This window comes from Filicampus tigris, chromosome 2 (genome assembly GCF_054856515.1).
Source record: "Filicampus tigris isolate MCC_2025a chromosome 2, RoL_Ftig_1.0, whole genome shotgun sequence".
Classification (NCBI taxonomy): domain Eukaryota; kingdom Metazoa; phylum Chordata; class Actinopteri; order Syngnathiformes; family Syngnathidae; genus Filicampus; species Filicampus tigris.
This window is the reverse complement of record NC_141218.1, coordinates 32897558-32954695: the sequence shown is the minus strand read 5'-3', so window position 1 is coordinate 32954695 and position 57138 is coordinate 32897558. Positions and strand designations below refer to the sequence as shown.

The window sequence follows — 57138 nt, the reverse complement described above, 5'->3', positions numbered from 1 at the left end:
CTTCTGAAGAAGAGGAACTCTGACCCCAGCGTTTTTAATAATTACAGACCTATATCCAACTTACCATTTTTAAGTAAGATTTTAGAAAAGCTGGTGTTTCTCCAGTTAAATCACTTTTTAAACACAAATAATATTTTAGAGAAATATCAATCTGGTTTTAGGATGAACCACAGTACTGAGACTGCTCTTTTAAGGATTTTAAATGATATCAGGTATACTGCAGACGTGAGAAAACTCACAGTCTTGGTGCTACTGGATCTAAGCACTGCTTATGATACATTAGATCACCAAATTTTATTAAATAGACTTAAAAACCTAGTGGGCATCTCTGGTACTGTTTTAACTGGTTTTATTCCTATCTCACAGACCAATATTTTTTTCTAAGTATGGATACTTGTTCCTCGAGAACCCATGAAATTAAATGTGGGGTTCCCCAAGGTTCAGTTTTAGGCCCAATACTTTTTAATCTTTATATGCTTCCCCTTGGGAGTGTCATCAGGAGACACGGCATCAGCTTCCACAGCTATACTGATGACACACAGCTGTATATTGCCGTGTCTCCTGATGAAACAGGACCCATTGATACCCTTTTAAATTGCATTTTAGATATTAAGTCATGGATGGCAAATAATTTCCTACAGCTCAATCAGGACAAGACTGAGGTTTTAGTTATCGGTCCCGAAGGTCAGAGAGAGAAGCTTTTACCAAAACTACACATTTTTAATCCCTCACACTGTGTGAAGAACCTTGGCGTCATTTTTGACTCTGAGCTCAGTTTTATTCCTCATATTAAAAATGTAACCAAGATTGGTTTTTATCACCTTAAGAATATCGCCAGAGTCCGCCCGTTTCTCTCTCAGGCTAATACGGAAGTGCTGATGCATGCTTTTATTTCCTGTTGTTTAGATTATTGTAATGCCCTGCTCTCTGGCCTCCTCAAAAAGAGTATCTTTTCTTTACAATTACTCCAGAATTCAGCAGCTTGGGTGCTGACGAGAACCAGAGGGTGGGAGCACATTACACCAGTTTTAAAATCGCCGCATTGGCTACCCGTGTGCTTCAGGATCGATTTTAAGGTACTTTTATTGGTTTATAAATGTCTTTATGCTCTTGGGCCATCTTATTTATCCGATTTGCTTTTATCATACCAGCCCTCGTGGATCCTGAGGTCCTCTGGCGTCGGCCTTTTAATTATTCCAAGGGTGAGGACCAAAACGCATGGCGAGGCAGCATTCAGCCATTTAGGTCCTCAACTTTGGAATAGCCTGCCAGAGGACGTCAGGTCCGCAGGGACTGTTTATGTCTTTAAGAGGAAGCTCAAGACACACCTTTTAATTTGGCTTTTACTTAATTTTAAGTAATTTATCTTTTCTTTTGACTCAGGATTCTTCTTCTCTTAGTTTACTGATTTTAGTTCTTCAAATATATTACTGTTGTTGTTAGCTTTTAGCTCCAGTGTTTCCTCATGGGGGGCCCTCCGCGCTTTGCCCTTCCCGCAGGGGCCGTCATCGCAGGGGCTCCTTGGGTCCGGGTGGCCCCTACACTTTGAGTGGGGTCTACCCGGCTGATCCGGGCCGGGGGTCTCTGCAATGGTGGCACTCCCTGTGGCCCGTGGACTGTCATTCCCCTCAGCGTGAACGAGCCCCCCTTGGGTACCCTTTCCCATATGGTTCCTCTGTGCCTTGTCATGTCTTTTTTAACAAAGTTTATACGGTTGTGTGCTTTGTGTGTATATGTGGGGTGTGTGTGTGTGTGTCGGTGCGAGTGCTGATGTACTGGCGGATATATATCTTTGGGTTTGTTGGGAGGGAGGGCGGGAGCGGGTCTTCCTTTTTATGTTGTCTATGGTGTGTTTTGGACACTTTTAGTGGACAGCACTTTGAGTTGCATTCTTTTTGAATGAAAAGTGCTATATAAATGAATTTGATTTGATTTGATTTGACAATCGTTATCAGGCTTTTGCAAAGCTTGGTGATGAGCGGATGATTTAAATCAGGTGTGTTGCAGGCAGGGAGAGATGGAAAACAGGCTGGATAGAGGCTCTTGAGGACCGGGATTGAGCACCCCTGGTTTAGATTATAAAGGACGGCATTACAGTGTTGCTCTTCCAGATGCTTGTATCTGTGATGTACCTCCTCGTGCCTTTTTGAACGGTATCAAGGGCCATACAGGCTACAGTGCCTGTGAACGCTGTATATAGCACGGAGTTTATCTAAATAGTTGTTTTTGAACTTGAAAGAACCACTCAGACCTGATTTAACATGTGAAAGTAGGTGTGATGAGGGACGCCACAATACACTTTAACATAACAATAGCTTGGCTAATGCCCCGACAAAGCCCCCCTTCCTGGTTAAAAAATGGAAGCCCTAGGAAGGCTGGTCAAAAAAACAGGCAATGGAAGTTCTAGTGTTAAAGTGTCGGCTTTCTTCGTCCAGCATTACAACACATCTCGGGCGACTTGGAATCAATTAGAGAATATATGCAGAGGAATTTTTCGAGAAAACCAAGATCTCTTAATGAATTCAAACAATGGAAAGCGACTGAATTTAGGCAGTTTTTGTTGTACCCTGGACCTGTGGTCCTAAAAGGACGCCTACTGACACGGTTGTACAAAAACTTCATGCTATTGTCTATAGCAATGAGAATTCTTCTCAGTCCAACTCTATGTTCAGAGTAGTGTGAATATGCTGACAAACTATTCAAATGTTATGTCCAGAGTTTTGCTAAGATATATGGGTCCGACCAAGTAGTTTATAACACACATTCTCTTATACATCTGGCTGATGACGCATTGAGGTTTGGAGCCTTAGACAGTGTTTCATGTTTTCAATTTGAAAATGATCTCGGGACATTAAGTTAGTAAGAAGGCCACAAGGCCAACATCTTGTAAGGTGTATAGGTGAAAAATGAAAGCCTGTCTCTCAAAAGGAAATGAGGAGTGGACCGCAACAAGCACATTTATGTGGTCCAACTCTCCCACATATATTGGCTTGTATGCAGTACAAGAAGTTCAGCAAAGCGGGACAAATGATTTCCTGCTCTCATGGTAACAACTGTTATAATGTTCATGGAAGAGTTGCTGTTGTGAAGAACATTGTGGAGTTGTCACTCTGAGGTTTTTATGCTGTGTGCGAGTTTTATGAGGGACAAGGGTCCTTTTACAATTACCCTATAGATTCATCAACTGTGGGCATCAAAACGGTGTCAAAACTCTCTGACGAGCTGCATGGAGTGACTGTAACTGACTTGACTGAAAAAATGATATTGCCTTCTCTGGAAGAGGGGAATGTGGCTTTCATGCAGCAACATGACCAGTGAATTTTGCAGCATGTTCTACCATGTGGAATTCCCGGAAGAGGTTTCGAGTGATGGGAATACTACGATGGACGTTATCCCATCATGTTGGTTCAAGAATGATGAAAAGTGGAGTGCTACAGGCCAGTGGGGCTCAGTATTTCGATCAGCAGAGCAGTGCCAAATATGCATCAGCCAGATTATTCATCATGGCCGACATGCCAAGTGCGTGTAATTGGCAGTGCACGTAAGAAAATACATTTTGTTTTGTTTTTTTAAGGCGGAGTGGCAGGTCTGAAGATGTCTGCAATGTATCCATCCACCCATTATCTATACCGTTTCTCCTCACAATCGTCGCGGGCGTGCTAGAGCCTATCCCGGCTGTCTTCGGGCAGTAGGTGGGGGACACCCTGTATTGGTTGCCAGCCAATCGCAGGGCACACATAGACAAACATCCGCACTCACAATCAAACCTAGGGGCAATTTAGAGAGTCCAATCAACTTACCATGCATGTTTTTGGAATGTGGGAGGAAACCGGAGTACCCGGAGAAATCCCACGCAGGCACGGGGAGAACATGCAAACTCCACACAGGGAGGCCGGAGCCGGGATCGAACTGTGAACTGTGAGGTGGACGTGCTAACCAGTCGACCACTGTGCCGCCGTCTGCAATGTATATCACTTTAAATTCCCCTTGTCCTGTTGTTTTATCTTTTGTAGAGACATTCAAATCAGCTCGTCAGAAGCTAAAAAGGGCAGAGGTTACGTCAGATGACAGATGGTCCACAAAGCCGACAGAGAAGGTAAAGTTTTAACAGTAGCTGTTGTTAATGCAGTGGTTCTAAAACCATTTTACAACTCATGAGTTCTGTCACTGTCTGGTTGACCTGGAGATGTGTGAGCAAATTGACAAGACTAGATTGTATAAATTAAAGGTAAAATTTGTAATTTATTACAATTAATTGTTATTTCTGTAGCTTTAATCACTGCTTGTCAGGCAGAAACCTCATATCGCCACAACTGTATTAGGGGTGTCCCGATCTGGTCTTTGAGATCGGAAATCAGTCCAATGTCGGCAAGAAAACGAGTATCGAATTGCATCGGACTGGATCTAAAATCTCAGATTTTACCACTCATTTACAAGCAGTCTATCTCATGCTCCGCTTGCACACTTTTATCCAGCAGTGTCCAGGTGGCATGCAGAGCCTACATGAGCACAACAGCAGGTTGCGAAGGTGCTAACATAGTAGCAAGGAGTGGTCGTGAATGTTGATTGCTTAACTCATTCAGTACCAGACATTTTCAGAACCTCTTTTCCCGAAACGTTTAAAAAAAAATTGAAAAAAATATAAATAAGTTCCTGCGAATGATTGGCTGGACAGTGAAAAGACATAAATATGTCTTTGGTATTGAATTTGTTTTAAAGCATTTTCTTTACAATAATTTGTTCTATGTGTTACAGGTACCGGAATACTGCGCCAAGTAACAGTTGTGTTGACCTGACAACAGGTTAAAGTGTTTAGACGGTGGAGCCAGCGACACTTGTAGACTCTCGTTCGCCAGGTCTCATCGGCTATATTTATTTACACATTTCACAAAATAAACAAAGTACAACAATCAAAAATGTACAATTGCCTGCTTATCCCATCATTAACCAATATTAGTTATACTGTATTATATTTGTCTATTAAGACATCCACATGTTTAAATAAAACAAAATCTTTATACACAATACATGTCAAATTCAACATACTCAAAATCACAACTTCCTTGTACCTGTGTACATTTAAGTTTATGAATCCGTATGGATTAAAACAGTATACTATGCATCGTAAGTGCATATGTTATTATTTAGATGTAAAATAATCATCTATGAGACTAACACATGGCAAAAGTCTAGTCAAATTTATTTATATAGCCCTTAATCACAGGAAAGTCTCAAAGGGCTTCACATATGCACCAGTTCATAAACACAACATCCCCTTATCTTAACCCCCAGGAGGGCAAGGAAAAACTAAAAAAAAAACTATCTGGGGAAAAGTGAGAAACCTTGAGAAGGGACCACAGATGGGGGAATCCCCCTTCCAGGATGATCAGGCTGCAATGGTTGCTGAGTGTGCAACATTGAACACACATTATAGTACTATAGAGTGTTTGTTAAAGTGATGTGAAAGTTAATCAAATGAAGTGCTGCAGGAATATGACATTGGTGAAGTGAGCTGGGGCCCAATGGTCAATGTAGAAATCTCCATAGCAGCGCCTCCAAGGATGTGGTCAGCCTCCGATCTTGTAGCCATCAGTTACTGTTGGATCGAAACAGCAACCTCCCATTCGGTGGTCATCACCTAATTCCCAAACCTGGGAAAAGGGGGCAGAAAAAGAATAGAAGCGGCAGTAGAGAGGCCAAAACAAACAGTTCAACTAAATGCAGAATCGTATAAATAAGTCTTAAGTCGTGTTTTAAACATTTCTACTGAGGTAGTGCCTCTAATATCCGCCGGTAGGGCGTTCCAAAGCATCGGTGCCCGAATAGAAAACGCTCTAGAGCCTGCAAACTTCTTTTTGGCTCTCGGGATCACTAAAAAAGGCCGGCATTTTGTGACCGAAGGTTCCGGATCAGAACATATGGTATCACTAAGTCGACGAGATAGGAAGGTGCTAAGCCGTGCAGTATTTTGTAGGCAAGTAGTAAAACCTTCAAATCGCATCTCAAGTGGACTGGGAGCCAATGCAAATTGGCTAATATTGGAGTAATATTATCGAACTTTCTCTTTTTAAAGTTAAACATCATTATTTACAAAGTAAGATCCAGTTAATAAATCAAATTAGCATTATACTTGGATGGAGAAGCTGCACAGACAAATTAACACAATGACGACTCGCATCGCAAAGTAGACGCCATTTTACTGCTCGATGCTCGGCAATCAAAGACGACGACGCAAAGCGGCAATATGCTTATCCTACACATAACTGTGAGTCAACAATGAAACATAAAGCAATTGAACATACAACAATATTGTGATGTTGATTTATAACGTTTTACCCATCTGAAAACAGGTTAAAGTGTTTAGAAAGTGGAGCAAGCGACACTCGTAGACTGTCGTTCGCCAGAACTCATCGGCTATAAGAAAATGGCTACACGCATCCGCTCTAAACTACAGTCGCAGGTGACTCAGGCTTATCAGTGGTCTTACACTGCCGTCTATTGACTAAATTGAGAACTCGTCGTCTGACACAATACAAAGATAATAGACTTTAAATAAAAATACTCTCAAGTCTTGACAAAATAAAAAAAACATAACCACTGTGATCACACTCAGTGGGCTTCACATATGCAGCCCCATTAGTCAATACACGGCATTCTGATTAATATTGTGTTTGTGGAATATGAGTTATGCAGCAAACCCACCGTTTTTATATCTATTTCAGAGGGCAGCCATTTTGTTACTTTCTGTCGACTGAAAACTGACATCCCAGTTACTCAGGGCTCAGGTAACAACCAGCTCAGGTTCAGAAAACAAGTGAGCCATTGCGTTGCGAATCGATTCTTTTATTTTTTTTTTACATCGATGTATATTTTAAGCATCCATCCATTCTCGATACCGCTTATCCTCACAAGGGTCGCGGGGCGTGCTGGAGCCTATCCCATCTGTCTTCGGGCAGTAGGCGGAGGACACCCTGAATTGGTTGCCAGCCAATCGCAGGGCACACAGAGACAAACATCCACACTCACAATCACACCTAGGGGCAATTTAGAGTGTCCAATCAACTTACCATGCATGTTTTTGGAATGTGGGAGGAAACCGGAGAACCCGGAGAAAACCCACGCAGGCACGGGGAGAACATGCAAACTCCACACAGGAAGGCCGGAGCCGGGATCGAACCCATCCATCCATCCATTATCTGTACCGCTTCTCCTCACAAGGGTCGCGGGGCGTGCTGGAGCCTATCCCAGCTGTCTTTGGGCAGTAGGCGGGGGACACCCTGAACTGGTTGCCAGCCAATCGCAGGGCACACAGAGACAAACATCCGCACTCACAATCACACCTAGGGGCAATTTAGAGTATCCAATCAACTTACCATGCATGTTTTTTTTTTTGGAATGTGGGAGGAAACCGGAGTGCCCGGAGAAAACCCACGCAGGCACGGGGAGAACATGCAAACTCCACACAGGGAGGCCGGAGCCGGGATCGAACCCATGACGTCTAAACTGTGAGGCGGACGTGCTAACCAGTCGATCACCGTGCCGCCCATATTTTAAGCAGTTTATAGCTATTTTAAATCGATTTTTTTAAAAATCGTGCCATCCCTATACCATTGACTGTATGCACAGTGTCGAAGCTGTTCACTTTATAGACAATTTCTTTCCTGTGACTTTTATCGTACCCATGTTGCAATGGTTGCAGATATTGGTGGAAAGTAATTGGACGATAGTGTCAGAAGAATGATGGCGTTCATCATGACAAATCCACTGTCTCTACAACCTCTTTGTGGCAAGAACAAGTTCAGAGACCTGCCTCTTCTTGATGTTCTATATACGGTAAATTGGAGTTTTTAATTGGCCACTGTAATCCCTTTTGTCCGTCTAAAGATTCTAAATTTAAATGCCAGTTGACAAAACATGATATATATATATATATATATATATATATATATATATATATATATTTTTTTTTTTTTCATACACACACACACACACACAGGTACATTTTTTAGGCGAGGTGCTTTTATGGCTTTATTTATGTGCAGAGTTTCACCCAGGAAATTTGCAGAGCCTGCATGGTGGTAGAAAAGTCCACCGGCAGCCCACCATGTTTTTGTAAAAAAAAAAAAAAAAATGTTAAACAGTTGACAGACATTTTTTAAATTGTTACTGTTGGAGTTGTTGGTTGCTATAGGGTCACCAGGGCGCAAGCCCAATTATCAATTCACAAAAACAACTCTCAACTCACAACTCTAAGTGTGTTTTATCTTTCAAGAAGGCATCCAATATGTAAATAATAATTATAATAAAGGCTCACACAAATCGATTGAATTTTCTCGTCAGTTTTCTTTACCATCTCTGAAGTTCAGGATTCATACAATAAGCAGATCTGGGCAGCTTTTCCATCCTCGCGAATGCTCTCACCCGAGACGGACGAGGGCAGAAAAGGGGCGTGGTCTAACATGCAGCACTCACATTTATATTGTCTTCAAAAACTAAACATAATGTGGGTTGGTCTCTTCCCTGGCTGGCCCTGCTTATGGGGCTGATCTTCACCAGCTGGTTCCGTGCTCAGATCAGGGCACGCTGACTTTGAACTGATTATGCAATGTGCAATTCACAATTTGTTTTTTGGTTAACCTGTTGACTAATATAAAGCCATTCTTATAGATTCAGATTGTTCATTACTTGTGTGTGTTATTATAAGCCATTTATTAGCAATACTTGAACTCAGAATCCTACAGAGGCACGATCTTGAAATACGGTATGCAAATATATGCAATTAAATAATATCAATTGTTTTCACAATAGTAAAGAATGCAAGTCTCTTCAATTAATCATATCTGAAATGTCAAATTTAACAATCAGTACTCAAATAACCATTGGATAGTTAATGGATTAAGTATTGACAGTGGATTAGATAGTTAATGCACAGACAATGTTTCAGTTTTCTATTTTGTGTAGTGTACTTGTACATTTGTCTATTTCCTGTATCCACTATTGCTGCTGAAGCAATGCACATTTCTCCAATTTTAGACTAATAAAGGTGTCATCTGTCATGTGCCTTCTTCCACACCGCTTTTCGCTAGTGTACAGGGTCGCGGGGAGGTGCTAGAGCCTATCCCAGCTGACTATGGGCGAAAGGCGGACCACACCCTGAACTGGTCGCCAGCCAGTCGCAAGGCACACACAGACACCGTCATTGAGCGGGAACTGATCACACGCCGCCCGCACACAACTCAGGCGTGTGTACCACTACACCATCAGCGGCCTCTAATAAAGGTTCTTATGTAATTTTTTTTAATTTAACGAAATACTTTTAAACAATCATTCTTGCTGTCAGGTTGTACAGTATACTGTATATGGTTGTTCAATTTTCTGCACTCTTATACGCATAAATGTTATATACATTTACATTTCTCAATAATTTAAGACTTTTTAGCATATGTTTTCTAAGGTTTCATAATCTAAACATTAAGATTGCTTTACTAGGTAAGCTTCTTGTCATTTATTTTTAGGAGCACTCAAGAGGAACTCAGCCACAAAGGACAAAGGAGGCAGCTCTGTCCAAGTGGTTCACGGGAGCTCATGATCGAAGTGGAAATAGGGCAGAAAGAGCTCGGAGATCACAAGGCAACACACAGGACAATGGGGCACAGTAGGCAGAGTGTCATTTACCACTTCCTGGTTATAGTTCAGACACACACACACTTTTCAATCGTGTGTGATGATGACTCTTTGGTTCATGGGAAGGGTGGGTTATCACCACTGTGGACACTTGTGCCACTTTATGTGCCCTCTCTCATTGTTCAAAGGCCTGTAAGTTGTTTGTCTTAGGCTGTTGCACTTTAAAAGTAGTTTCATTCAGATCCATCAGATGGCATTGCACTTTTATTCATTTGTATCCTTTTTGTTACACTGATAGCATAACATACACTAAATGTGTACAATTTATTTGACAGTTTCAAGCTCAAGGCCAATACATTTTAACGTGTAATACACTTTATCAAAACATTAAACCATCGGATAGTTTTTTTTCACTCTGGTTAAATTAAGATTTGCAAAAGTTTATGCACTTTTGACCTCTTGAGTTTGAGTTAAATTAAATTATTACTTATTAATTTGAGATCTCCAGCTACCTTTATAAGTATAGTATAACACAATCTTTGGGGGAAAAAATGTGTGCAATATTTGGGTGCGCGTACAATGCCTAAATATCTAAGTTTCACCAAAATTTGTCATATCATGTAGACAGTTAATTGTTAGTAGTTTGTAAAATAAGTGTACTTTTACTTTCTACTTGTGCTACATATGATGACACGTGACCCACTAAAACCACTTGGAGCCTTAAATGAGAAAAAAAAAGGGGGTCTACATGGGTTGCAAATAATTTGGACAGCTGCAACCCTCATAACCATTCAGATCCACAGTTCAAACCCATATAGGCAAATACACATGGGCATAGATGGTTCAGACAAAAAATTGCCCCCACTTAAGACCCAGTCAAAAACCCATGTAAGCCCATGTGGGCTAACACAGATGTGCCCCTGGCGGGACCCAGAAGCAAAACTGCACAGAACCCTAAAAGGGTAAACAAAAATGTGGCCTGCATGGGTCCCGTATTTTTCACCTAGCTGGAACCCACTTAAGGCCCATTCAGATCCCAGTTCAAGCCCATACAAGCAAACACAAGTAGTACACACCTGGTCCCCACATAAAATTGCCCATTTGGAATTCACCTATGACCCAGCCCATGTGGGCTAACACGGATGTGCCCCTGGCGGAACCCAGGAGCAAAACCAGATGGAACCCATGCCCATATGCCCATGTAAAAACCCATATGGGGCCCAGATGGAAATGTTGGCTGGGTTATTTTTAAAGGTATTAGCACACCTGGTAAATGATGTTTTGTGCAAACCAAAGTTAAGAACTTATATTTTGTTCAACGATCATTTTTGGCCTGAACCTTATGATATATTGAATTTGACTAAAGCTCAGAGATAAGTGTGTACTAAGCTGAGGTCCGGTATTCTTCCCCAAGCTTTGGAAACAGGTTGTTTCCACTCCATCCCAGAGGAGGAGCGGACTTGCTGTTTATGTCATTTAAATGATTTTGACAATGAAATGTACTTCCTGGTTTATTTTCGTTTCTTATCATGATTTGAGGAGGCAATTATTCTGAAAACTCTCATGCGGCTGTATATTTGTTTGCAATGTCAGAGGAAGAAAGACTCAAGTATCTGTTTAAGTATAAACCATTTTATTTGGCTCGGTTTCTATTACGTGCTTGGATGTTACGCAACGGAGACTCTTTCTTTGATGTTTGTGAATGGCTGCCTAATGTTTATTTTTGTGTCTTATAAGCCCAGGTGGGCTGTGCATCTTTAATTGTGCATGACACTAAATAAGAAATAAACAAACTCTTCACATGCAGGGGGAAGAAAAGAACACCAGGGGGCAGCAGTGAGGCACGGACCACACAACCCTGATAAGTATATTACTTGTATATGAAACTATAGCCCACGTGCTTTACATGTGTGTTTGTGTGCTGCTCCATGTTGGGCAGCTAGTCTCTTTCTCTGTGATCTCACTCAAGATAGAGCCACAGTCAGCATCCTTGAGGATTGGGCTCAGAGTTGAATAATAGATAACAGGGGCTCGCGGGGTCTGTTGTGGACAAACACATACAAACGCTATAGAACCTCTTTGCAGGCATCACTATGAGTCATGTCTTGTCAGTTAGTCCATAAAGCCTGTAAAACTCAAGTCTCCTGAGTTGTAGCGCCTTGCTGCCTTTGTCTGCTCCTGTTGTCAGGGCAGAGGTATGTATGGCACGATGGGGTTGCCACTAAAGCCTCCTGGAGCACATGAATGAGAGCATGGACATAGGCAAGGGCAGAAAAGTAAAGGAAGTACACTCATCATTGCATTAAAGGAGGGTAGGACACAGAAGTTGGAAGAAGAGGGGAGACTGGTGGAGGGTACTGAGCAGGGTGCTGTAATAGAGTCTTTGTTGTCGTTGGTGTGACTCACAAAGCCTTGGCTGGGCCGGCAGAGCTTGGTTACCGTTACCAAACACTGGGAAAGAGAAGGAAAAAGTGTTTGTGTGCAAGGCGGGTGCTCCTGCAGTCAAATCAAAGATCTCTTGTCGTCTTGTCACAGCATTCGTCCAATCGTGACATTTCAACTTCAGATTCACATTACGGCTTTTTTTTTTCCTTTTCTTTTAGGAAGAAGTCTGCCAAAAGACAAGGATGAAAAGTTATCAGCAGAATATTAATGATACAGTAAAACTTGTGAAATTCAACACAATGGTGGTGCTGGTAGCCAAGTTGTTCAATAATAATGTAAAGTCAATGGATTTGTTTGATTAGATTAATTGTAATACTAATACTCACTTATACCCCTTTGTGGTGGCTACACATAAAAGCGAGAGTAAGAGAACAATCCTGTGTAGTTAATCCTTTAGATGCTCACTGAGCTGAACTCTGATGGCGTTTGTTGACATCAATTATTGCATCACTCATGATCAACAGTTTTGTTTGACTTTTCAGACTTTAGATGATCCATGGTATACTCTATACACATATGATTTACTTATGCATATATTTATTTGAATAGTTGTTTCTTCAAACAGTTTTGTAAATGTTACAAATGTAAATGTAAAACATGTTACCTATAGCAACCTTGTTTGCATTCTGCTGTTAGCATTTTCTGTTGTATAGAGCAATAGTTCTCATACTTTTTACACCAAGTATCACATCCAAAAATACTCTCCAATCACCACCGTAATAAACAGTTTTAAAACAACAGTGGTAGTAAGCCCAAGTGTTCATCAAAAAACAGGCGGAGGTTATATCCTTAAAATTATATTTAATATTATTTATTGTAAGCCCCTGTAACGTTATGAACAACACTGGGTCCAAATACGTATATCAAATTAAAAAACTGCACCAAAAATAATGATTCAATCAAATTAATCACACATAAATGTGAAATTAAAATAGAACTGAGATAAATATGGGAAACAAGCAGTTTTATAAGGATAACTGAAAATATACAATACAATACAATATATTTTCATTTATACAGCGCATTTCATAACAGCTAGAGCTGTAACAAAGCACTTTACGTACAAAATGCTTAAAGGGGGAGTTTGCAAAACAAGAAAAAACAATCAATCAGAGGCAGAAGGCATAATTACCTTGGTATCAATCATTTGTGACACACTTGAAGGCACACTCATCGCGGGCACACCCCCTTGGCCTTATGCTGACCTATTAACTTGTTACAAAACAATTTATTCGTAATGGACCTATAACACTAAATGGTATCGGTATAACTTATAGTTTTTGCAAGGTCACAGGGTTGTGCCCTAAATGAGTGTAACTGTGAGTGTTCAACAAATGATTGACATCTTGTCTCTGACTTGTTGCTTTTTGGGGCAGTAATTTCTTGTATCTTGAATTTGAGGCCTAAAATAGGGTAAGAGACGACTGATTTTTTTCCCCACATATTTTCATGTGCTACTTTCAAAGTCATAAAGTCTGTTTTAACAAATATTATAAGTTAAATACAACCTGTAGCGTAGATGACATAGGGTTAGTGGGTTTTGCCAATGGGCCCTCTTGTGGTTGGTTAAACTTTTTTTTTTTTTAAATAATGTAATGTTGCCACAATTGACCTTCACAGAGGCAGGTAGCACGGAGTGTCTGGTCAGACTGTGTCACTGAATTGTGTTCGGGGGACATTAGGCCCACACACACAAATTTGAACTCGTCTATGCGTCTAATGTGATTGGCTCAGCCGCTCAGACGGTGATCGTTATTTTTCTGGGGAAAAAGCAAGGTAGAAGACATTTGCAATTGCAAATATGCTTAAAAGGTAGAAACCACCAGAAAAGAAGATGTGTGGTGCAGATAAACAGATGCCAAAAAGGAAAAAAAAAAGTTAATTGAGGGTGTGGCCAAATGGACAAAGTTGATGGATCTCTTCTGTTGTGGTGGGAGCAGCCAGGCCAGGGATGACACGCGTCCGACAGCAGCACGACCACATCAGGTAAACAAGCACTGTCTGCCTCATAAAATCCAAAACGGGACAGTTAAGATTTTTCTTTCACCAACTTTTAATCAAAAGGCTTCACTCTCTGTGTGCTTATTTGAAGCCGATACGACAAACGCCCTCGGAGGAGATAATGTTTGAAAACAGGCGGCTTTTTTGTCTGAACCTTTACTTTGAAGGGGGAATTGTAAGCTTCCTGTTGAATTTAGCAGGGAATTGTCAGTGCATGAAATGTAGGTCCTGGCAACATGGTCAGCAAGGCATTCTTGCTTTTTATTAGGGAGTGTATGCATGTGTTGCGAGTATTGTCACAAGCTTGTGTGTGTGACGTGTGGGTGTGGTGTGCGCATGCGTGAGGAAGAGGGCAGTAGAGAGCGCAGGGGCGCGTATGCTGGTGAGATAGAGAGAGATGTGAGGGACCAAGTAAGAAAAGTATGAGAAGCAGGAGAAAAATGTGTATACGTACCAATAAAGAAAGTCTCCCTGTAGCGTGTTGTTGAGCTACTGAGTGCGCCCCCCATTTTATCAATTCCGGCCTTGGAGAGGGATCTCTCCTCCGTCTCCCGACTACGGTCAGGCGAGCGAAACAGGAACGGTCAACAATGCATCCAACTTTAGAAGCAGTATTAGGCTCTGTAGTACTGTAATTTAAAGTCTGTGGACTGTTAAACTGTACCTTGTATTATCAAAACGTTTTAAAATAATCTTTTTGTTTAATGTATACTACACAATACTTACCATGGTGTTATTGAAAGCCTGCACACAAGTAAAACAATTTGAAAAAATAAAACGAAAATAACTAAAACTAAGTGTTTTTGATAAAACTACAACTAATAAAAACAAAGCCCCCCTTAAAACTAATTAAAATTAACTAAATTTAAAAACCAAAACTTAAAATGAAATAAAAACCAACTATAGATAAAATACCAAAACTATAACCCTGATCTAGACATACATTTAGGTATTTGTTTCATGTGTCGGTGACATCCTACTGGGAGTTATAGGCAGTTTTGTCTTTTTTTTTCTTATAGGGCGCTAGAGCGCAGTTTTTTTTTCTTTCGTTTTTAATGTTATCACAATTTCACCCGTTCCTGATTTGCGTGCAAAATTTGGTGAGTTTTGAAGCATGTTAATATTCGCATCTATGGCATAGATGACGTAGGGTCGGTCATGGTCTATTCTTGGCACGCATTCCTTACTTTTTGGGCTTTTTTCTGTCCTCTCTTGCTGTTAATGCCGGGCCCCTTTGACCTCAAAACCCATGTGGAATACAGCCAAGCTATGCCACTGAATGCAATTGAACTGAATTTAACAACCTTTCTTTCCTGGATTTTAAAAGGTTTGAGCCACATAACAATAAGGACAGTTTGAACAATTAATTTTGTGATTCTCGCTTACCCCTCGTGGTACATGTGCCATACTTTGAGAATCACTGGTTAGAGCAACAAGATGATAAAAAAACATTTGAAAACACAGTGATCACTTTATCTTGGAACAATTTTTATGTACTTGCATAAAGAAATGGCATGTGTTATGAAACAAACAAAATGTGTTTTTACAATGTGTGACACACCTCTCTCCCATTATCACTGGCCAACAATCAAGATGATGCAGATGAGTTGCTGTCATAAATTTGGTGGACTTAACCGCTGTATTTGAAACCGAAAAGTGTTTATTGAACAGAGTGGTTATCATCACACAAATCAAATAAAGAAACACGAGCTTTTGATTTGTGATATGCAACATCACCAATTATATTTTTATTAGGGTGCATTACTCATATTGCACACTAAAGGCAAGTCCAACAATGGAGATGTTAAACATCTGAGGGTGTGTATTGTACTTTGTTAGTTTGTGTGCATGTGTGTGCGCATGTGGGTGACTGCAGCTTATGCAGTAAGCAGGATATCCTGTCCTCCCTGCTGCTATTGTGGTTTGGCCAGACGCTACCCCCAAAACCATTTCCCCTCAGTTAAATGTCCCTTTTTCTTGGTCACAAACACACACGCACACAACTCACACATACATACCAATGCACAAATACAGACATACACATGCACACACACGCACACACACACACAGCCCCATGCCAGCCTTAACACAATGGGGACCTGTCCAACGTCAGCTTGCTAAAAATAACCTTTTGGGTCAGTAATGACATGAAAATTGAGGAACAATGAACTTTGATCAGGTAAATCAGTGCAAAAGAGTATTATTAGTGAAAATGACATTCTAAAGCTTCTATAATAGTTAGAGCATTTTCAAAAAAAGTACACACAAAGGCAACTGTTTACATGGTAACAAATATTGTATGTTATTGTTGGATGGAAAGTTCTTAATCAGAGAAACCTGCCTCTGTACAATATACATATGTCAATTTGGGAAGTTATGCAAAAAAGAAAAAAATTCACAAAAATAACTGTGACTGTTACCGCGGGTTGTGTTAGCTTGGAGCTAGCGGCTGCCTCCGGCTACCAATGGCCTGATCTCCGTTTGCTTTGGCTGTCGGTGCTGAACGAACGAGTCTCTGCAAACTTTGCAAATAACTGGTTTGCGCTTTCTCCTTCGAGGAAAAGCCAAAACAAATCGACACTGTGGATGTGGAGTTTCTTTTCGTGGTGACTTTCCACTATAGCTCCCCGCTGGCCGCTATGCAAACAAACAGGGAGGCGGGGAGTGTCACGTACGGTGCACCGCGTGTGCTGTAATTGGATGGTCGGGTATATGCGTCAGCGGCTTTGCGCCGCCATAGAGCTAAACTGTTTAGAATGTGCCATGTAGACGTTCAAACGATCTTTCGTTTTGAACACATTCAACCGCTTAACGATCTAATATCGTCATATCGCCCACCCCTAATTGTAAGTAATAGCCCTGCATGGTCATGTGACTAACTCTGGCCTGATGATGATGGACCAGAACTGGATCTGGTATCAGCCTTAAATTAACCTTAACTAAGCCACTTCATTCATGAGCAATATTTGACCCAGATTTATTTTTAAAGTCTCAACAACTACAGTGTTATAAACAGATCTTTATTTTCAGAACTTGAGAAGCACTGCACATAAACTGGAAAACTGCACTTTTTTTTTTAACACTGAACACAGAGTCCAAATTGGGTCGCAGCATGCTCTTGAAGAGCATTTATCCATCCATCAAATTGTTGTGCTCTCCATGCCCTCTTTTCTTTTCATCCTCTCTTTCCTGCCACTATCCCTATCAGGAGCCAAATGTAGCCAACTTTGGATGGATTGTGGCATCTATTTCCTGGTCTCGCGGTTGCTCTGAAACATGCAAACATTGTTTTAAATTAACTTTTTGTATCATCAGGTAATTTGACTACTAAAAAGAATAATTCTACCAAAAGTGATATTGTGGTGTCAGAGCTCAAGTGCTTCCCAAATGTTTACAGCTTTGTGCAAAGAAATGTTATGTTTTTTTAACTGATGTAAGTAAACACAAGGATGGACAGAGTGTTAAGAAAACAGACATTTGTGCATATCATTATCAATGCATGGTCAACAAAAATAACCCTTGAAGATTCTTAAACTAGCTGTGACACTATGTGCATCCTGAACATAAAATAAATGCATTTACTCACCACGTCTTTGCTGCATGTCTTACCGGAGTGTGCACAGGCAATTGTTGTTAAACAGCGTCAATGTTATCCATGGGTGGGATTCTAGAATCTTTTTGCTTGTTCTTCTTTTTTTTTATTGGTGGGTGGTAGCTGACGTTTCAGGTGCATTAGGCCCTGATACACCAAACTGACGTCGGAGGTCGTTAAGCATCGTTGCGTCTTTAAGCGCCGTCTGATTGGTGTAGTGACCACCGCCGTAGTGTTGTAACTCGTCAGTAAGCGACTTGGGGGCGTTTACGTATGTTGAATCGGCGTCGCCAGTTGTGACATTTGGTCACTCTGATTGGCTGTTAGCTAGCAAATCAGCGCTCGGAGCACCAACGGGAAGTGACAAATGCGGATAAACAGTGAGCACGCCGTTGCTCCCTTAATCTTCTTCCAAGTACAAGAGCGAGGGTTGACAATTTAAGTATTTCACGATACCGTGTCAAGAACGTGAGGGTTTACTTCATGTGGGAGTTCATCGTGAGCGAAGAATATAGCTGAATCCATTGTTTACGTTTTTATAATCTGCCCCTGGTCAACAGCTTTCCTGTTGGAATTGTCTAACCATGAGAAATAGTGACTACCGCCGCCGATGGTATGGAAAGGTATTACATCTCACGCATGCGCAAAAGGTACTTTAATGGTCAGCGTCATATACGTCAATTGCGGTGTGTTTTTCCAGCGTGACGTGCCAACAGCCGGTCCGACGCCACAGAGGGGTACGTCGTTTTGGTCTATATTGGCCTTAATGCCACCTACTGTACTGAAGTGTGGGTCAGAGTAGTACATGACTATTGCACAGTCCTAGGAGAAAAACAAACCTAAATTCTTTCGCAACCCCGTTTCTCTTAAAAACTGAAATAGAGCCTTAAACTAAACACTACCACCATACTCTTCTTTAATTCATTCATAAAGTTTTCTCTATGTTGAGTGCTGTTCAAGGAGCAAGGACCAAGGTGCAGAATAATTGTCAAAGGTTTATTTTAGCCAAAAAATGAAACACAAAATCACCACAAGGCGAAAATCGTTCTCAACTGGAAAAAGGAGGCTATAGAACAGCTGGAGAGCAGGGACAACCATAGAGTGGACAATAAGGCAAAAAGACGGAGAGGTTGGAGCCATCTTAAGAAGCCGGATGATTGCCTGTATATGACAGCTGCAGATACGGCACCCCGCTGCTCTAGATTGTGAGCCATCATGTCCAAAGAGTTGTTCTAGCGCGTGATTACGTCCATAATTAGTTTGTGCGCGGGCAGCTCGAGCTGCCTTTATTTAGATGTCAAAAGTGCTGCTGCTGTTGAGCATCGGTGAAAAAAAGAAACTATACGCTTGACACGTCTAAACAAACATGATACGTGGCCAACTTTGGATCAGCTGCACTAGCAGCGTTCATTGCCTGCACGATAAGCACTTAATGTTTGGCTCAAAGCCAGCCTCACGTATTGCCACATCCATGTTGCGAGCGTTGTCGGTCACAACAGCGACTCCGTGATTTGGCCTCGGAAGTTCCATTTCGGTGACAGCTCCTTTTAGGACATCTGCTATATTCACCCGGACTCCAAAACACCGTCAAAAGAAAATAGATCTCGTGCTGTGCAGGGACGAGAAATCTCGTGGCGTTCTAATCCCGCGAGATGGACCGGCCTATAGACGGGTATTATTTTCCCCCCCAGAAAAAAAGACGGAAGGGTACCCATGCTGCAGACGGATGACGAATAACGGTATCATAGTTTTGCTGTTTCAATCAGTGGCAGAATTGGAGGGTGTGTCCTCCGGTGCAGCACCAAGTTTGCATCAGCAATCAAGGGCTTCAAAAGGACTGCGACCGTGACAGCTCTTCGGCGGATAATTCGTTCTTGCTTGCAACCACTGCTCCAAGAGATCATTTCTTGTACCTAGTTTTTCTGCTCGTGTATTTTTGCAGTGTGTAACATCTTTGGTTCATTACTTCTTACAGTTTTGGTTTCTTTATTATTGGCTGTTTCCTTGTTCTCTGTTTGACAAGTGATTTTGTGTTTTCTCATTCTCCTTGCATTTTCACAAGCGTTTTGTGTTACCTCGTTTTATGTTTTCGGCAGCGACTTTTGTTGTACTTTGATGGTAGTTTCTTAAAGTAAATACATTTTTATTAAACACCTTTTGTTTTTCTCTACCTATTCCAGTCATCACTGGAACACATCAAATGGAAGTTTTATGGCATTAATCTAGATCAACATGACCCAAGACCCCATGCAACTGGTAGGAAGGCTGGCCCAGTGATGTTAGCATGTTTCAAGTGTTACCTACAACATACCGAACGGAGGTCCAACAACGCCGACGCACAGTTCTTGCTCACTCTACCCCCCGGTTACTGTATCGGGGTGATGTTAGCATGTTTGAAGTCTTATCTGCAGCATAACGAACGGAGGTCCAACAACGCCAGCACACAGTTCTTATTCGCTCGACTGCTCGCAGCCTTGCAACTCCATTGCCGCTGTACGGAAGCCGAAATGTTCCCTGCTTATTATACAATACAATACACTATACATACAATACACCAGTGTTTTTTCAAACACTGTGCCGCCGCAAGGTATTGTCAGGTGTGCCGTGGGAAATTATCTAATTTGTGCGGTCTAGTGTCTGGCAGCGTAATCATATCTTTACTACAATGCAATACTCTTCCATACCAGCAGGTGGCAGAATTAATGACGCACGTTTATCCAAACAGGAGGACCATGAGTATCAATATGAAACATTATAAAATACTTTTTTCTTTGTGTTGATTTAATTCCTATTCAAGACGTTATAATATAACGTCATTCTTCAATGTTAAAAAATGCTTATATAAACAATCTATCATTGTTAAAATAAGCTTTTTCACAATTTCAGCTGCTGGTGTGCCGCAGGATTTTTCAATGAAAGAAATGTGCCTTGACTCAAAAAAGTTTGAAAAACACTGCAATAAAATAAAGAAAGATCTAAGTATTACAAATGTATCTATGTATTATATTACTTACAACTTACTTTATTCAAAAATAAACATCATATTGTCACTACCAAAACCATTATGTCACAACCGAAACCTTTCTGTATGTTTCGGTAGTGACTGTTTTGGTTTTATTTTTCCCTTCAAATTAAGATAAAATATGGAATCAAATATAGTTAAAATCAGAAAGATCTATGTATAACATATGTATCTATCTATTATATTATTTAAAACTTACTTTATTCAAAAATAAACATCATATTGTCACTACCGAAATGTTTTGGTAGTGACCGTTTCGGTAGTGACGTTTTATGATAGTTGTTGACAATACTCAACAATGCTAGGCACAATGTGGCTACCACAGACAGTTTTGAGTATGTGTAAAGAGATAGAAACCAGTACATTTAGCAATAAAATGAAAAGTGCTCATTTTATTGCCGAAATGAGGTGTTCGGTAGTGACGGTCCTTAAAACCACATGTTGATTTTCAGACTTTGGAGGGCACATAAATTAATAATGCTGCCAACTAACTCGCCATGTGGCCAGTGATGAACATGAAGGTAATGTCTCTTACTGGTGAAATTTCTGGGGATGTGGCTAAAACCAAGCCCTGCCTACAGACAAATACTCTTTGCATTTCGATAGTGACATGAAAAGTTGGGACTTGGATGTTTTCATATTGCATTGTTACAGTTTAACTATAAATTGTACAACAAGTTTTTACCTCCAAATCCCCTTCAATTGAGTTTGGTCATTGTGGGCTTCAGTGGTGGTGCTCAATGTGGATCCCTCCAGCTCTGGAACAATATGAAGTTCAAGCTGCAAAACACGCGATATGGTAGATTGTTACTTTATTATTTTTAACTAATTGGACTCTGTATGAGGTCCACTGATAGTGTAGTGGTACACACGCCTGAGTTGTGTGCGGGCAGCGTGGGATCGATTCCTGCTCAGTGACAGTGTCTATGTGTGCCCTGCGACTGGCTGGCGACCAGTTCGGGGTGTAGTCTGCCTTCGCCCATTGACGGCTGGGATAGGCTCCAGCAATTCCCCGCGACCCTGTATAGGATAAGCGGTTTGGAAGATGACATGACATGACTCTGTATGATAGCAGATCAGGAACAAACGCAGAAAAGCGAGCAAACTTTTAGACATCTAATTTTCCAGCTCGGTCGAAAACGGTCCAAAACACCAATAACATAAAACTTAACCGAATAAAACTTTCTCTGCCGACATCATTACCTCAACACCCCCGAATCCCCTTCGGCAGCTGAGTGCATAAATGCATGTCACCTTAGCTGTAACGGTGTCTGTTTACTGGAAAAATGCGATGTGAAGATGATGCAGACTGCCCTCGTGCTAAATGTTACACCCGCCTTGTCTAAAGTTATGGGAAAAAAAATGTAAATGAAACAAATATTACTCACCAATCGGCTGAATTTTTATCTGCTCGGGTGCACGCGGCTGTACAATATCCGCCATTGTTTCCTCTCCTCACGGAAATTCTAACCGCCAAAAATCTGAATAAAAGTATTTACCTGTAATATAACCTATACATGCCTGAACACAGTTGCTATAAATTTTACAATATTTAACTGCAAAGTTATGTAGCAGGTTACTGTAATTTGTATTACCCATAATGCATTGCCTTATACAGTTAAACACTGTAAAATGACAAAACAAGAAAATACTGTAAAATGTTACTGTAGAAATTATTTCAATTTGTTACAGAGTATGCTTTTATTTTGAAGGCTGTGAACGAAGGGACGTGTGGAAAATAAATAACTTGTTGAATGCGACTTCTGGCCGTCTGTTGGACCCAAATAATTATACAATACAACAAAACAGACCCTGGGGCTCGCAATGGAAGTAAGCACACACAGATGGGTAAGTAGTAAAATACTAGTGGCACATTTTGAAGCGTGTCCACAGCTGGTTCGAATAGTAAATTAGCCAGCTAATGATCCTTAAAAAGCCTCTGCCGTTGGCATCTCTCCCGCGGCGGCGTCAATCACTGACACTTTTTTGGGGGGGGCCGGGGGGCGGAACGGGGCGGGGGTGATAATTTTTATGATTAAGGGCGGGGGGTCGCGGCCGAAGGGTACCCAGGTCAAGGGTGGAGGGTCGCGGCCGGACCGGCAAAAAAGGGTCAAGTGCCCAGCGCTGTGTGTGTATATAAACACATGTATGTATGATAAATCTAAAAAAGTACAGTAACGCAGTATGTTGAACTTCTACTTGAACACCGCAGCCAGTCTTTGGCAATAAAAGTGTTTGTGCGCACTTAAACAGCATAGCAAGCTTGGCCACCAACCCTCCCTCTCCCCTTCCTCCTCCTCTCCCCCCTGCGGCCTGACCGAGGTGCCATTGTCTGGCTTCCTGTGGCCGTGGAAGCTTGGCTCCACTCGCTGGCACGCTCACGCGCGCACGCGCTCCAGGGGCGAGCAAGAGAGGCAATCCCGGCAGACGACACAAGCAGTAAACACACAGGGCTGAAAAGCTCCTTGGAAAAGAAGCTCGATTAGGTGTCAAAGAAAGAAAACAAGAATTCCTCCTTACACGAAACTCAAGTGTTCGAGACTCGGCAAGTGCAGGGAGAAGTGCGAAGTATGGAGTTTTTTTTGTGACAGCTACTTTACATTCCAGCTACCAAAGAGGAGATGCTGTCATCATCCGTTCATCACAGTGAGTCTGCACTCGATTGTGTTTGTGCTTGTCCGAATACAGCATTGGAGCCTGGTTTATGTTAACACTCCAAATATTGTTTTATAATAGTAATGACGATCGATTCACTTCAAATTCTTTGAAAAATAAGTACTCAAGAACAAATACCTAAACAATCGACTAAAGTGCAGTATTTGTACTTTGTCATTTCCCTACATTGAAAAAGACATATGCTGTACATACAATATGAAGGCTGGGCTAATAACCTATTGCATATGCAGTAGTATTTATCTGAGGATGTATTGAAATAAAATTAAAGTTCATATATCAGTGCTCCCAAAATTGTAGCTACAACTCCCAACATTTTGATTAAACCATTGTTACAATTGCAACTGTTCTACTTATTCCTCATTCATATTATCATATTCTATATTCCCCAAAATTTTAATTGCAATTCCCTCAGAAATGACAAGCTTAAATGCCTGTAAATAAATGTGAGTGTGAACGGTTATTTGTGTATATGTAAGCCTACCTCGCGATTGACTGGCAACCAGTCCAGAGTGTACTCAGCCTCTTGCCCAAAGTCAGCTGTGACCCAAATGAGGACAAGCAGTATAGCAAATTCATGGTGTAGTCTGCTGGTTATTACATCACACTGTATCATGACAGACCCTGGACACCATTCAAACATTCCCCCATATTGGAGGTGCTCTACTGTAGACCAGGGATGGGCAACGTAAATGCTGGAGGAGTCCACAATTTTAGATCGGTGCTACTGTGGGGCAACACTTCCTAACCAGATGTATGACAACAATGCCATTTTAAATATGGGCAAAATGCATACGAAATATGTGCTCTTAACATATTTCATTTTTCACAATGCCCCTCTCAAAGGTCCGCTATCCTAACCTAACAACAAAGGGTTTGAAACAAATAACAAAATAACCAGATACTGTGATTTTGTTTTCCAGTACAAAGGCCTCTCGCAGAAAATTACCATTCAAGGACGACACAAAACTGCTGAACAAGAACCCAACATTAAGTGCAAGAACTCCTTTTGTACATTTTATCACAAAAATATATTATTCAGGTGCTATGTTTGTCCTACATATCATTCCAAATCTGCAAAAAAGTATTAGGCCTACTCACCTTTTAGTGTAGGGTTATATAACACGTGGTGTAAGCGCAACTAAAATATGTCTGCTATCTAGTGGTGATTGGTGATATTACCAATTAAAACTATAATCAATCCCTGCATATTCGCAGATCAGCACCCACAAATTCGCATAGTCACAGATTTTCCCCCCCTTTTCCTTTATTTTTTTCTTATTGGTTATTTTTTCCTGGTTTTCCAGGATCCCCCAATTTCTCCCTGTTTCTGTGGAAACAAGTATATTGCATATATAACAAAATCTAAAAAATCAAATTGTTTTTAATTAAAAACAAATATCCCTTTCCCCCTCATTGTTTTTAAAATTAATCAGCAGTTGCCTGTCCCTGCGGTGTACGATGTTGGGATAAGCCGAACGTTCAACAACGTTTTGTCACTTTTCTAAAATAAAGGCCCATGTAATTTTTTTCTCAGTTTATTTCAGAAAACTGAACCAACTACTTCAGGGGTGGATGAGCTGTTTAACCAGGGATATAGCCGATTGTAGCAGACGTGACCAGCAGGGTGATGATTTTTAGTTAGGGCTAGGACTGGGTGATATGGCTGAAAAGTATATCACAATATATGTATTTCATATTGGTTGATATTGACATATATTGATTTTTCTTTTTCTTTTTTAATATTGGAAAATGTTTAGGTACAGTATTTAGGTAGTTTTATTTTAACATACGGTACTTAATATTAAGACTTAACCCATTAAGCCCTAAAGTGCCTGGCTCAACAGCTCCCTAAAACCTAAGGTCATCTTTGGAATTACCCTTGGAAACCTGAAGTTTTCCCAGAAATTCAACAATTCCAAATAATTAATATCTCAGCCCCTGCAGCAGACAGAAACATAATCCCAAAAGAATTTGAGACCTGTCCGCTGATAGTGTAGTGGTACACACGCCTGAGTTGTGTGCGGGCAGCGTGGGATCGATTCCCGCTCAGTGACAGAGTCTAGGTGTGCCCTGCGACTGGCTGGCGACCAGTTCGGGGTGTAGTCAGCCTTCGCCCATTGACGGCTGGGATAGGCTCCAGCAACTCCCCGCGACCCTATATAGGATAAGCGGTTTAGAAGATGACATGACATGACAATTTGAGACCTTAGACATGTGGCTTGCACACAGGCCCGATATTATTCATCTTTACTGTTTCAATCAAAGATGTAAAAATAAAGTGTCAGTACAAGATAAGCACTATTTTTAATGTAAAAAAATAGAGTGGTAATTACCATCCTCTATTCTGTTACAAAGACGTCGATTTTGTCATTGTCTACAAACATATATCGTACCTATATATCACGTTCGACTGGTTCGACTGGTTCAAAGTCCACAAGCGTGTCGTCTATATCAGTGCCGTTACACATTTCAGAGCTCCCATGATTGACAGTCTACCGCCATTATGAGTCGCAAGAATTCCGGAACATCCGCCGTGGGCTTACGACACTGTCACATGTATATTCTGATGCATTTTATTGGTTAAAAGAAAGAATTTATAAGAAAATGACGTGTCCGCGCTCTCGGCTTTAAGCGTAGAAAGACCCAACAGCGCTCCCAACGCTAGTGGTAGGAACGCGGTTGTTCACTCCTGTCCTTAATGGGTTAAACAGAAGTCAACCCAAACATATATTTTTCAAGAATATGTTGTATGCAGGCCCACTAGTTGAGACACAGAATTCTGATTAATATTGCGTTTATGGAATATGAGTTAAGCAGCAAAATCCACCCCTTTTTCGCCATCAGAGGGGTCGGCCATTTTGTCACTTCTGTCGACTGAAGATGACATCAAAGTTGCTCAGTGTTGGGTTGACCTCCCCATCAAAGACGTCAACGCAGCTATGACCAGTCAGTCGATTCGCCTATGACGGACGCCCATTTTGTAGGTGATAAATGAATGACGGAATACTTAAAAAAATAGTCGTACTAAGCATAGTCGGAAGTCCATTTTCTCCGTCTATGTAATCCTCTCTCGTCTATTTTGTGGTGAGGCTTCTATGGCCACGGCAACACAGGCAAGGCTTCTGTTTCCCGTTGGCAGCGGCTGAAGTCCTCAAAGGGCCTCAAAAGTCCATAAAGGTCCTAAAAGGAGACGCATTCAGTCCAACCACCGTGAGGTCGTCAAAGGTCCTTAAAAAGGGGAACTCAACGCAAACATATTTTTTTCAGACGTGAGACACAGGTGGTGAATTAGGTGGTAACAGGTCCTGAAAGGAGACGCACTTAGTGTGGCTGCGCTGAGGCTTCCATGCCATGGTGAGACTTTCGTTTCAAATTTCGCCCAGCGGGTGGTGGTGGGGCAGCGTTGGCATTGAAGTTTGTTGACAGAAACGCTAACGGAAGCCCGTTTATAATGAGAGGTGGACTGGCCTATAGGCGATTACTATTTGGTCCGGCCGGACAAAATGTCAAATAGACTGACCCCGGCTATAGGCGATAAACGGACCGCAAAGTTTTGGTAAAATGCCCAGCTCTGGTCATTTTATTGTAAGAATTGTCCTGAGACGACTGGTCATTTATTTGAACAGAGTTACGCCATTCTCACTCTCTTGGTTTAGCAGCTTCTTCTTCGTTGGTTTAAATGCTTCTTCTTTGTGTTTGGAGGAAGCTGCGTGCTGTGTACAACATGCACAATGCCGTGGTCGGGTTTGATTTCTGATTTTTTTCCATCAAACATTTTATCGAAGCCATTTTCTATTGATATTGATCACGTGACTATCGCAATACATATTAATATTTAATGATTTCCCAGCCCTACTTAGGGCTATGACCTTTCATTAGGGATGTAACAATTCACTCAAACCCTGATTCGATTCGATTTTCAGTTCCCGATTTTCGATTCGGGTCACTGATAGTGTAGTGGTACACACGCCCGAGTTGTGTGCGGGCAGCGTGGGATCGTTTCCCGATCATTGGCGGTGTCTGTGTGTGCCCTGCGACTGGCTGGCGACCAGTTCGGGGTGTAGTCTGCCTTCGCCCGTTGACGGCTGGGATAGGCTCCAGCACCTCCCCGCGACCCTGTATAGGATCAGTGGTTTGGAAGATGACATGACAGGATTTTCGATTCAATTTTTAAAAAAACACTTAAGGCCCTGATACACCAAAACGACGTTCACGAACAGTGACAGACGCTTACCTCCTGTGGCGTCCGCTGGAGGAATACCCCGCAACGACAGACAGCAACGCTGATCATTAAAGTACCTTCTGCGCATGCATAAGATGTAATACCCTTCCATACCATTTGGCGGCGGTAGTCACTATTTCTCATTGTTAGAAAAATCCATTCCGCCCTTGTACTTGTAAGAAGATTAAGGCAGCGAAGGCGTGCTCACTGTTTACCCGCATTTGTCACATCCCGTTGGTGCTTCAAGCGCTGATTTGCTAGCTAACAGCCAATCAGAGTGACCAAATGTCACGACTGGCGACGCCGATTCAACATATGTAAATGCCCCCAAGACGCTTACAGACTGGTTACGACACTATGACAGTGGTCACTACACCAATCAGACGGCGCTTAAAGTCGCCACGACGCTTCACGACCTCTGACGTCGGTTTGGTGTATCAGCGCCTTTAGAGTATGTACATAGATCAATTGATTTACCTGCTTCCACTTAAGTGTTAAATTTCAGACACAAATTAGCGGTTAAGGGTACACATTTAAAACACATGTTAATTACCGTTTATATTTGTTGTCTATGGCAGTGTGCCGTGAGATATTGGCAGGTGTGCCGTGGGAAATTATCTAATTTGTGTGCCTGTGCGGTCTTGCGCCTGGCAGCGTAATCATGTCTTTACTACATTGCAGTTCTCTTCCATACCAGTAGGTAGCAGCAGCAGCAGCAGGTAGCTAATTGTCTTTGTTTAGAGACAAGTGAATTAGTGACGCATGTTTATCCAAACAGGCCCATGTTTCACACTGAGTAAGTATCATTATGAAACATTATAAAATACTTTTTTCTTTGTGTTTATTTAATCCCGATTCAAGACGTTATAATATAACGTCATTCTTCAATGTTCAAAAAAAAAAAGCTGATATAAACAATATAACACTTATATTGTTAAATGAGTTTTTTTTCCCGATTTCAGCTGGAGGTGTGCCGCGGGATTTTTTCAATGAAATAAATGTGCCTTGACTCTAAAAAGTTTGAAAAACACTGCAATACACTATACAAACGGCTGATTTGTGTAGTGCAGACGGCTCCTCTAGCTCCATGCTTTCTCACGCACTCACCATTTTTCTTCCACATTTGTTTTGATCTATTTCTTCCTAAAACAACAAATGTGTCAGTCGCTTGGTCTCAGGCGTTGACTTTTTAAAAAACTTTTTTTTACCCCCATCAGACGTATTCGTATGACTGCGTGAAGCCTGTATCGAGACGGGTCGGGACAGTCGACTGGTCAAAAACATGCCATTTATCTATAAATTTGGGAGAAATTAGGAAGTAAGTGATTCCATGAATAACGCCTCTTTTTAATGAGGAAAATGGCTGCGCCCCCTACTGTTTTATCCATGTTCGGTTGGGGTCACTGGAGGGACCGATTACAAACTCTCCATTGGAAATCATTGTACTTTCATTGCTTGATTGATTGCTCTGAATTGTCTCCAAAGACTAGCACCACATTTCCTCACACCCCCGAGTACAGCAGCCGTTTAGGGTCAATACCTGTTTGGTGAAGTGTTCAGTTATTGAAGAACACGTCAACCCTCACATTAACATAGACTGCAGAAAAAGTAGTAAATAACTTATAGTAGTGAGTAGTAACAGTCATTGCAACTAAAATGTTGAGCAATAGGTCAATTATGATGAATTCCATTATGATTCAAATTTATTTTTATACACTGCTATAGTCTAAACTTTCCTCAATATTTTGTTTTGTCCAAATTATTTGACATGTTTGTAAAAGCATTGCTTTGTTGTTTTAATGTGTATTAACTGCAAGGTGCTATACCTGTATTATTGTCTGGAGGCTAAGGTTTAAAACCATTAAACCAGGATTCCCCTGATTTTGTTTGGATATGCTCTTTTAAAATGATTTAGTAGAACAGGACAAAATGGAATAGAACAAGGATATTTGTCTCACGATGAACGATATTTACAGAAGCGAGTGGATATCAGCAACACATAAAACTAAGAATATAAATAGAAAACAAATAACATCTAAATATTTTCAAGATTAGGCATAAACACATAATGAATTATGACGCAATTAGTAGCAGTTAAGTGGCAGCTACAGATCATAGTGTTGAATGTTGAGAAGTTTTTGCTCTTTAAGAAGACATTGTCGAATTTATCGCCATGTGCCACTTTCAGCCAGCCATGTGAGTGAGGGAAGGCAACAGCTGGATGTGCACGTTGAACTCAAGCCACAGAGATCAGCAGATCCCAGAGGCCTGTTTCTGTCACCATTGCAGTCTAAGGGAGTTTGCTTGCAAGTGCAGCTGTCCATGACCTGCACATGAAACCAAACACACATGTCGGAGGCTGTAATCTTTTGGCCAACATAAGCCACAGCATGCTGAGATGTCCATCTGTGGCTCTCACATGCACAGCGGACATCAAAACCGCCGCTGTCAGGGTTCCTGAGTGCGTGTGTGTGTGTGTGTGTTTGTGAGGACTGGCACATGTCAGTGTTTGCCTGCTTGAGCGTAGGTCCTATGAGAGTGTGTTTGGTGCAGATGGGTACAGTGAGGGCATTGTGAACTTCGGCTGAGGCTTTCTGAGAGGCGTGTGAAAACGCTGTAAAGATGTCACTGCAGCTGGCACAGGATGCAGCTAATGGACTGTGCAAGCTCACAGCGTTTCTTTTTTGGTGTCCATTTTCAGTGAATACAAACTCACACTTGAGATTTCTTCACGCAATAGACGGGCCTCGACTGTGTCTTGTAATTAAGGGGACTCTCTACTGGTCTGAACATTATAACATCAAATATTTATACTAGCTTATTTCTGTCATGTGCTTCCAGTGGATAACATCAAAGGAGTTGTGGAGATTTGTTAAACAGGTGGCGTTTCCTTTCTAAGGCACAAAGAGATGATGTTACGGGGGAAGGTCTGGGATACAACTCCTATTTTGGGTGGAAATGAGTCAGTAAATCCAAACTGTTCATACTGAGGTTTTATGTTGAGTAATATAGGGCAGAGGCAGCATTGTTGGCATGGATGGTTTGGCTTGTGAGGATCGTTTGTTTTTACACTTTTTGTGCCGTTTCCCTGCGCTTGTGTGTTTACTCTGGGTGTTGTAAAATATGTTTTAATTGTGTTGGGTTTAGCTAATTTCTTTTGCTACATGTGACTGGTTGTTTTTTTTACGTGACCTGCGGTTGACTGGCAATCAAGCCGGCGTGTACTTACCTGCCTTTCATCACAGTCAGTTAGCAAAGGCTGCAACTCATTCGACATTCTCATCAAATGCAATGCCTGGACATTGAAATGAAGTCATAACTTGCTCATTTCTGGACCGTTTTTCATGAGTTTACTTTTTTCTCAACGCTAACGCATGTTCTATCCAAGTTCATGAAATATGCTGACGACTTGGACCTCCTATCTTAGCGTCACCGTAGGCATGCAGTTTAAAATTGTCTTGTTGTACACTATCTGGATACCACTAACGCTAGTTATATCTGTGGGCTTGAGTGTTGACAACCAAAATTGCTATTAAGTAAAGAGAACTTCTCTCTCCACCAGTGCTTCTTGATTCTTTTCTGTTATGCCCCCACCAGGAAGGAGGAAAATATCGCACCTCCAACTCTCCTCCGCGACTATAAATGGTCTAATTTGTCTATAAAATTGTTAGACGTGCACCTCTGCATAACACTGTATCCTTATTAACATTAAAGTCAACAAAAGAATAAATCGTTTTTACTCTGTCCTGTCATAGCTGCCGTAACATTTATTCGGAGGGAATGATGACAACTTCTTCATCGTCTCTCCACAGAGGGACCGAGCATCCTGACCGTCTCCATTTATGTGTCCGTGATGGCTTGGAAAAGACTTGACTGGGGGATCTCCCGCTGACACCTCTGCTCCACACATACCAGCGCCCTTTCCTCCTTGCGACAGTACTTTGCTCTGAGCCCGTTCCTATGAGCCCTCTCCACCGTCACCATGGCGAGTTTGGTGCTCAATGAGACTGGGATGGAGGACTGCGGCATTGACGACTCCTTCAAGTACAATTTGTATTCAGTGGTCTACAGCGTGGTCTTTGTCCTGGGTCTCATCACCAACTGTGCTGCGCTCTTTGTCTTCTGCTTCCGCATGAAAATGCGCAATGAGACGACAATGTTTATGACTAATTTAGCACTATCTGATTTAGTATTTGTTTTTACGTTGCCATTTAAGGTCTTCTACAATGTTAACCGCCACTGGCCATTTGGAGACGGACTGTGTAAAATTTCAGGAACAGCCTTCATCACTAACATCTATGGCAGCATGCTCTTCCTCACCTGCATCAGCGTTGACCGCTTTTTGGCAATAGTCTACCCTTTTCGCTCCCGCTCCGTCCGCACGCGCAGGAACGCCGCAATGGTGTGTGCAGCTGTGTGGCTGACCATTGTGGGAGGAGGGATATCAGTCACCTTCTTCTCTACCATCAACAGCACAAATAGAGCCACAACCTGTTTTGAAGGCTTCTCCAAGAGCACCTGGAGGACCTACCTTTCCAAAATCACCATCTTTATTGAGGTAGGGCTCTCACGCCAATAAAAGTGTTTGCAGTGTCCCCTGTATGATGTTCATACGAATTTTGGTGATAATTCATTGCAGTTTTCTGACATATTAACTCATTCACTGCCATTGACAAATGTACTTGTCTTTTCACAGTCCAGCCATTCAATCCCAAGGATTTATTTGTATTATTTTTCAACCAATTTTTTCAAACGCTAGGGTAAAAGAGGTGGAAAATGTCTGGAAGTGAATGAGTTGATCAATGTAAGCTTTTTTTGTTTTTGTACGTTTATGTCGATTTTTAATTCGCTGCCCCAAGTGCCAGTCTACCGCAATGTCCTCGGTCGGCTCTTGCTATTTACAAATAAGCAGAGCTGGGCACTTGACCCTTTTGTGCCTGTCCGGCCACGACCCTCCACCCTTTACCTGGGTACCCTTTCGGCCGCGAAGCCCTGGCTATAGTCATAAACATTGTTTACAGCTTGAATATACTTCCGGACACAAGTTGTTTTGAAAGAAGCCTAAAAAGAAGCCTTTCACCGAGTAGGCTGAGATGAAATTTGGCCGCCTCGCGAGCACGTCACACGCATGAGGGCCGATTAGTGGGCCGGACTAAAATCCACTTCCGGCCATGCTTAGTCCAGCCATTTTTTAAAAAATTGTAAACCCCACCCCTCCGCCCCTCCGCCCCAAAAATGGGCATCCGGCCGGGCCAGAGGGTCCGACGGGTCCGGCCCAGGGACGGACTGCCCAGCTCTGCAAATAAGTACAGGTTTAAAAGACATGTCTTGCCACATTACAACAATGCCACACAAAATAAAAATGTAGATTAATTATAAAAAATGTGCAGGACTCGCATATTGGTTGTTTACAAGCCTGCGTACCCAACATTATTTTCAGGCTGTGATTGGCTTTTGCAGATAAGACATCAATCCAACAACAAAAATAACACCACAATTTCTTGACACTTTTAATGTCTTAGTGACAAGCAAGTCAACATTAGTATTTCACAACGTAAAAATAGCTACTATACTGAAAAAACTGACATTTTCCGAGAATGAAAAAATAAAATAACTAAAAAAAAAATTGTTTAGAGATCTGTGCCTTAAAGAGGGAAATCAACCCAAACACATTTTTTTCAATAATATGTTGGGGCCCACCAGTTTCAGGCCCACTAGTTGAAACACGGCATTCTGATTAATATTGCATTTGTGGAAACGCCAATCATGGCTCAGCTTCTAAAAACAGGTCAGCCGTGATTGGTCGTTACCTGAACCTGTCATTTTCAGTCAACAAAAGTGACAAATTGGCCGCTCCCAGAGATGGCGAAAAAGGGGATTAACTCTTATTCCACAAACGCAATATTTATCAGAATGCCTTGTTTCAACTAGTGGGCTTGCATAGAACATATTCTTGGAAAAAAAAATGTTTGAGTTGACTTTTAAATGGGACCACAAGCATCTTTGTGGGGAGGGTCTGGTCCCCTATGGCTCGCCCATGGCGACGGGTCTGTTTATACTTAGAGCATAAATTACACACAAATTAACTCTACTAATTTGGTGACTTCTAAAGGCAATTGCATTTCAGGGTACCAGAGTACAGTCGAATAGAAATGCACACCACACTTTTCAGATATTTATTCACTTAAAATTATGAACACCATACATCATTTTCATTCCACTTCACAATTGTGTGCTACCTTGTGTTGGTCTATCCCATAAAATCTCAACAAAATAAACGCAAGTCTGTGATTGTAAGGTCACAAAATGCGAAAAAGTTCAAGGGGTATGAATACATTTTCAAGGCACTGTAGATAGTTATTACGAGATGAGGTAAAAAAAAAATCCACGAGTGGTGTCACACAATACATTACATTACAATACATAAAACACAAACTAGGACTTTTTCCCTTCAATGTGGGCCAGACGATCAACCAGCATGTCTACGAAGACATCCTGTGGGGAAAATCTTGTAGTTTGGATATGAAATGTAGATTTTGTGGCACCAGTCTAAGTATGAAAAGATATATACCGGTACTGTAAATGTCAAAACAGTAAAATCTCTACCTTAACCTTGAAATCAATTGACGTGTATGGCGACGCTTGAGTCTTACTACTTTGACTGTGAGTCAATTTATTTCACATAGCATCTGTTGTATATTTGTAACGACCACATTTATACACTCTCAGCCTACAAACCACACAATTCTCCTTCAGATTTGTGCTATTATAGATATTTTAAGGTCTAAATCAACCCCTAATTTACGACCAGGCCGAGAGCAGAACAAAGGAACGACAATATGTGTTGTGTATCCCACCAACGGCATTCAACGTTTGAAAGTCGTTTGAAACATAACGGTGAATTATGCATGCTTTTTTTGTTTATATATGGTTTGTACCAAGACTGGTAAAAAATGATGTACTAAATACAACATGATTTTTTTTGGTGTCTTGAAGTCAATTTTTTTTTATTTTCATGTATCTACGCAGGCCCTTTATGAACCCCTCAAAAACTGAACAAACTAAAAAGAAAGCGTTTCCATGTTTATTGTCTTTCTAGATTGTGGGATTCCTACTTCCCCTCCTAGCCAACTTGGTATGTTCCTCACTGGTTCTAAGGACACTGCGTCGTCCAGTGACGGCTGGCCATGGCTGTGACAGCAAGAGTCGCGTCTTGAGGATGATTCTCGTCCATCTCGGCATCTTCATCATCTGCTTTGTTCCTTATAACTCTATTCTCTTTCTGTATGCCTTGGTCAGGACCCAGGCCTTAGCTAACTGCTCCGTGGAGCGTTTTGCACGAACTCTCTACCCTATCACTCTGTGTCTGGCAAGTCTCAACTGCTGCCTAGACCCCGTGGTCTACTACTTCACTTCTGAGAGCTTCCAAAAAAGTTTGACCTTGGGGAGCAAAGGATCTGGCTCTCGGCCTGAGAGTATTCCCCGTAGCGACACAGAGACACAGGAGCCAGCAAACACTCTCCCAAGAGACACGCACGCTTTGACGAGGAACGGAAAAGACACTAAAGTAGCCGAGAGTCAGTTTTGACAAGGTGAAGAAAAGATAAACATGGACAAGTGGGTATTAGAGACCTTGAAAAGTAAAAACATCAGCTGTTTGGTCCTTGAAGTGGCAAATGCATAACTCAGCAGATTAGTCCTGTTGTAAATCCTAAACTATGGTTTGGGCTTTACCAAGTAATCCACCACTTGGGAGCAGACAAATGTATGTGTTTATTACAAGTTAACACTGAGAAGCAGCCCCACCAGGACAACGGTGATAGTCCCTGGGGCACAAAGACACTTGAACCTCAAATGACTCAGACATTAATACACACTCTCATGCACTGGATTTTCAAATATGTTATTAATGACTTGTATAACTCACTGAGCCCATATCTTTTATTGTCTTAAATTCAGGCTTTTCTGTAAAGTATTTCAGTATTTGACACAGTTTAGACTCATTATTATAATTATTATTGTTATTATTATACAGCCAATTTGGAGAGAAATAAATTGTCAAGTTTGGGGCCATTAAATGAAAAAAAAAAATGTTTTGAATTGCTCTCATTGCTGCATTTATTATTTCGGTCTCCTGCCTCTTAGTTTGTTGGTTTGGTCAAACCTACTGCAGACTGGCCTCTAACAGCATGGTTAGATGTTTGAACTCGCATAGCAGTTTGTCCTACTCTGTTTTCAGCAGGCAGCCAGTGTGTTCTTGTCATAGGTGCAAGAAGCGGTCCATTTAAGGACTCTGGCCTGTGTGCTGTGTCACAGGCCAAATGCTTATTATGGCCGAAGCAATGGTCCATTGTTCACTTCTGAATGAGGCCTCTCTGTCCTAATCTGGCTTTAGACTGTTGATCTGCTCAAAGTCTCACAGCAATGTGTACTAACTCACAAAGTACGGCCAAACAGTGTTGACTAAATAATCACTCTAAAGCACAAATAATAGGGTACAAAAACAGTGAATGCATGAGTCAGCAGATCTTGGAGATCGAGTTTGCAATTGCTGGGACAGCATAGGTTGCAATACCTCAGGGTTATCATGATGGTTATACTGCCCTTACTAGGATTTTGTCCAAAGAGAACTTAAGTGGCAAGTTCACTCTGATAGCTTGCTAGAAGACAGGAGTATTGACCTCCTTGAAAAGGAGAAGTGGTTGTTTTGAAGGTAGAAACAAATGCTTTATTGAGTGACGAACCGTTGTCATTAGAGACAGTTGCCAAGCCAACTAGCGTTTTGTTAGAATATACGCAGTATTACAAAACGCCGCAGGTTGGAACAGAGATGCTGGGGTCTGGAGAGTAGTCAACATTTCACGGGCCTAAATCCAGCCAGTGTCATACAGTACAGCAGAGATTCCAAATCATTGTGCCACATATTAGTGTCCCCTTAAAGATCATCAAGCGTGCCACAGGAAATGATCCAATGTTATGTAATCGGTTTCAAAATTATTACTTATTTCCTCCTAATAATGTGTCTATCCATGCCAGGTAACATATAGTGTTAGGAAAAACAATAATGCTCTTCCACGAGATGGCAGAGGCTACAATTTACCTGTGTCCCTGCTGTCATTCATAGAAAAGAATAATAGCTTTGTGTTCAACTAAACAGGTCCAGACGTATAATAAGGAGACGGCATCGTTATCATTATTTCAGTATGCATCTATAGGTTTTGTGACATTTTTTGTTTGGTGCTGTGTCAATGAGATAAAAAAAAAAAAAATGTAAAATATGAGACTTGGCTCAATAAAATGTTGGGATACTGCAGGATAGGATGTGCACACAAGCTGCGCGGTGTTACTTTGAACTCTAGTGTGAGCAGGTTGACAACGATGACATTGCAAAGGGCTACTGTATTTGGAACAGCTGCATTTTGTCAGTTTACTTTTCTGTTTTTTTGGAGGGGGGAGGGGTTGGGGGGGTGTCATAAGAGCCACCAGGCAACTGGCTTGTTGGTATCCATAGCAACTTTCAATGTCACTATACCATTGGATAATTCCCACCCAGCCTACTAGAGCCCAAATGGATTGCCACAACAGTTTTGATTTACATTGCAGGTGCAATCAGCCATAGGCTGTTTCGTTGTTCGAAGGCAGGTGTTGCATTTATGTTATCATAAAAATGCATTATATTTCTCTTTCAGGAGGAGGACCACATATCCCCTATGCTGCCGATTAGCAACTGCAGTGGGACAGCCTGTTGTCAGAGGCAATTAGTAGCAGTCAGGTTGATCAAATGCAGAGCAACATAACTGTTGGCAGGTGGGTCAATCAAAATCTGCCGAGGACGACAGTCTTTCACGAACATGGCCATTTCCAAAGCGCCTCAGAGGCACGTGGTCGTGAATAATGCTGTCCAATGCTGACCTCTAGGGGAATTTGATGGAAAAACGATCACAACGTAATGAGAGCCAAATGGGACCCGACTGTCCGTCACTCACGCCTTCTGTGAGTTATCTGTATTTCCCGTGAGTTACTTCCTCCTCCTGCCCCTGCCCTGTACAGTGTAGTCTGTTTGTGCGAAACATTTTTTAAACCGTTTGCATTATTTGCGTGTGAGCTGAGAAAACAAGATTTTAAAACAAAATAAATGTAAACAAATCTGTGTTGATAATTTGCAATCACACGTCACATCCTGTCAAAGTACTGCATCTGACGATGACAAGGTAGTGAGATAAATACTGCTTCTAAACTGGCTCAAACTTTGGCGTTTTTGCACACAGCCTACAACTTTAATTTGGTTTAATTTACCTTACAATGGCCGCTGTGGCATAGGCCTTACTGTTGACAGAATCGGCCCTACACAAAGGTTCTGAGGGAACCTCTGCCTGGTTCTTTTGCCTTTAATGCTCGCTATGATTATAGTATCGACCAGAAGACTTCATATTCTCAGTTGAACTATTTAATGTATGCCAGAAAGATGGAGAGACCGCCGTGGAGACCTTCTCTGCGAGATTGCCGAAGAAGATCTAACCACCTCCCCCAGGAGTCATACTCTTGGCTTCCCACCCATAAGGGGGTGACTGCCTAGCCCACGTGACTCTATGGCCTTAACAGAAATGAACTAATGAGTGTGCCAAAGGTGTCACACACTGAAAAAAAATGATGGGAAATCATTTATTCAATTTCATTTCTTCAAGGGGTTGCACGAAATAAAATCTGAATCCAAATAGATTTGTGTTTTAAGCAGAAAATACATCTACATGTAAAATACATCATCTAAATGTATCTGAATACAGATGGTTTTATTTCATGCAACCACTTGACAAAATAAAATTGAGTAAATTCAACCATCATTTTTTTCAGTGTAGATGAGAAGATGCCGAGCCAGGAGGAAAGGTCACAGCAACGGCCAAACTCAAATCTCCTCTATCATCTAATCACATCTAATCATATGTGCCAAAGAAGCCTAATATAACATGGTGTCCTTGGCAAGATTTTGATGAAATAGCATTTTTAAATCATTTAATTACTATAATTAGATACAAAAATGAAAACCCTAATAAAGAGCAGTGTGCATTTATGATTTACAATGTATTTCCCCGCCTGATGTTTACATTCAATACAACTTTCTGCAAATAATTAGTCATCAGTAATGATTATTATGAAACAAATACAGTGTTGAATATGCGTGTGCGTGCGTGTGTGTGCGCGCGCTTGTGTCTAAGGGAGCGTACGCTCATTTCTTGGCAACATGACGTTTGTGAGCATGTTTTGGTGCAAGTCTTGTATTTAGTGTATTAGTTGTTGACAGAAAACTAATATCAAACATTTATTGAGATGCAAAATTTGCCCCGCTGACGCCGATAGTGTTGACAGTTTTGCAGAAGTTCCGAGCGGCATTGCATTAAAATGTGAGCTAACCACTTCCCCTTCTTGCATCATGAAAAACAAAGCATATTTGAGCCAGAGTGTGGCAAACATTCAAAGTGTATGCCCGCGTGACAGGTTTCTACAGCTGCAAGAAGGCTGGCACCTTTCACCTCGAGTGCCATCGTTTGTCAGTCTTCTGTTTACAAGAGCGTGTGAAGGCATAACTGCCGCATGGAGCACATGTTTCCGGCCGCTGGGAGTCACACCTTGGTCTGAGCTGCCCTCTTTATGCACGTAGACAGAAGACGAAGCACAAGGTACTGGCACTCTCACTGCTTATAGTATTTCTGCCTTCAAGCTATTTTACAGCCGTGCACAATTGAGGTCATGTTTATTGGCCACTCTATACCGATCGGATTACTTCTTCCAAATGATATTTGATTTGCAATTGTTGACATTCGAGCAAAACCGATTACTTGTACGACAATTCAACCGTACTTCCTCTCTTCGCGTCCGGTCCTACCCAGGTACACTGTATAAAAGTGCAAATGAAAAAATTGGAGCAGTATGCATTCAAATAAGGTCACCATATCTCATCAATTGCAGCCCTCCTCATTGGATCGAAAGAGGAAGAAAGGTGTCTCGGCTTGGTGGCAGGAGGAAGGGTGAAGGAAGGCTGCGTTGATAAATCGAGAGCTTATACTTTATGACATTTTGTATTAGTGTTCTTGGTATCAAATTTGCAAGTAATGCATGATGGAGAAGTTGGAGCTACTGTATATACTCACGTTTACTGTAACATGTATTGATGCATCTTTCTGGAATATGCGTCTCCAAAATTTCCTGCACCACAGACCAATAACTCCCGTCGTTTGCGGTGTGTTTTGATTAAATGTCTGTAGCTTATGTTATTGTTTGTTATGTTTAATATAATATCATGATGCAGAATCAATGGCAGCCTTGCATGACATTTCCCATCTGGAGGTGGAGGGAGACAAGCATGACACCTGAAGCTGGTTAAGGGGTTTAAGATCAGATTCCAGGCAACAACTGTTAAAATATGATTTTTTTTAAAATTGATGTGACAGTGGGAATGACGCTGGATACATCCCAACCACGGCAGGGATCCCAAGGGAACTCATCATGTGGCCACAACATGATTGAATGGGAAGAGCTCATGGACAAGCTTTACACATACTTCTACCTGTTGCTCTTCATCCCGGGGCTGCTGCTCAACACTATGGCTCTGTGGGTCCTCTGCAGACACATTAGGTATGTGCACACACACACACACACACACACACACACCCCACACACACACACACAAAGACCAAATTACAAATTGTACACTTCTCTAGTGTTTGTTTTTCTTCATGACAGGAAGAAGACCAAGACAGTGATCTTCATGATAAATCTGGCCATAGCAGATTTGATTCACATCCTGTCTCTGCCCCTAAGGATTTATTATTATTTAACACACACATGGCCCTTTGGGCACAGTGTCTGCTTGCTCTGCTTCTACCTTAAGTATCTCAACATGTATGCAGCCATTGGATTCTTGGTAAGCAGCAACTGTGAGAATTAACACTTGTACACAGATTTTTTTCATATAATGCATTGTTATCGTTACCTTTCTTTGAGTGATTGGCTGGAATAAATCACAGGATTCTATTATTATTTCAAAAGGTGTGTGCAGCCTACAACAGAATTTCCCAACCTTTATTTAGCCAAAGCAAATATTTTACAGGAGAAAAAAATGACGGCACAGCACCACACAAATATGTCCCAAAGAAACGGAAATGATGATGATCTCGGAAAAAATGATCAACAAATTTACTATCAGTGTGAAATCTAGGCCTGTTTAGTTGAACAAAAAACAGTTACAATTCTGTTGTATGAGGCGGAATCAAGCACTGCGCGCCGTGTGCCGGAGCCCTCTCATCAGCTCACTGATTGGATGACCATTTCCCACCAATCAGAGACAAGCACTGCGGGACAGAGACAGACGTCTATATAAGCAGCGTGTGTGTAAAATGGCCAGATGTTTTTTTGTTTGATTTCACACTTGATAATTGGGCAGGCACTCTAGACACAACTATTTGTATACAAACAATGGAATTACTTTTTCTATATGTCCAATCAAATGTCAAAGGCATTTTAAAGTTGTCTTTTTTCATTTTGTGTGCCTTCTGATCTCAGGTGTGCATCAGTGTCCAGAGGTGCGTCTTCCTTCTTGACCCCTTCTCTACTCGAAGGTGGAGGAGCCGCTATGATCTTGTGATCAGTATATTGGTGTGGGTGCTTGTTGCTCTGGCCTGCTCACCCTTCATCCTCATGCGTGCTAGCAGCAGCAGCAGCAGCAGCACCTCTCACTCACCTCTCATATCAAACAAGTCATCCTTTATGAATGTTATCGGTACCCAGCAGCCGACAGTTTACCTGACGCTCAACGTGACATCTCTGACCTCCAGCCTCAGTGGATTCCTGAATGCAACTCAAGTCCGCTGTTTTAAAGACTTGCCTATACGACATGTGCCCCTCCCTCTGGCGGTTACATTAATGGTGCTCGCTGAGCTGTTTGGTTTTGTGATTCCTCTGGTTTGCATCAGTTTGAGCTCCATCTGCATCAGCCGCTCCCTCTACCAGAAAAAGAAGCAGGTTTCAGACAAGTCCACTGTCAGTCCCTCGATGCCGAGTCGACTCCCCGTATTCGCCTGCGCTCATACGAAAGATGAGAAGCATCAGCCCAATGGGGAGAAGCGGCGTGCCCTGCGGATGGTGCTGAGTTGTTCCTTCGTCTTCCTGCTGTGCTTTGCCCCGTACCACATCAATTTCCTGCTCTATCTGATGGTGCAGCAAGACTTAGTGTCCAAGTGTGCCATGAGGTTGGCTGTGCGCCAGTTCCACCCTGTGTCCCTGTGCTTGGCCAGTCTGAGCTGCTGCCTTAACCCACTCCTCTACTACTTCCTAACGGCTGAATTCAGGTTGCACCTCAGTAGACGAACCTCCTCTTTCACTTCCTCTTTGGTCAGCTCTCAGAATCCTGTAATGCACAGATTGTTAAGCTTTGAGAGTAGCTCTTCCAAATGACAGTAGAGTGAACGAAACTAAAACATCTTGTCGCGGTAAACATTGGAATTATATGAGAATAAGCAGACTGGATAATGGATATACTGTATGGTCTATTGGACATACATTCTGTTGAAATGACAAAGATCAATATCGAGACGAACTGACCCAAACTCTCTCTGACCTTAAATCCTCCCAGGGGAGCAAATTTGCTCTCAGCAAATGTTTCACAAGACATGGGTACACATTACAAGTAGATATTTGAGACTTCCAAGTTATCGCTTCATCTGTCATTACCTAAATGGAAATGTATAGTATATGTACTGGTATTTCTTTTTTCTGTAAATAAAGCTCTTGCCTACTACAATATCTGGCCAAAACATATATATATATATATATATATATATATATATATATATATATATATATATATATATATATATATCCATCCATTATCAATACCGCTTATCCTCTCAAGGGTCGCGGGGCGTGCTGGACCCTATCCCAGCTGTCTTCGGGCAGTAGGCGGGGGACATTCTGAATTGGTTGCCAGCCAATAGCAGGGCCCACAGAGACAAACACCTGCACTCACAATCACACCTAGGGGCAATTTAGAGTGTATATATATATATATATATATATATATATATATATATATATATATATATATATATATATATATATATATATATATCCACTCTTATCTGTCTTAGTAAAGGGTCATCTTTTGACACAGCTCTTAAATTGCATCTCGTTCCATTGCCCAGGTGGTCATAATGCTGTGGCCAGTCGCTATATGTAATCGATTGCATTGTCAGATTGATCTAAACTGTTATCTTCCCGTTATCAATGCAAGTTGGTGACAGTTGGCGGCAGCTGCTCAAAACCATAAACCGCCTTTATCGGATACCCGCTTTCAGCACTCAGTCTCACTCAAGTTACAGGCTGGGCCAAATTGAATACGCTCAGATGCAACACATTGTGCATGCATTTCTGATTTGACCAGAAATGGCCCCCTCTTTGACTTAAATTGCAGCACTTCATAGTTTGATAATTTTTTTTGGATTTAAAATGAAAAATTTAAATTTGAAAATGTGAAAGGATTGTGCAATTGTTACCACAAAAGGTCAGTTCATTTTCAATTTCCATTTCCCCAGGTTTTACAGTTGAAAATACAGTATTATGTATTTTTAAGATGTGCCCTTGAACAGACAATGTGTTCCAAATTCTTGTAAACCACACCCCTTACTCACAGGAAGCACTGTGTGGGCCGAAAAGCTTCTGGGGCAGACAGACAAGTGAGACAAAGGCAGAGAGACATTAAGAGGACATTGTTAGACCATAGCAAGAGGAAGTAGTGATATCTGTACAAAAACAAGCTTTAGAACAAAGTATGAAGAATAGAGCCAAACATGGAAAGTGAATAATAGCATGGAGAAAGGATGGGATGACTGATGGTTAGACCTTCTTCTTCCTCTCCTCGTGATGCTACACGACATCTAAAATGGAAGCCTGACAGAGGTGAGGTGTTCTAATTTTTTTAACTACACAAACTACCACTGAAGAAAAAGTGTGGGGTTTGGAGTTGATAACAGATGGATGCTTGGCATGTGGCGCAATGCCTCATGGGCAAATATTTGTTTCTCATAAGTGAGGAATGTGAGTTAGGAATAGTGGCTGTGTGTGTATGCGCGCGTTTATGCATGTGTATTTTTTTCCACTCTTCCTGTAAACGTAACAGTGATGTCACTGTCATCAGACACAGTGTCTTTATTTTCGCATCCCCACTAAACATTAGGATCACAGGTCTTGTGTTGGTACACTACACATGCAAGGACACGGGTGTTGTTTACATTTATTCTACACACAGATAACCTTTGACTCAGTTGCCAGGTTGGACTCAGTATTGTGTGCGTGTAGTTCTAATAGTATTAATTGGGTTAAACAGCTTTTGACTTCACACTTAGTGAGATTCTTATTTACAGAATGTGGCAATAAGTGCTATATAAATAAAATGTGAAATGTGAAATGTGAAAATAAGCTGGTGTTTACTTGTTTTGAGCTGCTATTCTGTATCTTGTAGATACGGCATGTATGTATAAGGCAGAGCTGGACATGCCACCTATGTAAATGACCGGTCCGCCTATCTGCCAATGACGGACGCCCATTGTGTAAGCAATGAACTATAGACGGGAAAAATAGTCGGACTAAGCATAGCCGGAAGCCCATTTTTTTCATGTAATCATCTGGTGAACACAGCGGTTTACTACACGCTATCCGGCTAGACGCTGACTAACTGAACGGCACATTTGAATAACTTTCTGATTTTCTGAACAATTTGCGCGAGCCTGTCAACGATTGTGATCATTTGAATCAGGTGTGTTGCAGGCAGGGAGAGATGGAAAACAGGCTGCATAGGGGCTCTTGAGCACGGGACTTGAGCACCCCTGGTCTAAAATGTAGTCTGCTTTTTGTGGCCAAAGTAGCGGTTAGCTAGTGGCCGCAAACAGCAGAAACTTGTGCCATATCATACAATGATGCCGTAATTTGCGGTTTCTTAGCCTCCTAAATTAGCGATTGAATATGATTTCAGGATGGTGTTGTGTTGATTTTGGTAGCAATTATGTAATGGCAATAAAAACTGTGATAAGGCAAGCCGAAATGTCAAAAAGACAAGAAAAGCTGGCTGTCACGCCACCACAGGGGTCTGCTTAAAAATAAAAGCCTGCTAAGGCTATTGCATTGCTGTCAATGCATTATTTGCTAAGCTTTTATTTTGAAGTTAGCCTTTGCATTGGTGGCGTGTTACTTTAAGAGTATGTTTCCTCCTACTCCACTCCTGAAGGACGGTTTGTATCCAAACATTAGATACACAGTCATGGTAAGAATTACCAAAGCAATAGTTTACAGATATTATGTATCTTTTGTGACCCCAGTCCTAGAATCTTTCTGACATAACTCACATACAGTATGTGCATGTTTTTCAAGAGTTGCTCATATGACAGTCTGGTCCGTCAACCACACATCTGAATACATTTGCCTACTCTGCTAGTTTCACTGATGCTTTTTCCTGAGATCTTTGTCACAGGCATGCATGAGGACATGCACTTTGTTAGGGTGCACAGTCGAAATTTCTGTGGCTTTGCACATGTGTTGTAAATAACCACCGCAAATGCCGTTATCAGATGTGTTTTGCACATAGACTGGAGTGGGTGTGAATGTGCTTGTGTGTCTCTTTTTGCGTCAACAGGGTGTCTTCAGGCTGACAAACAGACGCACGCAGCATGCTTTCGATGTAAGTACTAAATGCATGACACTGATGTACTTTGTAGATGTTTTTACTCAATGATGTGGGAGGATCCCAAGTTAGAAATTTGGATCCCAAGTTAGAAATTTGCCTTCTGGATGTGTGGTGCAACCATCACATAGTTAAACCCAGCTTAAGTTGATCCACTTTTCTCTCCCCTATCAGGACTACCCGGGATTGTATTTAGAACCCTTTCTTTTTGCTGAAATAAGAAGCATTTTTTTCGGGGATACTTTTGAGGACTAGACTGTTGGCTACAAGTCTGCAAGTGTGAGTACCTCCTCAAAATGAAGACTGCCATGGACACACTCATCAGTGGACGATGGTCAGCATACCTGGAACAAGCTCAGAATTGATCCACAGCGAAGCTGTGTCGACACCACATGGTATAAGATCATAATAATAATAATAACAATGAATGGCAGTTGCCAAAATACAACGGAGCTGAGGATGTATCAGCACCATGTGTACGCAGTGGTGTACAGTGTCATCCTTGTGCCGGGCTTGCTGGGAAACATACTGGCATTATGGGTGTTCAGGGTTTACATCAGAGAAACTAAGAAGGCGGTGGTGTTCATGATGAATCTGGCTGTGGCTGACCTGATGCAGGTACAGTTCTTTTCATGTATTATTATTTCTCTATCTTTCACCCCTTACATGTACAGTACAGTATGTGAGTGTGCATCTGACTCTTCCAGGATGCTAGGATTTTTCATTCTTGGTCTCCAGTTACAAATACAGTACAATGCATTATATATATATATATATATATATATATATATATATATATATATATATATATATATATATATATATATATATATATATATATATATATATATATATATATATATATTAGAGATGTCAAAATGTCATTTCATCAGAGGACAGCGCTGAGGCACAATGGTCCCTCGTCTAGCGTAAATGCTCCCTGGCCCATGCAAGACGATGACGCCTGTGCCTGGTGGTGTGGTCAGGTACCCTTGCTGGTCGTCTAGCACGCAGACCACGCTGATGTAAACGGCTTTGAAAGGTCTGACGTGACACTTGGGTTCCTCTCACCTCCCTTAAACGTGCCTGGGGTTGAATGGCATTCATCATCTGGTTTCTCAGGGCATTGTTCACAATGTACTGGTCATCAGCATGAGATGTGGCGAAAGGACGCCCACCTCTACATCTTTCTGTGAATCTCCAATTCTCTCTGTAGCGCCTTGGTCTCATGATGTCTAAATGTGAACAGCATGATGAGGACAACTGTTTAACACCAGCTCCATTTGAACCAGCCACATTTATCGGCCGATTCAAGGATCAAACACCTGTTGTGAATTTTGCTGTTAAGCTCCTTGTTAGAGAACAGCAACTCATGCAAAAATACTGAAACATTTAACAGTTGGACATGTGCATTCAAAAGCTTAAAGGAGGTCACATTAAGTTCACCTGTAAAGGTTTGAATGCATTCTAGTCTTGTCCTGAAATTTCACCCAAATTTTCGTTGCATGGTCCAAAACACTGCAGTGAAAAAAATAAATAAAGTAATATTTATTATTATTATCCATCCATTCATTATCGATACCGCTTCTCCTCACAAGGTTCGCGGGGCGTGCTGCAGCCTATCTCAGCTGTCTTCGGGCAGTAGGCGGCGGACACCCCGAACTGGTTGCCAGCCAATCGCAGGGCACACAGAGACAAACAAACATTCACACTCACAACACACGGTGAGAAGGCGAACTTCAAAATAAACATTAGAGTGTCAAAGAATACGAGGACATCAATGCCTTAATTCGCTTTTATATTGAAGTTGTTCCCAGCAGTGCGTGGTTGCACGGAGGCTATTTCGACTCGTCTCTTGACTCGTAATTAGGGCCAGTTTGTATCACAAACTATCTCCACTAATGCGCCTCTGGTCCTCTTTGCAAACACTTGGCAAACAAACGTGCATCTCCGATAGTGTCTTGTTATTCGTTTTTGTCATGATGTGTAACCACGCAAGATTATTACCTCGGAGGACTTCGTTTTGAAATATGTTTATCAAAATGTGTGAGGTTCTCTGTGTTGAGATTATCAGAGCGAAAATGCGAAATGTGATGAAAACAACTATATTTATTTATTTGCGTGTGGGCTCAGTCACAAATAAAACAATCTTTTAGGTTTAAAAAAAACCCTTACGTCATGCATAATAAAGCACATACCCTTCTCAAACATAATATCCATCCATCCATCCATCCATTATCTATACGGCTTCTCCTCACAAGGGTCGCTGGGCGTGCTGGAGCCTATCCCAGCTGTCTTCGGGCAGTAGGCGGGGGACACCCTGAATTGGTTGAAACATAATATCCCCAAAATATAATGAAAAACAAGTTGAACACCTTTTTGAGCTTTATCCACCAATCTTCTATCCACTTTCTACCTTTCTAAAAAAAAAAACATTTTTATGTTAATGTGGCTTCTACGTTAGAGACATTCATTAAAGTGAAGATGTTTTTGTTTTTTTTAAATGACAAAATTGGACAAACGTGTTTTTCACAGAACAGCGACGATATGATACATGATTTAAACCTCTCCTACCCTTATTGTCAGGTTCTTTCCCTGCCGCTGAGGATCTACTATTACTTGAACAACAGCTGGCCCTTTGGTCATGCTCTCTGCATGATCTGTTTCTATCTAAAGTACGTCAACATGTACGCTTCCATCTACTTCCTGGTGTGTGTGAGCGTGCGCCGCTGCGAACTCATCATGCGACCACTGAGATACAAGGCCTCCAGGCGAAAGGCAGATTTGGTCATATGCATCCTGGGGTGGCTCTTGGTCTGCCTGGGCTGCCTGGCCTTCCCTCTGCTAAGAAACCCAGACTCTGATGACGACCTTGTGACCTCAGGGGTCAGCACCACCCCTCCCGAAGCTGACATGGTGTGTTTCTCAGAGCTGCCCATGCAGATGGTCACCGCCTCAGTAGCCTGGGTTATCTTGATCATAGCCGAACTCCTCGGTTTCATCATCCCCTTCACCCTGGTGCTAGCCTGCACCTTTCTGACCGCCGGGAGCCTTCGGATGAAGACATCCGGGGCCATTCCTGACCAGGGGGAGAAGCGGAGGGCTTTGAGGATGGCGCTGAGTTGCACCGCTGTCTTCTTAGTGTGCTTTGCGCCTTATCACATTACTATGCCGCTGGACTTCTTGGCAAAGACCAACACGTTGAGCAGCTGCACCCTTAAGGACCTGATCCTGATTTGTCACCCTGTCACACTCTGCTTGGCGAGCCTAAACTGCAGCCTGGATCCCATCATGTATTACTTCACAACGAAAGAATTCTGGAGGCGACTGAGCAAGCCAGAAATACCAGAGCGTGTGACTTAAACAGGTGAATATCTCAAGTGGAGGACCTAGTGTTAATGACTTTTTTGTTGAAAGACCAGACAATGAAACCACTAATCCCCTGTTGTTTGTTTTCCCTTTGAAGAGGAAAGGGATATGGTATTGACATACAAAATCAAATGTGAAATATGTCTTTTTTCATTTTTTCTAATGGAGATATTGCTTTTTAAAATTGTCCGTGTGATCCATTGTAAGAGTTGTCAGGAAATGGATATGTACACCCTAAACTTGCTTCTTTCTCTCCTAACTCATTCACTGCCAGACATGTTCAGACCCTGTTTTACCCTAACGTGTGAAAAAAATTAAAATAAATTCCTGGATTGAATGGCTGAACTGTGTCCTTGGCAGTGAATGAGTTAAATACAATATGACAACAAAATTATGGTTGTAAGAGGGCAATAAAATGATCACTGTCACTTTCCAAAACGCTCTTATTTGCAAAATGATGACAAGCAAACACATGAAATAAATGTTGAATTAATCTTTAATCACCAAACAAAGTGAGATCAGTTAAATGGCTGTACATGGTGATCTAGTATTTTGTTATAAACATGGGCAAACATTTCCAAGCACACTCAAGTTCGATTGTCTTTCTGGACAGGCATCATGTAAGAATGCCATTGAACATAGCTGGGACATCTTACTCTCACAGTCCAGGGCAATTAGAATCAGCATACTTGTTTAACAGTATCTTTGTGAAAAATTCAACACAAATGAGATTTTTGGAAAAACTGGATCACACCTACCTTACAAGTTCTTTCAACCATTTTACGACAAATAAGAATTCAAATGATCACCGAAGCAAAATAGATACTTGAACGTTGAGGACTTGAAACAAATGAGGTTCAACACACAGATCATAAACAGAGCTACACTGTTCTCAGGTATGTTATCGTTAAATTAACATTAAATTACAGCAGGACAGCATAGACTTTAGGGAAGTGGATTTTGGATTTGTGCTTCTATGTAAAGACAGTTTTCACTGCAACATTTCCAAGGTGATGTGTGCTATCATCATACTACAACATAAATCACAATTGTAGACTGTACATCTCATGAGTACACAAAGCTGCTCTGCAACTCTTTCTGAACATGTGCGACAGTGGAGCTGTAGGCCAACACATACATGTATGCAGTGATACAGATGTTGAAATGCAGAAGCATAACAAGGAGTTTGGAGGCAGCTACGGATACTAAAAAGAGGAATCAAATGTTTTCATAGTCTTCAGTTAACTGCAAGATGCAGTTTTTTTTTTTTTTTTTTAGCAAATACTGTAGGTTGAAAGCTAAGTCCAATAAATGTTAAAGGAATGTAACACAGGAGACTACAACACATCACTGAGGGCTAAAGCAGGAAATGAAAACAAATCAGGAGATGCACTTAAATACGACTGTAACATTTCAGCTGAAGCTCGTCTCCTCTGCCACTTACTCCGACTAACTCTCTGCCTCCATCGCACTCCGACCACACTCCCATCAAGCCTTGCAGATGCGAGTCTCAGTTACAAACTTGTTTTCAAAGTGATGGAAGGTGAAGCACTCCTCTGCAGAGCGCTTCTGGATGCCTCCACCTGGCAGACACAAAGAAGTTACTCCCATCTTTTTTGTAGATTTAGGCATGCTGACACACTCTACTATTGATCCTCATCCATCATACTAAGAATACTTTGAAAATCATACAAACATGGGCAAAAAGATGACAGGCTTTGCTTTATGTCAAAAGAAATGGTTACATCCAGACCTGGTAAGCTGGCACGGCGCTCCATTCTGTAGGTTTCCTTGCCAGTGCACAGTCTGCGGATGTAGAAGCCGAGAGGCTTGATGTCATCAATGCGCTCGGTCACCACGAGGTCCTCTTGCACCAGGTAGCTGCGGTACGAGCCAGACTTCGACAGAATCACAGGAAATTAGATCAACTTTTCATACAATACCACACGAGATGAATTTATAGATCTAGAAATGATCTGATGATTACTGTATTCCATTTGATACCTTGGATCTGGGTTTTTTCATGAATTCATACAAGTGCGCTCTTCTAGTGGACAAATTGCAATTTTATGATCCCTTGGGTATATTTTTTTTGAATTTGGTCAAACCTATTTTGGTAATGTTTGAGATGAACATGTAACACGTTTGACCTGCTATATGCACTCATTCTCTGGAATTAATAAATCCAGTAAAGTAAAAAAAACAAAACAAACATTCCAACTAGGGATGCTCCGATCGATCGGGCGCCGATGATGATCGGCCGATTTTCGTGAAAAATTACGTGATCGGCATAGTCGATCAAAGCCTTTTATTGCCGATCAAAAAAATCCGAGCACCCGCAGCTCATGCTTCGCAGCCTGCGTGCAGTGTTGCGCCCCCGCCCCTCCCCCTCTGCACGCTGCGAGGCGCATGGCAATAACAAACAGACAAACATGTCTGTGTTGCTAACTGCTGTGTGTAGTTTGCATCTTGTAATATATGCCATGAAAAGGTTTCTCGCGGGGGGAGCATGGCCACAAGTTTCAACACAACCAACTTAATCCGACATTTGAAGAGCAAGCAATTGGAAGACTATGGTGAGTTTGCGAGGCTCACTGCATTAAAGCAGCAGCAGCAACAATGAAACGCAGCCCATACCGACCAACTCAAACCCATATCAACGCGACAGGCAAAAGGCAACGCAAATAACCAGGAAAATAATGAAATTTATCAGACTTGATGACCAACCATTCTCTGTGGTAGAAGGCACCGGATTCCGCCGTCTGCTTGCCCACTTCGAGCCTCGCTAGCTACTTCACAGACGTAGCTTGACCAGAGAGTGTGTTGTCACATCGAAGGTTTCCTAAAAGAAGGCCTATTATCTTGTTTAAGTTTTACAAGTGTTAAATGGAGCTCAGATGACAGTCCTGTGTCGATGTTGAGTCTAACAAGGGAGTTTTTAGCTCACGTACTGCTTTTAATGACAATGTTCGAATATGTATTCCAAAAGAAAAAATACACCTGGTATTGAGCTATAATGCGCGGAACATGGGGAAAGCTACGACCGATAATAAATGGGCGATCGAGTTTGGGGTTTATGGCACGCACGCTTGCAACTTGTTATGCATGATGCGTTACTGTCACAGCGCAGTATAAGTGGCATTATTGCCACATGCATGAGACGCATTGTAGGTCACTTGTGGGCAACAGACCCACTATATCATTTTAGAATTCACAAAAAGATTAACAGTGACTTTTTTCTCCTTGACAAATGCACAAGATAGTTTGTCTATGCACAAGACAATAAAGTTCCTGAGTGGTTTCAATTTAGGAACACATTGAATAGTTTGAGGTTGCATGTGACTATTTTTTCTACTTTGATTATATTCTGAACCATGGAATGTTTAGGTGGCATGTTATTTATGTGACTTTTTGCATAATTAAGTCTTTTGAGACTGATGATTATTTTGATCTGTTAAAAACTGTGTTCTTAAAAGTTGGTTTTTCAATTATCTTTGTAACTGAGTAATTGTTGTGCCAGCAACGGTTTTGTATTTCTTCATGCTTTTGAAAATATTTATAGATTTTTGTCAAAATTACAGCAATAATATGGCTGGTCATTTTCAGATAATATTCCATAATAGCAGTCACCATAAATAAATGGAATAATATACAGATATTCCATGTGATTGGAATCGGTATCGGCCGTTCTCACTCATGCATGATCTGTATCGGTGTCATAAAACCTGATCGGAACATCCCTAATTCCAACCTACACACACACACACACACACACACACACACATAAGCAGACAGTATGCTTTTTTTTTAAAATAGCCACGATTTAAAGACAATCTAATTATTACTGTAAATCCTTGTATTATCCCCTGTAAAATGTTTCATTTTTTACAGTGGGGAAGTCAGTGCAGTGTGTTGTCATTTGTTCGCCATTAGACTCACCATCAGCTGTGAGAAGAGGTCAATGAGGTCTTGGGGAGGCAGCACCACCGATGTGTTTAGTGGAATAACAAAGCAAGTCCTCAGAGTCAAATCCAGATATGCAGTAAGCTTCTGCTCACACAAAAAAAAACACAGACATATCAGGAAAGATTTCAGAATGCGTCAACAGTCCTTCCGTGCATGAGTTGGACCACTCCCTCACCCTGTTGAAGTCGTGGAGGATGTAAGCGGGGTCTCCGGGCCTGAAACGGGGAGGTGGGACGCTGATGACGGCCATGCTGTCAGTAATCTCTACCTCTTCCTCCACCCGTGGGAGATAGTAAGGCTGTCTCTCTGCATCGCCAACGGTTGACATGTCGCTGAACTGCATGGCGCCGTGATACAGCCTCTGAACGACACAGGAAAGAGCAAAATTCATCTCTACGATGCACGAAAACCTCACTGGATTTGTTAAGGTTAAATAGCAGGTAATGATTAATATATTCAAGAAGCTTCTGAGGGAGGAGATGTACAGACTTATACAGTCTTGCTCACTTTACTACTCCACAATTTAAGAGAGTGTCCCAAGCGGGCCAGTACAAATTTCATAAATAAATATGATGAAATCAACATGTTCTTGTTTTTTTTAATTCATTTTTCAATGGTTTGAGTTTTATGGATTTAAATTGGTCAATCAGCTGTGATCTGTTTACCATGTTGCACACATTTCACTTTTTTTGCATGTCAGGTTAAATCCTTCCATAAGCAGTGGCTTGAACAAGATATAAAGCCCCCAAATTATCCATTGCTAAATATTCAGCTGGATTTTATACTGTAGAAAAAAAACACAACATGCAAAAAAGTAAGTCCACAGAAGCAATACTTTTTAAAAGGCTCAAATAATACAGTATAGCAATGATAAATATGAAATAATTACTTCTATGATATCTTGAATATACAGGGCATGTGCTGATTCTAGCAGTCACCCCAACATGGCTCATGCCGAAAAGGCAGAATGCAGGATCCTGCGTGCATTAATTTACAACTTTCTTCTGGTAAAATTGTAACTTTAATCTCATAGTGTATTTTTTTCAGTGTCCCTAATACTATGCTCCTTCGTAATGAGCCACCAGGGGGAGTCAAAACACATTTAACAGTTAAACCTAGCACAGGTTCATGCCCGCCAGTTTCCCAACCTTTAGTGGGTTTAGGCAAACATTTTACATTTGAAAAATCTGACTGACGGCACACACACACACACACACACGCACAACCCCCCCCCCCCCCCCACACACACACGCACACCCGCACACACACAAAATAAATATATTTGAATAATAAAGCTATCGTCTTCCAAATGTTCTTAGTGTCAAATCTGGTTATGAAAGGCAACATGCCTGCATATTCCTCCATTAAGTGTACATTATTTGTAGTAAATAAAATAATTTGAAACACTAAGGTGGCGCAGTACATAGCTGTAATACAAAAATTTGACCAGCGCACAGTAACGAGATAGATAGATATACCTTAGGAGTGAAATAGCGATAGAGACATGCTCCCCCGACGATGAGTCCACTGAGGATGAAGGCGATGCCCAGCAGTGTGACCAAACAACGACCTGTGGAACCTGCGATGCCCACCGGAGCAACGGCGAGCTCGGGGTCCTACACACACATGGAAATGGAGAACGTACGCTGTTCGTCGTGCACGCACGCACACATGCAATAGTCATAGTATTCGTCACTTCCACGTAACGGACGCAATGCACTGGGTGCAAATATATGCTTGCAGTTTGCGACCCACAAATGTTTGCAAATTGTGGAAAGGCAACGGACCGAGTGCGTGCAGCGGCCGGTGCAGGCCTGCTAACAGTTACTACGCACTCACTATCGCTCACCTTCACGACAGGCTCCTTGACGAGAGCTTTCTGCGCCAGAGCTGGGTTGAACGCGATCTTCACCATTGCGCCACAAACGCGTTGGATTCCCCAAAGAAGAAAAAAAAAAATAGGCGTGGAGCGTCGGTGCCGGATGGTTGGGCTGTTGTAGTAATTCTCAGCAGCTCTGCTCTGTGACGCACTTTGCAGCCTCAACCAGGGTTTATCAAGCACTTCCGGTGGCTCAGGCTGACTGGGATTAAAAATGGCATCTGAAACGGTTCCCTTTAATTTCCCAATGAAAACAAACATACAAGCAGTATGCTGCTAATTTCAAAAATATTCCTGATAATGATAGTCGAACAGTAAAGTGCTACCAATTGCCACGTCAGTTGCGTTTTGTGCAGTATTAGTATGGTTTGTGTAGTGTGTTTGGAATCTCACGGCTTCCAGTGAAAACGTTTAACCCACAAAACAGCCGTGTGTACTCACAGACACAGTGAGCGCCGTTTTGCTACTGATGCCCAATGTGCCCCTTTGTCCAGTTTTTGGGGGTGCTTGTGAAATCCATTTTGTTGCCTTTCAAAAATAAAATCCAACAGCACAATTTAAATAATTACGCTACCCTTGGTTGCGAGCAGGGGCGGAGCCAGAACGTGGCTAATGGGTGGGCATCGAAAAATAAGGATGGACCTGAATATTTCTCTCACTGAGCAGATTCCTCCTATTCCGACACATTTTCTATTGCAATGAAATAACAAACTGAATGATATCAAGTTCAGATCTTCCTTAGACAACAACAATTATTTCCTTCTTAATATTCAATAATAAAAAAAACACAACAAGCCACCGCTGTACCTGCTGTCGGCAAGTTGCTCATTCCGTGTTTAATGTTTAAGTTGTCTCACATTACACAAAAAGTAATCTTTAAGGCATAAAACTCATGCAAAACATGCCTATCTTAAATTGAAGTGTAGAGAAACAAATCTTGTTCTTTTGTTGTTTTATTCTCCTCGGACTGAACTTTTCCATCTTCTAACATGAGTATCTTATTGATTGAGTGTGTCATTGTCCTTACATGTATTTGTATATATATATGTATATATATATATATATATATATATATATATATATATATATATATATATATATATATATATATGTATATATATATATATATGTATATATATATATATATATATATATGTATATATATATATATATCTATATATCTATATACATACATACATACATACATACATATATATATATATATATATATATATATATATATATATATATATATATATAGTGTGTGTGTGTGTGTGTGATGTATCTACACTTATGTTACTTGGTTGTATCCATAATTATTATTATTTATATTTATTGTATTGTTTGTAGAGTGCTTTGTTACAGCTCTAGCTGTTATGAAATGTGCTGTATATATATATATATATATATATATATATATATATATATATATATGTGTATATTTATATTTATATATAATGCATTGTACTGTATTTGTAACTGTAGACCAAGAATGAAAAAAAAAAAAAACACAACAAGCCACCGCTGTACCTACTGTCAGCAAGTTGCTCACTCCGTGTTTAATGTTTAAGTTGTCTCAAATTACACAAAAAGTAATCTTTAAGGCATAAAACTCATGCAAAACATGCCTATCTTAAATTGAAGTGTAGAGAAACAAATCTTGTTCTTTTGTTGTTTTATTCTCCTCGGACTGAACTTTTCCATCTTCTAACATGATTATCTTATTGATTGAGTGTGTCGTTGTCCTTACATGTATTTGTACAAATGTCAATTATCCATTAAAAAAAAAAAAAAAAAAATATATATATATATATATATATATATATATATATATATGTATATATATAGTGTGTGTGTTGTATCTACATTTATGTTACTTGGTTGTATCCATAATTATCATTATTTATATTTATTCTACTGTTTGTAAAGTGCTTTGTTACAGCTCTAGCTGTTATGAAATGCGCTGTATGAATAAAATTGTATTGTATATATATATATATATATATATATATATATATATATATATATATATACATACACTATATATATAGTGTTTGTGTGTGTGTATGTGTGTGTGTGTGTGTGTGGGGGTGTGTGTGTGTGTGTGTGTGTGTGTATTGTATCCACAATAATTAAGAGCAAATTATAAATCAACCGCATGGTGCAACCTTTATATACATCAGAGATTAATTATAGTTTGTTAATGTTTCATTCTACAGCAGTGTCTTCTCAACAGGAAGTCTCAAAAGTTGTAAGTCATCACTGTCAATATTATACTTCCCACTTATCTATATATGTGGGAGCCCTGACTAGGAACAGTTAATATGAGTTGTCAGTTGGTGCATATAATTTGTATAACAAGTATAACAATACATATCATCATATCTACACGTGTAGCTATTCATTGAACAAGACAATATGAATTTTCTCAACATATTAAAAATAATATGCCAGTAGACAAAGCTGAAGTTAGCATGTTGGCTTGGCCCTCAGCAAGCATTCCAGTTTCTCATGTGGCCCCATTGCAAAATTAATTGCCCATCCCTGCCCCAAAGTGTCAGAAGTACAGAGGGATTTTCCCAGTGAGCCATTTTCAATGCATACTTGATCATATATT

The 57138-nt window shown here is 41.2% G+C and overlaps 4 protein-coding genes and 1 long non-coding RNA gene across 6 annotated transcripts; 3 read left to right on the top strand and 2 right to left on the bottom strand.

The window, feature by feature from the left end:
- Positions 1-11273: 11273 nt before the first annotated feature.
- LOC147152084 (uncharacterized) lies at positions 11274-23943 on the bottom strand. The gene is made up of 3 exons (XR_015085788.1): positions 23842-23943; positions 21370-21464; positions 11274-12235 (listed from the first exon to the last, which is right to left on the bottom strand). It is a non-coding gene; the product is annotated as an uncharacterized LOC147152084 (long non-coding RNA).
- Positions 13907-35691, top strand: lpar4 (lysophosphatidic acid receptor 4). 2 transcript variants are annotated; one of them, XM_086024198.1, is made up of 3 exons: positions 13907-14055; positions 31395-32140; positions 34682-35691. In XM_086024198.1, the coding sequence occupies exons 2-3, from the start codon at positions 31565-31567 to the stop codon at positions 35168-35170; spliced, it is 1065 nt and encodes a 354-aa protein (XP_085880324.1). In that variant the 5' UTR covers positions 13907-14055; positions 31395-31564; the 3' UTR covers positions 35171-35691. The 2 variants fall into 2 exon arrangements, with proteins under 2 accessions (XP_085880324.1, XP_085880322.1); XM_086024196.1 differs by lacking the exon at positions 13907-14055 and adding an exon at positions 23025-23330.
- A 3342-nt stretch (positions 35692-39033) lies between these two features.
- Positions 39034-42376, top strand: p2ry10 (P2Y receptor family member 10). Its single transcript, XM_086024195.1, has 4 exons — positions 39034-39257; positions 40029-40212; positions 40321-40501; positions 41140-42376. The coding sequence occupies exons 2-4, from the start codon at positions 40034-40036 to the stop codon at positions 42028-42030; spliced, it is 1251 nt and encodes a 416-aa protein (XP_085880321.1). The 5' UTR covers positions 39034-39257; positions 40029-40033; the 3' UTR covers positions 42031-42376.
- Positions 42377-42754: 378 nt separating this feature from the next.
- On the top strand, positions 42755-50056 carry gpr174 (G protein-coupled receptor 174). The gene is made up of 4 exons (XM_086023643.1): positions 42755-43530; positions 45260-45304; positions 45482-45925; positions 47894-50056. The coding sequence occupies exons 3-4, from the start codon at positions 45731-45733 to the stop codon at positions 48668-48670; spliced, it is 972 nt and encodes a 323-aa protein (XP_085879769.1). The 5' UTR covers positions 42755-43530; positions 45260-45304; positions 45482-45730; the 3' UTR covers positions 48671-50056.
- On the bottom strand, positions 49155-54726 carry LOC147152080 (integral membrane protein 2A-like). Its single transcript, XM_086023644.1, has 6 exons — positions 54492-54726; positions 54121-54258; positions 52818-53003; positions 52616-52726; positions 50430-50574; positions 49155-50259 (listed from the first exon to the last, which is right to left on the bottom strand). Exons 1-6 carry the CDS (start codon positions 54555-54557, stop codon positions 50165-50167), a joined length of 741 nt encoding a protein of 246 aa, XP_085879770.1. The 5' UTR covers positions 54558-54726; the 3' UTR covers positions 49155-50164.
- Between the last annotated feature and the right edge of the window lie 2412 nt (positions 54727-57138).

What these genes read in the sequence shown, in the direction of transcription:
- lpar4 (XM_086024198.1), top strand. Translation starts at nt 31,565, where the DNA reads ATGGCGAGTTTGGTGCTCAATGAGACTGGGATGGAGGACTGCGGCATT. An exon ending in AAATCACCATCTTTATTGAG is followed by an intron (nt 32,141 to 34,681) that starts GTAGGGCTCTCA and finishes TTGTCTTTCTAG; the next exon opens with ATTGTGGGATTCCTACTTCC.
- p2ry10 (XM_086024195.1), top strand. Translation starts at nt 40,034, where the DNA reads ATGACGCTGGATACATCCCAACCACGGCAGGGATCCCAAGGGAACTCA. An exon ending in GTCCTCTGCAGACACATTAG is followed by an intron (nt 40,213 to 40,320) that starts GTATGTGCACAC and finishes TCTTCATGACAG; the next exon opens with GAAGAAGACCAAGACAGTGA. An exon ending in ATGCAGCCATTGGATTCTTG is followed by an intron (nt 40,502 to 41,139) that starts GTAAGCAGCAAC and finishes TTCTGATCTCAG; the next exon opens with GTGTGCATCAGTGTCCAGAG.
- gpr174 (XM_086023643.1), top strand. Translation starts at nt 45,731, where the DNA reads ATGAATGGCAGTTGCCAAAATACAACGGAGCTGAGGATGTATCAGCAC. An exon ending in CTGTGGCTGACCTGATGCAG is followed by an intron (nt 45,926 to 47,893) that starts GTACAGTTCTTT and finishes CCTTATTGTCAG; the next exon opens with GTTCTTTCCCTGCCGCTGAG.
- LOC147152080 (XM_086023644.1), bottom strand. Translation starts at nt 54,557, where the DNA reads ATGGTGAAGATCGCGTTCAACCCAGCTCTGGCGCAGAAAGCTCTCGTC. An exon ending in ACCTCTTCTCACAGCTGATG is followed by an intron (nt 50,575 to 52,615) that starts GTGAGTCTAATG and finishes ATTCTGTCGAAG; the next exon opens with TCTGGCTCGTACCGCAGCTA. An exon ending in GCGCCGTGCCAGCTTACCAG is followed by an intron (nt 50,260 to 50,429) that starts GTCTGGATGTAA and finishes TGTGTCTGCCAG; the next exon opens with GTGGAGGCATCCAGAAGCGC.